General features: G+C 36.0%; 3 protein-coding genes across 7 annotated transcripts in view; 2 read left to right on the top strand and 1 right to left on the bottom strand.

Moving 5' to 3' along the window:
- Positions 1 to 11243, bottom strand: part of LOC148827902 (potassium channel subfamily K member 10-like) — a 15723-nt gene extending 4480 nt beyond the window's left edge. Inside the window, exons 1-3 of the mRNA XM_088925393.1 lie at positions 11110 to 11243; positions 6777 to 7099; positions 266 to 383 (exon numbers count right to left, since the gene is read on the bottom strand). Coding sequence (XP_088781519.1) covers positions 266 to 383; positions 6777 to 7099; positions 11110 to 11164 — 496 coding nt within the window. The 5' untranslated portion in view covers positions 11165 to 11243. The remainder of the gene's footprint in view (positions 1 to 265; positions 384 to 6776; positions 7100 to 11109) is intronic.
- A 4437-nt stretch (positions 11244 to 15680) lies between these two features.
- Positions 15681 to 27254, top strand: spata7 (spermatogenesis associated 7). 4 transcript variants are annotated; one of them, XM_088925226.1, is made up of 12 exons: positions 15681 to 15945; positions 17541 to 17612; positions 17984 to 18076; positions 18558 to 18605; positions 19317 to 19450; positions 20466 to 20947; positions 21255 to 21300; positions 22843 to 22970; positions 23592 to 23642; positions 24186 to 24263; positions 24579 to 24636; positions 26055 to 27254. In XM_088925226.1, the coding sequence occupies exons 2-12, from the start codon at positions 17594 to 17596 to the stop codon at positions 26553 to 26555; spliced, it is 1638 nt and encodes a 545-aa protein (XP_088781352.1). In that variant the 5' UTR covers positions 15681 to 15945; positions 17541 to 17593; the 3' UTR covers positions 26556 to 27254. The 4 variants fall into 4 exon arrangements, with proteins under 4 accessions (XP_088781352.1, XP_088781351.1, XP_088781349.1 ...); XM_088925225.1 differs by having other exon boundaries at positions 15709 to 15856; XM_088925223.1 differs by having other exon boundaries at positions 15749 to 15856; positions 18564 to 18605.
- Positions 27255 to 28984: 1730 nt separating this feature from the next.
- Positions 28985 to 58514, top strand: ptpn21 (protein tyrosine phosphatase non-receptor type 21). 2 transcript variants are annotated; one of them, XM_088925480.1, is made up of 20 exons: positions 28985 to 29165; positions 31693 to 31997; positions 33704 to 33873; positions 34012 to 34109; positions 37151 to 37218; positions 37375 to 37445; positions 37614 to 37701; positions 38664 to 38752; positions 39017 to 39104; positions 39859 to 39938; positions 40022 to 40126; positions 40433 to 40493; positions 43653 to 43734; positions 44247 to 45718; positions 47466 to 47606; positions 47896 to 48114; positions 48448 to 48576; positions 48861 to 49095; positions 49893 to 50053; positions 54667 to 58514. In XM_088925480.1, exons 2-20 carry the CDS (start codon positions 31818 to 31820, stop codon positions 54793 to 54795), a joined length of 3666 nt encoding a protein of 1221 aa, XP_088781606.1. In that variant the 5' UTR covers positions 28985 to 29165; positions 31693 to 31817; the 3' UTR covers positions 54796 to 58514. The 2 variants fall into 2 exon arrangements, with proteins under 2 accessions (XP_088781606.1, XP_088781607.1); XM_088925481.1 differs by lacking the exon at positions 40022 to 40126.
- The last annotated feature ends 13575 nt before the right edge of the window (positions 58515 to 72089 follow it).

Here is a 72089-nt window from a genome sequence, read left to right as displayed (position 1 = left end):
AATCTCTCTTTAGATGATTATAATATGTATTGCACTGAACAAGCTCATCCATGGACCTAACAGTGTAAAGTGTCCACTTGTATACTGCAGTAGCTTCATATTGTAGTATTAATTTGGGCACAGTTCTACCTATATGACTACTTACATCAACAATAAAATAAATGAACTTTTTAATTGATGCTTGGGAGGATTAACAACAACATAATTTCCCATCATCTTTGCTTCTCTAATTTGTAACCAACAGAATTTAGTTTTTTAAGAGTACCTATTGTGGTTATCACTGTCCCTGCAAAGAAAAAGGCACTCCCAAGATCCCAGTAGCTTGAATTGTTAGATGTTTCTCCAATAGGACTAACTCCTGCACTGACAGCGTCAATGGCATGCTGAAAAAGAAGAAAAATAAAAAATTAGTTTACCAATACTCAATCAAATCCTAACACATCCAGAACAGAACAATCTTTGTTTCTCATGTTAATTTGAAAAAATTCCTATTAATCTTAATCACTCTTGATAAGATAATGATGTGATTATAATACGGCAGTGTACATGTTCCTTAGGATTGGGAAGTGAATTCCAATAAGTAAACATATCTGGCATAAAATATGTTTTAAGATCACTTTATTGGCCTATACAGTTTCTTGTATTAGGAATTTGTCTTTTTGCATACCCCAACTTGCTCTCCATGAGACACACAGAGAGGGAGAGAACCTTGGGGTCAGAGTGCAGGGTCAGCCATTTATACAGCTCCCCTGGAGCAGCTGGGGTTAAGGACCTTGCTCAGGGGCCCAATGGAGTAGGATTCTTCCACCAGCCACAGGATACGAATTGGCAACCTTCCAGCCACAGGCGCAGATTAATTCTTAATTAATTCCCTGACCAAGAATTAAACCCAGGATGCGACTGTGAGAGCGCCGAATCCTAACCCTAACATTGCTAAATGTTTTATAATAATGAACAAGGACTTCAGCGGATTTAAAACAAAACAATATTGACCTTCTGTAAGGCTTTACAGGGCTCTGGTGCTCTTTTCACTACTCAAAGTCCATTTATAGATTCTCCTGTTTTATTACTCACTCTGTACTACAGCATCTAACCTTCTAATGTCTAAACAATGGCTATTTTGAAATCAAAGCTTTTTGTCTATGTAATACTGATAATTTTGTAAATCCACAAAGCTGTTTTAAATAAGTAGAATATATTATGTTAGACCCAACACATAACATACTATTATGTGTTGGGTCTAACCAACAGATGTGGAAGTTGGTTATTTTTTGTCCCTAATCTTGATGAACGTGTCTGGCTGTTGAGGAGAGTGTGTCTGTTAAGGTGTTTTTGGATACCATTTTATTGTATAAGTTACATCATCTTCAGACCAAATAGCATGAGTATTGATAAGCATTACTGAACCTCTTCAGCCTTTACAGATACCCGTTCCTCACATAACAGTAACAACTGTATTGTGTGATGCTTCATTATGACAAAAAAACTTTTGTTTACTGAAATATTAAACTTGATTTTTGTAACATATATGATTAAACTACTTACTTTAAATCTATTCTGTAAATAGTTTTTTTCTACGAGCTGCAGGCATACAAAAGGATATGCTGCTGAATGTCCCATTCAAGTAAGAAACTTAAGATCAAGCAGCAGGATTTCCTGTGAACAGATGGACATTCTGTGTGTGGATAACAGTGGATGATACTGCCAGATCCTGGTGTATATTTCAGGTTTCAAAGTTATGTGATTATGTTAATGTATTATGAGGAAATAGAGGGAAATCAAAGCGTAGTCAAGCAGTATAAACTGTAACACGGGGTTTACCACATTTGACAAGCAACATTGAAATTAACCATTAACAAATTGCATTAACCATGCAAATATCTTTTGAAAATGGTATGAGACGATTCAGTCCATTTAGGTCCTTTGGTTGAAAATACATACAGTAATTGATCTGAAGACCTCAAACATTTCTTCAAAGAAGCCATAGTTTCAACATTGAAAACATAATTGGGTACCTTATTGCAAAATCCCATTAAGTGCCTCCTGTTTTCAGTTTTAAAAGTACTTTAGTTACTAAACTTTGTCAAAGCTTTTTCTCAATGCAACATTTTGAATACTGGAATCTAGTTTCCTTTCAGTTATCTTTGCCTGTCAGAGTAGGAAATTATTTTGAATGCTGGTATTTACCTGATTGCTTTTCTTTAAACCGATTCCAGAGCAGCAATAGTTTTTTATAGCATATTCACTACCTTGCCCTGTATTCAGCATTATAAATGGGGTACATTGTACACTTTTAACTTTACACCTCTTGATTAAAAATCTACACTATTAATCAATAGCTAAATGTTAAAAGAGTGTGACAAAAAAAATTTTGACACTCAATCTGATATATCCTTGCTAAATCTTACAGCTGAGAAATGTTTGCTTTCACTAATTCGTGTTAAACAGAGTAACTTTTATTAGTCTAAGAATAATAATAAAAATACATTTTAAAATGTAATTCATTCATGATAATTCATGAATTTACTCATTTATTACTCATAAGTTTTATTAAGTGTAGCACTGACTCATTGCTAGAAAGCCCAGATAAATAGGAAATAAATAGGCGAGTCTGACATGATTACAGTGTGAAGACAGTAATTAGGGGATATTAGGGGATTCCTTCCTTCTGTGTGTGTCCAAGGCTCATGTAAGATTGCATATTACACAACTGAAAGACCCTGTGTAATGTTTACAAGACATTCTGAGTTAAACAAATTTCATACATTTGAACTATTTCTGGATTCTGGTTGTATAGACGATTTAAATGTAAATAAAATACCCTTATTAAGAATGAAACTTATGATATATAGGTAAATGTATTACTTTTAAGTCATATCTCCATTTTACAAATTGGTGATCCCTGGAAATGAAAGAACACTTATAGCCATACAGCATTGTACAATACTTGTTTACTGAAGTCCTATGCTTTACAGGAGGTTCAGCCTGTGTGTCCCAATGCTGCATTGTTCTTAGGCCTGGGGTGAGAGCTTAGAGATTGAGGATTCTCTCCTTGCTCTCTAGTGGTTCTCTCACAGTCATGCATCCTTATAGCAGTGTGTTGCTGGGTGAGGAGCCTTGTTGAGGACAGATGAACCACATCAGTGTGTATCAGTATACCTCTTAGCACTTCAACCACATCACTTTCCTGATAGGAAAGCATTAACACTCAACCCTGCAATGAATAATTGATTTCTCTATGAGCATTCTGGAATCACAATAAAGATTTGATTTCAGTATTCAGAAAGCTTTATTGTGAAAACTGAAGGGGTTTTGTTACACCTAGACTTTGTGGTTTGCTGTTTATTCTTCAAAAAAGTAATGTAACAAAAACATTATCAGTTTTCATTAAAAAATAGCCGTGAACAGAAAAGTATTATGCTACAATTCCTTGAACTCTAAAATGCCCAGTTTTTTCACTCATCCTTCTTCTGTTACACAGAACTCTTGCTTTATAAAGCTGTCCCAGGAGACTGATTTTGCGGTGTAAAAAATCAGGTGGATGTGTCATTCATTGAGACAAAAAAATGTGTTTCAAAGCCTAGCTGTGTTGTGGGGCCTCTTAAAAATCTTAGTTGAGTCTTCAGGTTCTATAAACAAGAATTATTCAATCAAAGGTACATCTTTTTTATTAATAAACAAGGGATCTTTGTTTTCCAAGGTTGTAAGTACATTCTGCAATACTGCCTCACTAGCTGGTTCTTTGTAGCCCTAGACCACATCCAGCTTAGGTATAAAATGAACCACAAAAGATGACATCACTCCTATTGACACAGCCCTTTTCAGGAAAATAAAGTGTTTTCGGAATCTTATATTCTTTCAAATTCATATGTAGAGTTACAGTATTTGTCACCTGTTGTCTAATATTCACATTGACACGTTATTTTCAAAAAGAAGCCTGGTGCATGAATTATACATTGAACTTATATTAATTGTATTAGAGCTTTTAATTAATTATCATTACATAATGATAATTATCACTACATAAATCAGTTATTGTTGTTGATATAAAATGTAACCTTTATGTATGATGTTCTAAATATTTAAAAAATTATGGAATACATAAAAAACATCTACTGTAACAATTGTTTTGTATAAAGTGATAAAAAACAACAAATATTCTGCAAAGAGAATCACTGTTTTCCAAGAATAAATCTCCAATATATAATTTTCCATTTTTTCTCATTTCCATTTCCATATCAAATCATTATTGTGCATTGTCCAGTCCAGATAAAATTAATACAGTGATATTCTAAATTGTTGCTACAAAGGAATAATTATTGAATTCACACACATAACACATCCACTTTTTCTAAAACAATAATCTTGATACCAATTGATCTTGATCCAAAAATTGATATATTCACAGACTGAACATCAAAAGAAATTTTCCACACTATATATACAGTATATTGTTTTTTTTAAAATAAATATACTACTTTTTTGGTGCCATTTTCATCAATTTATTAATTCAACCTAATCATGATAAACTTCAATAACTGACTGGTGCATACGTGGTTAATCACCAGATTAGTGAAAGGGTTGCCTAGACATAGATGATGAGCTCATTTAACCTGTTAGAGACTGTGCCAATAGTAATTAAAATCTGAAAGAAAAGGACAGAGAAGAGTCCTTATGTGCCACTTATCAAGAGAACAATGCCTTCACGCCATCTGTATGTTGAAGGCTGGACTACCAAATGTTCTATAGTAATGAATTAAGATTTTGTGTTGACTACCCAGATGGACATCAGTAAGTGAGGCACAAACTTGCAGAACGAAACATAATTGTTGCATACCAAAGACCAATTGATGGAGAGGTCCAAGTGTGATGCTCTGGACAGAAGTATCTTGTTCACATAGAACTCCACATTTAGCGATTGATGGTCTGCATGGCACTACTCTGATCAAGCCTTAGGACCTCCCTTCCTGCCCTTGCTGTAGGTTCATCCTAATGTGACAGTATTTCAACAGGACAACATATGCTCACATGCAGCCTGTGTCACTGTCACACCTGGGTTGGTGGCAGCTCACAATTTTCTAAACCACAACATTCACATGCCTTGATACTTCACTAGGAAGGTGGAATAAAACAGCATAACTATTTACCAAGTCTAGCTTGTTTCATCACTGTCTGGGATCGTACTGTACATACAGTACATACTGCAGCAGAACACCAGCTCAATGTGCGGCAGATTCCTCAGTTCACATAACACCGTGTTGCTGGATTGCCAGTCTGTTACCCATCTAGCTTCACACGCTGATAAGCTGATAGCAGATGGTAACACACAGAATGCCAGCCCGCTTAAAGCAGCAGTGCCCCTGTCTCATGTTCAGTTACACAGAAATAGAATAATAATCCATATTATTCTTTCACATTTACAATATGTACAGTTTCAAGTTTCCATTTTGTACTCTAGAAATCATGTTAAATATCAAATGATCATTACACTGAATATATTTGCTGGAAACTTAAAAATGGACAGGTAATGAAACTTGTCCAATAGTCTGTTATTATGTGAACAAAACATACTACTTGTTTCTGAACTTCAAGGCTTGTTGAAAGAGTGCACACAGCAGCATAAAAACCGTCCAAAAGCTTAAGTGAACTATTTTTTCTTGTGATTATGAAAGTTTCAGATTTGCTCATGTCTCTAACGAACTGAGGCTGTGCTGTCCATTGCAGCATGTTTTTCAAGATACTCTTGCTTTAGTGGCACAGCCAATCTGAACACCTAAGGAAGTTTTATTGACGGGTCAAGAACAAGGTTTCTTTTTAAATCACTTACAAAGCATCCATGGCATTGGCAATTGTGGAAATAATTTCAAAATTATCAAAAGACATTTATGAATTAAAGGATACCCAGATGTACACTCAGAACCTAGACTGATCTAATGCACAACAAATATTGAGGAATTATTTCCTTGAAACACCAAAAAAAGAATAAAACTTCAGTTAAATAAAATACACAGGATACCTATTTATGTTTCAGTAACCATATACTGTTCATAGACTTCCTATTAAATGTTACAGAAAAATGTACTGTAGCAGTTTAAATGCTGTGCCAACATTCATCACTAAACATTTCATAATTTAAAAAAAGGGAAATAATGGAATATTCAGAAAGTCTCATTTATTTAGCTTCAATTTTAGAAATGACAGTGGAATACACTATAACATTACCAATGTCTCCCTCTTCTCCCGACACTTTGTTCTATTGTTTAGCTATGATACCTGTACTAATATGTAACTATATACTGTCAGAGGGTGTAGTACAGTACGTTCAGACCTTACAAAGATTCAAGCTCACTACATGAGAAACTGATCTCAAGGAAAAGCTGTGGTTTTTTATTGATACAGGAATCCATTATTTCATTATACTGCTGTTCAGTATGTCACTGTACATTAAAACTATATGAAAGATCATTATGTATTAAAAGTAGAGAAATAGCAATATGTGTTAAACAGCCTGAAGAAAGCAACATAAGAACTTAATCTGAAAACAAAGACTGCTCTTGCACAAGGAATGTAGCCTACAATTCAGCTGTGTATGAACCAGACTACAAGCCATGATGAGTCCTGATGCACCATGATGACACATCTGCCATGATGAGACATATGGATAGCAGGACATTCTCATCCTGCCACATGACCAATCAAGAGAACCACAGCATTCATACTAATTCACTCCTAAGCAGCTAAAATTGACAACAGCACTTTGTTAACTTTTACTTTACCTGTATAAGCTTGTCCAGTTGCTCACGTGTGACACAGCTATGATTTTGGAGGAATTCTGATTTCTCCAGTATAATCGTATTCTTCTGGCTACTTTCAAAGGGCTGTTCCAGAGCACTGAACACCAGACCTCCAATTACCAGGTATACCACCACCACCACAAAAATGGCCAGCACTGTTTTCCACTTCATTACTGTCTGGAGGTAGGGAGTACTACTGTCAATACTGGCAACTACTGTAGCCCTAGATGATATGGACAGCCGTGGACGAGGAGAGGGACCGTTGGGCTTCACATCACTTGCAGAGGAGCTGGACTGAACTGCCGCTGCAGAAAAAATAAATAGCCATAGATAATAAATAAAACCATTCCAAATGGTAAATATCATCAAGTCTACATTAAAATATGTTTTAAGATCCTATACTACAAGTTAATACACAAAATGTCAATACAATGTGACTGAGTAAAGATGATAATATTAAAATCTTGTAATTGTTTAGGTATTGCTGAATAAAGCAATTCATTTTATACTAGTTTCTGACAGTTTGCGTTAAGAGCTTTTCCATATTTCTTTAAGTCCCATTTATAATATTGGAAAGCATTAAAGAAATATTTTTTAAATCCACATATTCTGATTTAGTAAACAGGGGAAATGCAGCAATCAATAATAAAAAATAAAATGCTAATAAATTGTAGGAGACACAAAAATCAATGGGTACAGATGGAAAGAGTGACTAATAAGGTTAAAGTCATATGCAATGGAACAAAAGCAAGTGCACAAACAGTGGATCTAAGAAATTTAAGATTTTGTGTATAAAGTTATCGTTTAAATAGATTTTGAGATACTTTTGTAAACTACTGTATGTACTGCTGTAGAAGACAGCAAATTAAGGAATTGCTAAAAGAAAATAAAGCCCAGTGTATTGAAAGCCTTTTAAAGAAAGACAACTTAAAAGCAGAAAAGTTAAGTAAGAGAACAATGTATTATGCCTTTTTGGGCTTTTCTAGACCATAAATTTGTACCACTCCTAGATGTAAGAGAAAAACAACAAATTATGTGTCATCCATATTTAAGTAATCATTAAATAACTGCTGTTTGCTGTTTAAAAAAACTTTAAATAAAAACCAACCACTTTATTTCCTAATTAGCAATACAAACCTGTACTGTTTGGTAAGTTTAATTCATTCCAGAACACAGTTTTATGATGAGAAGTGAAATGAAATATCAAGCAGCAACAGATGGTGTATTTAAGTGCAAAGTTGATGGTATCCCTGAGTGACATCACTCTCCAGAAACCGCACACAGCATTATAGCCCTTCCACGCCCCAAAGAAACTCTCTTTCACTTTAGAAATTATTTAAATATGTAATGATAGCAATATAATCAGTCTAATTATTTTATTAAATGTGTAATTAACTTTTCTTTTAAGATATTTTATTGTTGCTTACTCAAACCCTACACTTCATTAAAAGTACAGCTCGCTATAAAAGTATTTTGGTAAAAGATATTACAGTTCTTAGGTAATTAAATACTGTAAATAGGACAAAAAATAACTGAGCACTCAGGTGCAATTAAAACAGAAAAACATTGGAAATTGCATTTAGGACTTATAGCTTAAAAGTTGATGATAAAGTATACAGTACATTTGAATAAGTAGCATAAATATTGTATCTTAAGTAATAGAATGTTGCTCATATTTAAACAACATAAGACCCTAGAGCTGTATTCCTGTACCTTCAAAATAAAGTAGCAGAATCAGGTAAAGGTCAGGTGACAGGGCATTGAATTGTCAGAAACTGCTGAATGAGTTCACAATCAAAGACATCTGAAGGAGACCATAGAATTACTGAGACACTCACACCAGCAGCAACACACAAAATAGCTTATTTTCCTCCTACTCTGAGATGGAATTACTGCTTTACAGCTGACATGGATGGGCAGACAATGAAATGAGAATTGTTACTTTGAATCATTTATTTTCTAATGGGCTATGTAATTACTTCAAGGCATCATTGAATCTGAAGGGCAAACCAAGGATCTGACAACATACAAGCATTTGAAAAAAAATGTTCATTTTAAAAAGAAGAAACATGTTTTATATGTTCAGCCTTCTTCAGTGTACTTGTTCCTCTGCAGCCAATGCATGCTGCTCCAGCATAGACTGTTACTCATTATGTATTGCACAATACCTACTTTTATTTGCAAAAGTCAAAAACAAGCAAACATAAAGGCAAGCCTACACTTTGATACTGTTCGTAGGTAATTCAATAAATTTCCCAGCCTCTTTCATGTCCACTATTTTTTTGCTGCCTTTCTTCTTTCAAAGGCCTGCTTGAACAAATGTTATTAGTTTGTTGTTCATAGCAGATTTCAATGGTATTCCTCATGGATCCATGTATATTCTAATATGTTTAATGCATATCACATTTACTTTATGATTTAAATATTTTAGAAGACAAAGGACACTCAAAAGTCAATTTTTGATATTAGAATAATACAAACATTGATGGCTGCACAACATGCTGCTAGAATCCTCTAAGACTGCTCTATCATCAAGATGCTATCAGAAAGACAATACATGGGAAAGGCTTGACCTAGTGTATGTTAAGAACATTGAGCAAATGAATACAAAGAGTTAAAAATATACCTGTAAGGTCAGGTGATTTTCTGTTTTTTTTTTTGTTAAAAAGATAGTAACAATTTGTTCAGTTAACATTCTGTATATATTATAGTAGCCTATACTGTATATATGGGCTTTATATCAATATACAGTAGATCTACAGTATTTAGGTGGTTCACCTTTGAAGCATTGTGAAATAGAGAGACTTGATATTCATTCCTATAATTCATATTAGTTGCTCTTTAAAGACAGATATTAAACTTAAAACTGTTTCTTCCTATATGAATGAATATATACTGTATGAAACAATGAAGACTACACTGTTTTAACACACATCCTAACCTGTAATGGTGTTTTGTTCTCATATTCCATTCTCATTCATAAGTACCTGTGTTATTATGCATCACTGATAAGGAACATGTTGGGGTGTTTCAATTCATCACTTACAAATATTAAATATAGGACGAGCAAAAGTTCTGTTCACTGAATGTGTAAAAACCTATAAGAAGGAAAATAATCAGTTAATTTTACTGAACGAATTACGTGAGTAGTTGGCTGATATGGCACCCAAATTGTTTTGTATCTACAGTATGAGTGAAAAAATGTTCTGTACTTGGCCAGATCTGCCAGGTCTGCCCTGTGCTCAGGCTACAAAGAGATCAAGTTATGTCATCCTTCGCACTTGTGCGATTCCCGGCTTTCCTCGATCAACATAAGCTACTAATCATTATTAAAGTGTAAAACATTTGCTTACAGATGGAAAAATGAAAATGAGTTCTAACTCCACTAAAATAATTGTAAAATAGCTTACATCTGAGCGCTATTTTTTTTTGAGTGCGCTAGGAAATACCCCTCAATCATTACATTTAACATGTTAGATATATTTTTTGTGAATTTGAAATCGCTTTGCATTATCTCACAAAATGGATTCTAGGAATTATTTAACGATTACCAATGTACTGTATTGTATACATTGTATTGTATGTATTGTAGCAATTATATGTTTATTAGCAACAGTCGAAATTAAATTTAACCTGTTTCATGCGTATAGACAAGAACAGATACCACGACTACGAAATTAACCTTCCCGAGCTGTGTTTGGAAAGGATTTTATACGCATGCAAATACAATAAACCCAATTTACAGTAATTGTAAATCTACCCGGCTAGTCGGTCTCATCTCAGTTCTCTATCTGCACACGCGTGTGTCGCCGTGTTTGTCCTTCCTTTCCCCGGCAGTCTACTCCCAGATATTCCCCCTGAGACCATTGAAGCACACAGACATCTGAGCCCACGGAATACACCCACTTCTAGTCAGGACTTTAAAGGGTTTTAGGAGCGGCTTTGTTTAACTGGACAATTGTAAAAAAAAATACGAAGAGAAAAAAATACCACCTAGTATCATGGTTAGACATACCTCATTTTCATTCAAAGGATATTGGAAGGCATCATGCAGAGCTCAGCTCACTATTAGATACCCAAAATATCCTAATTGAATTTCAAAATGTAATGAATTAAATTAATTGTTTTTGGTTTAATTATTGAATTGTAATTTTGTCTGTTGTGTATAAGGGTGTCCAAGTTGCATTTTCATGTCCGCAATACAATAAACGACAAATACGCAAACAAAAACAAATGGATAAAAAACAGAAAACACCACGCAGCTCAGAATAAATGTCATAATAATGTTAATGTGAAAAAATATTAGTGAACCAACCTTGTTGAGGATCCCAGTTCACTTGCTTTCTTGGATTTTCAATGGGAAATTTCATCTTGATGTTTCGCTTAAAATTCAATTCAATTCAATCTCTTGCCACTGTTTCTTCCAGAAATTAATTTCTAAGATTACTGAGGCTGCGCCCTTTTACCAGATCTTCTATTTTGCACATCGGAAAACGAAAAGAAGGGAAACGGCTATAAAGCATCATTCGTAGTTTCCTTGCTCCCAGTGGTCGAAAGAGCGTGCTGAACCCTCGGGCGAAGCGATCACAATGAGCGCTCTTTGCTCCGGGGATGCGTTAAGAGCACCCATGCACAACTGCTTCTGTGCACTGCACCATATTTCCCACGTCGTTTCTTTCCTTTAACAGTAAACAAGAAAGGTACAGGAACAAAAATCGTTAGAAAGAATAGCAGCAATGTTTAACTTCACGCCAATAGGAAACCATCTATGAAGGCATCACTACACAGCTCTGGCCGCCGCATTACAGCTCTGAGCTAGTCATCTACAGACCCTATCATTACACAGCTGTCTCCAATGCAGCAGCAGTTTTTTTTTATTCCCCTGACTTTTTTGTGTTGGTTTAGGTTAAGTATTTCATAGTGTTGTAGAAAAAACACCAAATTAAAAATCGAAGATAAGAACCAATCCTTCAGGATTCTAAACAAGAGCAATTTTCTTTTTTACACGTCAATGGAATTTCGTTTTGTTTTTGTAAAATATGCTTTAACATCTAGATCCGTATATATATATTCCTCATTATACTCAACACATTCAGTTTGTCCAGACCAACACCTTTGTCTGTGTAATGGGGTGAGGGATGTTGTTTCCAGCACCTCGTTGCTAGGTGGGGCTGAAGTCAGGAAACACGCTCCAGTGACCAGCAGCTGCAGCACACGGCAATCCTGAAACTCCCTGCGGCACAGATCCTCATTTGCAATTCCTTCAGTTACCAACTAACGGCACATCACAGGGATGTAATATTTTGCTTACACTACAGAACCATGCAGATCTCTATTTCATTCTTTACAATCACGTTACCTAGTAAAAATATCGTCAGTATACCTCCCTTTTTTTAGGTAGTACAATTTTCTGTCATTTCCCTGTACAGACCACAAACCTCACACTTACAGCTCTGTAAATGCTTTAGTGTCCTTCCTTTGAGGAGCTAATTCAAGCAGCCTATATTGAATGTGATGACCAGAAAATGATAGAATGGTAGTTTATTGAATCTGGTGAATGCATTGAAAAGAAAACATCAACTGATCTTTTTCAAGAGATTTTGCAAATGTAATTTCTTAATAAGTATTGAGGTTATTCATTTAACAACGAGTCATAAATCACTGAACTGATTTACTTTTCATGGTTTTCCAAATCTAACTCAATTTCCCACTTTATTAAAAGAAAAAGATGTATAATTTCTATATAGGATCAATATTCATGATTAATTTCTGGAAAAGCTTTTGATGCTATTTCAAAGAATAAAGTGACATCAAAAACACATATTCATGTACTGTAGGTAGCTGCGTCAGCATGCATAGGCAAAGGAACAAGTAAAGGTTTATTCCATCTGAAAAGAAAAGAGATGCAACGTTTCGGCTGTGGGGCCTTCTTCGGGTGTGATCTGTTGTCTTCATGTGTCACACGAAACACAGTGTCTCTTTTCTTTTCAGCATGGAATAAACTTTTACTAGTTCCTATGCATGTCTTATACATGTGTTTATGGAATACTATGTAGTATTTCTTTGGACACTGATATGACAACCTTCTTTTAAATAAACTGATTTTTAAATTATGCTTCCTATAATGTGGGCATATGTTTAAGGGCTTAAATAAACACCTTTTTCTTTATAAAATCAAAAATCCAACATGGGTTTGGATTCTCTGTTCACAGGAAGGTTAGGGAGCATGTTGTACATTTATCTAAAAATAGAAAATCTTAAGAGGATGAGAAGGGTACAACCGAGAGGAGCCATTTGGCCCATTTTGGGTCATTTGGTAGTGAGAAGCTTATTGATTCAAGGATCGCATCCAGCTCATTTCTGCAGGAAGGCAAAGTATCATCTTCAATCTTAAGCGGTTTAACCAAACCCATCTACAAAATACAAACAAAACCTGAGTTAATGAATTTCTTGTTTCCTTCACATTTACTAAGATCTAATCATTAAAAATCTCAAAAGCCTAAACCAGACTCATGACTTTAGGAAGATCACTTTATAATCTTTGAGAATTAAAAACACCTAATCTAGGAATCAGGTTATCTTTTTTTTTACTTTGGCATTAGCTACCAGTCTGTAGAATACGATAATGTGTATTTGTGAATCTGTTCCCTGGTTTAATAATTAATATTACCTGTAAGATTTACTTTTGTAGTGTTTTGTTTCAATAGATTGAGGAAAAGAAACCGGATACAAAACAAAGGACAGCTTTTTGAAATTATGGATGTTAGAAGTAGATCCCACAATACTATTCAAGGTTTTACACCTGTAAAAGATGTGTAAGTATCTATAAGATCTGTAATAAACATAGCACCTGGTTTTGCCCACTTTCCAGAACATGATAAATTTTGACTAGATTATTACATTCTTTATGATTTAAATTTATCTCAAAATACTAAACATTTGCTATGTACAGAAATTTCACTTTTTTAAATTAAGGTTTGTTGTAAGTCACCAAGTTATTGGATAAACACATAAAAGCTAATTATGTATAAAATACTAATTATGTATAAAATAGCTTATGCTTCATGGACCAATTATAAAGTTGATGACTCTTTATAGCATGGATAGAGATTCATACAGAAGCACTCATACATCATCTAAAATTATTTTAAAAACAAGAGAGTGAAAGGTGAATGAAAGGTGGTGCAGTGATTAGCCTTGCCGCCTCACAGCACTGGGGTCTTATGGGACTCAGTTCCTGGGGTGCTGTCTGCATGGAACATAAATGTTTTTCTGTATTTGTGTGGGTTTCCTCCCACAGTCCAAAGACATGCTGGTAGGTTAATTGGCATCTAGGAAAAGTGGCCCTAGTGTCAGTGTGTGTATCTCTGTGTTTGTGTCTGTGTCTGCCCTGCAATAGACAGGCATCTCATTCAGGGTGTATCCTGTCCTGTGCCCGTTTGCAGGGATAGGCTCTGGTTCCCCTGTGACCCTGTTTTGGATAAAATGGTTAGACAATGGATGGATGGATTTTTCCAAAATACTGTATAAACATACTTTAAATAGTCATATGCCAAGGGGTTAATACTCAAACAATGTAGAGTAATGTACTGTAATCTAGTCTAAAGGTCTAAATTTTGGTATGGTTAATTAAACAGTTGCATGTTTAATTATACAAAGATTATACAAAGCAGGAAATGCTGTAAAGGTTGCAAATGAAATTCTAAAGATTTGTATGAAATTCAAGTTTTGCCCAACACAATGAAGATACGTTTCTATAATGTAATATTTACATGTTTGTCTTTGCCACTAAATACTAAAAATGCGTTTTATTTTTCCATAATTGTTTCTTTCAAATTGAGTAAAGAAGCAGTCTTCGTTTTATGTATGGTTTTACACATGAGAAGCGTTTGAGCCTGTATTGTGTAGAGCTTCCTGTCACTTTTATTCTACTGCAGTCAGGAGGTGTACTGGGCAGGGAAGTCAGTGCGCTGAAACACTCAAACATGGGCTGAATTTAAATAAATTGAACAGATGCCGTGGCAGCATAAACAACGGTCGATATTCAAGCGATATTGAAATGACCAGACGAACATATCTTCTTCAGGTTTTAGAATTTATACAATGTAGCCAATTATTCTGTGCATTGAATGTGATTCTGTGTACGTAAGAGACTTGGAAAGATAAACTCGTTTCAGGACCGCGGACAGGTCATTTTTGTTAAAACTCGTAAACATTTTGTACACGTAAGTGACGAGAAGGGTCTTAAGTTAAACTTTAGGGATAAAAAGTTAAAATCTCATTATAGACTAACTAATTAAATATTAAAACGACTAAATCTAATAACTAAACATGTCCCTTTAAAAGTAAATGCGTGACCGGGTTTTTGTGCACATGGTTGTATTGATACCCCGGTAAGCTCGTAGAAAAGACATTTCATTGCCAGCAACTACTGCTGCATGCTGTATTGTTGTGCATTTGATAAACTTTGATTTGATTTGATTTTGATTTTGATTTGATAATAAAATGTGCATGTACTCCAAACCACGATGTGCTTTCTGGAAAGCGATAAAATGAAGCAATGTATTAATTAGTATAACCCTTTTCCAAAATTCACATTTAGAGTTCTTCTTTTTAGTTTCATACTAACCCTAACATATTTACTGTTATACATGACTACAACCATTAAGATGATTCAGTAAACCAATACCGAAAGAGAACAGAAGACTGGTGCAGGGTCTTTTCGATGTAGCGAAAGGGATGCCTAGGGCTTTTCCGCGTAAACTCCTCCCTCGACTGCAGAAACCCATCTGGGCACGTAGCCTCCACAGTGCAGGAGAGAACGCGTGTTCTGCATTCAGAGAACAAGCTGCCCTCTTTACGCACCAGCCGCGTTTGGTGTGGAACGTAGTTACGTCCGCGTAGCAACCTGCGTGGAGACGAGGAAGCTTTAGTTTGTCAGGAAAGATGAAAAATGGCACATAACCGTAGACAGAAAGCCCTAACAGACAAATAAATGGTTCGTAACGAAGATAACAGGAAAAGCATGGGATATATCCACTGCACCATGGAGACAAGGAAAGGTGTGTTACTGCAATTTCAACAGCATCTTTTAAGACTGTACCAATCGAAACGTTGCACTGTAATGCGATACATCTTGTACTTCATAGGGGTGAGTTTCCCGAAAGCATCGTAGCGCTAAGAACATCGTGAACTCGCTCTTAAGATCGATCGTTAATTTACGAGTGTTTCCCAAAACATATCGTAACTAAAGTAGAACGTTAAATCCTTCGTAATCTACGTGCTCCTCGACCCACTCGTTAATCACTAAGTGCTTCTTAAACTGGCTACCTTTTGCGCCAACCTTAGCGAAAGAGATCGCCAGGCAGAGCACATTCAATTCACGTCATGGGAATTCTCTGGAAATATATAATACTAAGATTTTATATTAAGGATTTTGATATTTTGTTGTACTATGTAAGAGGAAATTCGAAAAAAGAACATTTATTTATATAGTAATGAATTTATTAGTCATCTTGGGTAAATTTAATATTCATAAGTCAAATGTTTTAATAATACTCCCTCTTTTAGTACTTTTGGGGTGGGGTTTAAATTGTATTTAAATTCCATAAAGAACGTGAAACATGTAACATGTATTACAATGTAGCGCCACGCAGGGCGGGCTGAGAACAGCACCTGGGGACTACCGGACTGTATATAGTGGGACGGAGGCTGAGATACAGTCTCTTCCCTTCGTGTGTGTGTATGTTACTGTAGGTGCAGCGCTGTAACCCCTGTCCCTGTGTGTGTACCTTTCCCGATTCGAGTTAATGTGTTGTTCAGCCCCATTGCCCGAGTCCCACGCCTGCTACAATCCGTACCGAAACCCGCGGTCGATACAATATTTAAAGTTCGAATACCGTTTTATGTGAAAAAATAACAATTTTTTCTCATGAAACACTATGATTCTTAACAATGGCAGCGCGCCAAAAAATATTGCTTTAAATCAAAAACGTCGTGCAGGACGCATACACTGTCCACACAGTTAAACTTGGTTTTCTTTTACGGTCATTTATTTTCTTTTCTCTTAGAAACAATAAGGGTCCCATTTTGTGCCTATCTATACGCTTTCGCTTAAATGGTTTTTAAATTATGATGTCATGTTTGCTTCATATTCCTTTTCACAACTTTATTTCATCCCACTGAAGGACCAAAACCGACACCATATAATGAAAGTATTGTCAATCGATTGTTTTTCAATCGACTTCTAATGCTTCTTGCTAAGCGACTTCAGGGAAGGGGTTAACAAAGAAGTACTTTATACTCGCTCGTTAAATGATCGATTAAGAGGGGTTTTGGGAAACCCACGAAAAAGTAGCTCGTACGTTACGTACGTACATCGTAAAATTGCTCGTTAGTCTCTAAGATTAATCGTTTTCGGGAAACTCACCCCAGATCATGTCTAATCCCAGCGGTACAGCAAAAACTAATACAAGAAAAAAAAACACACGAGATATTTAGGTTGCTTCAATTTTAAGTTACTGCATGAAGTGCACTAGAACGTACATCATTAATATTAATTATTCGTAAATGCATTCAGTCGAACTCAGTTCTTACGTAACTTTAGAGGAATGAATTACAGCAGGCCTACTCATTTCTCTGGTCTTCTCTGATCAGCATGTTCTTTTATAAATCCAAATGTATGTTGTTCACATTCAGCGATATTGTATTAGACAACTTATGATGTGTATGTTGTTTGTGTTTCAGTAAACGTGACGCCAGTCCCACGGTATTCTCTCGCAGGACCTTTCAAGGGACACATGAGTATTAAAAGCAGCCGTAAGTCAGCAGGTTCGAAAGGAGGGCGATTCTGTCTTATTCTGTGATTCTGTGATAGGAAGATTTATGTGCACGTTTTACAATTTAGTCGTTTTGTAGAAGTAAATTAAAGAAGCACATTTTAACACGGGGTCAGTTTTAAATACTATTTTCATACTATGGTATACTTGAGCTTATGGTGTTTATTGCTCTGTGGGTCTTGAACATCTTTTATTACAATTATTCTAGGAAATTATAATTTTGATAATATTTGTACAGGTTTATTTAAAGTAGCTAGTACACTTTTTGTACAAGATCACCAGAATATTAGACATTATTGTCTGTTCTTTCTTTTGATGTGTTTTTGATACCCAAATCTGTATGCATTCTAGCCTACTGCCCTGGATCTTCAAACAAACTTACTAACCAATACATGATTCAGGATCATATGATGTTCCACTACAAAAAAGTACTCTCAGCCAAAGGTAAGATCATGTCAAATGAAATTAATGCAGCAATGCAGCTCAGAAAAATATCAGTAAAATGAAATATAAGATCTGAATATGGTACAAGATTTCATGTTTGTTTCTTGGATTTGAAATTATATTGGTTAGAATGTTCAGTTATAGCTATTAATTTCTAAACTGTCCTAAAATCTCAGTTTTGATAGCATTTTGGTCTTAGTTTAGTCTTTATTTTGTGGTTAATACATAGGTTAAAACAGCGAGGTTTAGAGTATATTGCTGAAAATTTCAGGATCTTTAGTTTTAATCAGGTTCTTTTAAATTACAAAAAAGCTTTTAATGTTTTAGATGTATCCATTTTTATATCAATGTATTGTAAACATTTGGAACTGATAGCCCAATCAAATAAATCCTAAGTGTTATAAATTTATTTGTCTTAAGCTTGTTTGATATGTTATATGTAGCTCTAAATTATTTTGCTGTTTCTATGCACTTTGTTCAGCTGCAGTGGACTCAACGGCACCAAAAAGCTTGCTAAGCAGTGTTAAATGTATGTATGGGATTAATCTTTTAAATGAGCAGATATTAAACGTTAAATAGTTAAATCACGGTTTGCTGCATAGTTTTTAGAAAGAGACTCTAACTTTTGTCTGTTTTAATCATTTAGTTATGTTAAATATAATTTTATGAAAAGAACAACTTTTTTTTTACTTAATGTTTTTTTCCCAAAATAATGCTTATCATAGGTATTGTATAACTAGACATCAAATCCTTATCCATGACCATTGCTAAATTTTTGCTGGGTTTCATGGCATTAACTATTTTTTAAATTTAATATTTTTGTTTAAATTTATAAAATGTTTTTTTTAATGTTATATATAAACAAAAACATTGATTAATTGAGGGAATATTCAATTCAATTTATTTTTATATAGTGCCTTTCACTACAAGGCACCTAGCAGTGCTGTGTGACAGTACATGACATTACAATCCAGAAAGAGAAAAAGCCAGAAGACAACAGAGGAGAGGAACCAAAAACTCCTCTGTAAGGAGAAAAAAAACTTCTAGGGTTCCAAGGTCAACTGGCTGACCAACCCCTCTAGGCATGCTAACATATGAATTTGAATATTTTAATATTTGCATTATTGTTTTTGTCAGTGTAGTTTACAAAATGATTGGAAGAATAAAAGAACCTTGATTTTTACAGCATTCCTATGACTTCTACTGTTATGTAATATGACATAGTCTTGTATGACTGCAGATAGTGACCAACAGCGAAGGGAATACTTGAAGAAGAAGGTTAGCCAATGTGAGAGCAAGGTGCTTTCAGTCCAGACAGGATTACAGAAGACTTCTACAAACAACACCAGGCCTTCCTCTGCTGATATTGTTCAGGTATTATTCTTTTTACAATTATTCTATTCAAATTAGTAATTCTAATTAGTTCAGGTGGGTAGCTGTGTCAGCATGTGTAGGCTGCAAAGGAACAAGTTAAAGGTTTATTCCATGCTGAAAAGAGAAGAAAGAAAATGCAACGTTTCAGCTGTGGAGCCTTCCTTGGGTGTCAACTTAGGGTCATTATTCTAATAACCCTAATTATTCTTTTAAACCTGCTTGTCTCACTCTGTCTTGTGACGTTTGTTTGGCAAGATCTATAGAAACGTTTTTTCTTGTAGATGTTCTGGATAAAAGGATAAGAAAGCACTCACCACTGTCCATTTCAAGCTGTTGTATAAAAAAAGAGCAGAGTAACCAATCACCTCTAAAATTAGAAATTCTCAGGGTACATTAGATGTACAGTAAGTGTAAGGAATGTATGGAGGGTAAGGAATGAGAGGAGAGAGTGTAATCAGAACATTGTCAGATGACAAATGCTTTAATGGGATGTTTACATGACTGAAGTTTAGAATTGAGTGTAAGGGTGTAGAATTAACTTTTAATTCTGTGTTGCACCAAAATGTTTAAACCCAAGCTTCTCAGGTTTGTTGAACCATCGTTTGGCTCTGACATTTGCTGTATTAAATTGCTAATGCCTAATATCTAGCACACTGCTGTAATATGTTCAACATGTTCTTTCCTCATGGCTGTAGGTAAAAAATAATCATTAGAGATTAACTAGATCAGTTTTTTTCTTTTTTATGAAGCCTGTTCTATTCTTTAATAGTATTCTAATTAGCAAATAGTTCATTCAACAACAAAAACATTTTAAATTCTAATCATTCTGTTCACCTGTTTTAGGAGAATGAAGTTTAAGCACTAATACACATTTACATTTGAAGAATATCTCAAATGTGGCACATCTAAGCAGTGCTTAAATACAGTTTATTTGTCAATATGATGAAAGCATCAGATGTTATTCATTAAAGCCTTAGAAGTTTAATTTTTTATTATTTGTTTTCTCTCTTTGTAGAGCAGTGCATCCTTGCAAGGCAATGATGAGGGGGATTGTTTTCATTACCTGGAAAGTCACCTGATTTCATCACCCAGATTTGCAGCATCATGCCATTCATCACAATTTTTGTGTCAATCTAGCAGGAGGGGGCAGAACCCTACAAAGCCTTTTTACCGCTCTTCTTCAGAATTAGGTTTTAGAAGTCCCTTTACTAGAAGAGAACATTCAAAACAATCTTATACTTCTTCCAGTGGCATTTTCAAATCTAAGATTTCATACAAGTCTTTTCATGATCCAAATAAAAAGACGTATAGTGGTGACCTTTTACAAAAACATTCTCATTACTTTACTGAAGACAAACCCTTCACTCCAAAGACACTGAAAAGAGAGACTAAGTCTTCTCTTTCACAGTACAGGTATTACACTCCTCCTAGGAGAAAACCTGCAAAAGACAGAACTCCTTTAATGGTAAATCAGGACACGCAAACGGATAATGAAAGGTAAGTCCATGAAAATATATTTTACAAAAAATATTTAAGTTAATTTTGATTGTCATACACTTGCGAAAAGATTTAATGGAAAAATAATATTTCCTAAAGTAGAATATTAAGTACAATATATTAGGTTTCTCTCTAATATGTATTTAATATGAATATACTGTAAATTACTGTATATGTAATTAATTGTACTTTAAAATATTGTCCTACCACAAGAATTATGCTTATTTTAAAAATAAGGTCTTTCACATTTGTGCATATGCCAATGAGTTTCATTTCTAACATCTGATTTTTTTTCTTATATTTCTAGTTTTTCTGATAATGTGGGCTCACCTCAAAAATGGATTTTACCCCAGGTAAGCTGTTTATTCTTCTCCAATTATTTATAATTATTGATTTATTTAACTATGTTTTCTTATATTTGCAGATAGTTTCCTAAGTTTTAATTTGTACTTTTATGAAAAAAAAATCCAGTGTAAAAAAAACTCAATTAACATGCTACATCATTTAGAGGCTATAAGCACACAGTGTTTGGTTTTACATACCTTGTATTGCAGGAAGTATGTGTTCCTCTTGAATGTCTGCCACAGTACATGATTTATTCTACAAGCAGTGAAATAGGATCATGGCAAACTGCAGCTTCTGACAATAATCAAACTGTTCCTGTATAGATTTAGGAACTTCCATTTGCAGAAAATAGACCACACTGATTGCTTTATTTAATTTTTATTAAAATAATCATAATTTTAAAAAATGCATTGAACTTTTATTTCCTTTAATCAGTCCTTTGTGTAGTCTGGCATTACTTATATTACTTCACTGAGTGAAATGCTTTTTTTAAACTTCTGTTAATTGGATATGATACAGTCTGTTTGATCGAACACATAATTTGCTGACTTTAAATATAGAATATCTGTGAGAAGTTACATTGAAATTATGTTGATGGGTTGGAGGTATAACCCCACACGCTTTGAACAGACAAACATCTCTTCTGTGTTTCTATAAAACACTTCTAGAAAAAAAATATCAAGGGTTCAGAGCAATATTCAGAGCATCCTTTTCAGTCAAGTGTTATTGATGTTTAGCATTTCAACTTCTGAATCTGCACAAAACTGAAACTGTTACAACTGGCTTGTCTTGTGTGACCCACAGGCATGGTCACATCTGGTACAGCTGACAGTGGACAAAACTAGAGACATGAATGACAGATGGATTGCAGCTCAGTCTCCATTCTGCGCTTTTTAGGCTATTTATTTAATTTTATCATTATCTTTTTTTCAGGAGAGTATTATGATTAAGCCCTAAAAGGTCCTACTAGCAGAAAATTCTGATGGGAGATAGGCACATAGGTCATGAACCAAAAGCTTGAAGAAATGGTGGATTTCTTTATATTTTAAAGTTGCAAAACTTAGGCAAGCTCACCCGAAAAAAAATACTCTTATTAACAGATGTGCATACCATACAAAATAACGATGAAAACAATAATATAGCAAAAGGATGAAGCCAGGGAACATGACCACACAAGGATTCAGAAGCTAAGGATCTCAAGACTTTTAATGTCACTAGGGTTTTCACACAATATTACCATTAAAAGAAAATAAAAGCATCATGCTCTTTCAGTAATCTTAAATTGATCATTACATTAAAGGGAGGACATCTACTGATGATTTGAGCAATTATAACATATTTCACTAGGGAAAAGTCAAATTATCTGTTAGATTGTGTAGGGCCTACAGCACCAATATTGTGCTTGCATGCAACTATGCAAATCTAATAACTAACTATGCAAGTAATACCGGTAACTTTGAAAATAGATCATTATCTAAGCTGTTGTAACACTGTTATACTTTAAGCTGCCCAACTTTCAGAAACTACAAATGTCATTTTAAATTACACAGGATTCCTTTACTGATCATGAATGGTCAGTTGAAGAGCATCTTACTGAAGACCACTTGTCTTATGAAAATCTCAGCAAAATACAAAATACTGGAATGGCCAATACTGATCAGTTATATTCTTTATCAAGGTATGTTTTGAATTTAACGGGCAAAGAGGTATTGTTATAAAGTATGTGCTGTTAAAACTATAGGGCATGTTGTCTTATTAATCAGTTCCTAGCCATAAAAGCTATGCAAACATTTGAATATTGTCAAAAATAAATATTAGGAAGTCAGCAGTTTAGCTAGCTAAAAATTGGGCAAATTTTATGAACATGCTTTGAATATTGTGACAAAAAAGTATCTAGAAAATAATCTAAACAAGGTTTATTTTTCTTCTTCAAAATTATATAATATATTAATTTAATATGTAATCACATACAATATCCATGATCATATATACTGTAACATATTATCAATACTATATGATCATAGTTCAGGTGGGGAGCTGCGTCAGCATGCGTAGGCTGCAAAGGAACAAGTAATAGGTTTATTCCATGCTGAAAAAAAGAAGAAAGAGAACACAACACAGAACAAGAACACAGGTGTTACACACCTGAAGAAGGCTCCACGGCCGAAACATTGTGTTCTCTTTCTTCTTTTTTTCAGCATGGAATAAACCTATTACTTGTTCCTATATGATCATAGTACATAGTTCTATATTTTAAGAGGGATTTTAAGGATAAATTTGAGACTGCATTTCATTTCAGGATTCTTCCAGAAAGGATGAAATCCCCAACCATGAGAAAGGTCACTGCTGAGTAAGAATAAATGTTTGCATTCTGATTTTCTGTTTTACATTTTATTGTAAAGAGCATCTAAATGTTTTTATACAGTATTTATACAGTATTTTTTTTATTCAGTATTTTGTGTGCAATATTTTAAAATTGTTTTAGACATTTTTCACTCCATCATTTATTTTTCCTACAGTAGTTCACTGTTATTTGCAGTATCCAAGCTGTTTGAATTGGGCTGATACACCTATGTGTGCAGCAAGATTAACTGCCCCTCCAAACTGGAGTAGAATGCATATATTTCTCCAATGAAATACATTTTATTAGTACAGGTATGTCTATGATTGGCTTAAAAGTTGTTTTTATTAAATGGTGTTGTGTAATAAACAGATGTCTTAAAAATGTGTCCTAGGGCAGCTTCTAATTACCTGTACAAAATATGACATCAGTAGTTACATATATATTGGATAATTCCTTCAAATGTTATTGATTATTTTTTGATATTTGAAAATAAAAATAAAAAATTGAATTAACCAAAAAATAAGCTAGTATATTGTTTTTTTTTTTCAGGGAAGAAGAGCTGAGGTACCTTGAATTTATTACAGATGTAACAAATGAAATCTTGACAATGGGATTGTATTCAAATAGGTATGTTGCATCATTAGTCATTGATTCTATATATATAACAAAACCTAATATAAAAATGTTTTGTAATTGTATTTTGAAAATAATTCTCTCTTTCAAAAAAATATTTGTATTTGGGATGGAAAGTAAGGCTAAATGCATAATATAGTCTGCCATGGTTAGTTTTCCAGTACAAAATAGTTTCAGGACTGGTAACTTAAAATAATATTTTAACATTTGAAAGATTATACTTGGATATCCAGATAAATGCTAATTTGAATAACTTTCTAGTTTTGTTCTTGTATTCTATTTCCTGTTAATTCTTTATTACTTCTTAAGGGTTTTAGAGCGTGTTTTTGAGCGGCACTTTGAAATGAACAAACATCGATTGGATAAGGTAAGTATAATATAAATTAAATAAAATCCTTGCTGTAATGCAGTCATTCATTTTCTGACAGTGGTAATGATACATGATGCTTTGGTCTCTCTTACTATTTGTCAGTGTATTTGTAAACATTAGGCTACCAGTATTTTTCTCTGATTCTCAATTATGTCAAGTGCTTTTACTTTTCTCCCTCCATTGAAAACCTTTTTTCATGCATAGTTTTACAATATTCATATATATCAATTAATATATAATATATCATTCATATATATTCATATAATGTATATACTCCATAATAATACTGTAATGTTATACTGTATAATACAATATCATATAGATAGTAGCCAGCAGCCATATCATCCTATGGCTCACAACTGGCAACCCACTGAAGTTAAGCAGGTGTGAGCCTGGTCAGTACCTGGATGAGAGACCTCCTGGGAAAAAAACTAAAGTTGTTGCTGGAAGTGGTGTTACTGGGGCCAGTAGGGGGCGCTCACCCTGCAGTCTGTTTGGGTCCAGAGTGATGGTTATTCAGGTCACCAGCGTTCACACCACTGCTCTTACAAACTTAATGTTAATGACCAAGTAATTTGGTTTAGCATAGCATTGAAAGAACAACACCTTTTACAGCACAGTGTCACCTTTTACAGCAGAGTGTACTCTTCAGGGCCTCTTTTTTAATTGAAGGTGGAAATGTTGCTTAGAAATCTAAGGCTTGAACATTATACTGTAATAGCATGAAAAAATGATGCAGTTTAGAAAGTACTGATTCTACTGCTGTTGTTCTCCCAATGGAATTCACAGATCACATACATTGGTCACATTATGGAAAATATATGTGCTGAAATTTGGTGTGTCTAAAATGGTGGTCTAAATTCCTTGTTCACACTTTGAAACGTCATTGAAAATGACAAGCTTTGTGTATGGCAACAATTGCAATAGGGTTCATGAAAGTTTAATGCGAAACATGTTATGCTGTTTCCACAGTAATAAAGTACCTATTAGCCCACATGTGCACCAACTCTGAAATGAATGCAAAGTGTATTTATTAACATATATCTTTGTTATGCCGGACAGAAGTATTGTCAGGTTCTGATCAAATCTCAGAAGCAGTAGGGCTGGGCCTCGTCAGCCATGGGCTCAGAAAAGTTTTAAGTAAAATCAGGTTGCTGCTGTAAATGATGTTGATGAATCAGTAGGTAGTATTTATCTCTGTAGACCAGAATTGTATAGCCAGTACTTTATTATGGCAATAGGAGATACTGATGTAGGATGGGCCATTCTTGTAATTAAACTGAAATCCTGACCATATGTGGTCATTACATAAACTCTATATACTGATGTATGTATATAAAGAGGACCTATATACATCAAGATTTCTGTTTAAACTACTGAAGCAAACCATAATGTCTTTTTTTTTATTTCTTTAGGATAAAATGCGCCATCTTCTGGATGTGCTGAGGCATGACCTTGGTTATACATCTGATTCTGTAGGGGTCATTGTGGGCAAGACCAAGAGCCGTAATGTTTTGTTTTCCAAAAATGTGCAGTCCAATGAACAAGACACAGCCAATATGAAAAAAAGTGAAAATCATACATCAGTTGTAGATTTATCAAAGGAAGACTGTGGGGGTACTGATGACTTAAACTGTTTTACCTGCACACCGTTAGAATGTGAAGAACAGTCTTGCAGCACTGATTTACCACAACCAGATGTAAATGGAACCCAAGAATTTGAAGAGGCAGGTGCTAATAAGACTGAGAGTGAATTAATCCCAGGAACGGTTGACAAACTGAGTACCTGTGAAAATGACTCCAAAAACCCAGGGCTAACAAGAGATATAGAAGATCTTGAAAAGAATTTAGCAACATCCTTGTTTGTATCCAATGAAAACAATTCTTGCTGTGTCACAGACGACTCTTGCACATGAGATGTTAAGAGGAATTGCTATTTATCTGACAAAGAGTTATAGTTTTAAACAGCCAGAAGTTAACAGTATGATTTAAAATATCAGATTGTTATTACTTATGGTCTGAGACACTGTCCCCTTCATTGGCATTCTACAGTTTTGTATTAGGTATTTTACAGTTGATTGCACAGGATTTAATACTGTTTACAATTTGCACATTCATTTCATTCAGGATAACCACAAATTTGACTGTGTGGAAATGTTTGTATTACTAAAAATACACATTACAGCATAAAAAATTCTTTATTGTTTATAGGCTACTATTTCTAAAAACTTGACCTACATACTGTATCCTTGCATTGCAATATACTAATGTCCTTTTTTAGGAATGAATAGCTGCTTGTGTTACAACAAATTTTCGCTGGATTTTTGTTCATTCTTAAAGCAATAATCTGTATTATAATGTTGAGATAGTAATATTAAGTTAACATCTGTTTTCCTTCTTATAAGGATTAAACCAAAGATTATTCTAGTGTATATTAAAAATCTGAAAAGGGGAAACCCACTTTTCTTAAAATTACTAACAATTCTTTATTCACATATTCCAAGAAACTGACTTAAACCACACAGAGTTACATAAAAATGTTTCTTTAGTGCAATATTTTTTAATGCACAATGTACTGCCGGTCAGCTATCAAACAATAAAAATCTAACCTTTTATGTCTGCTTTGTTTTTCTTTCTCTTTCAAAAGTTATGATTACTTACAAAAATGAAAAATGTATTACATTTAGCAAAGTCAGGAACCTAAAGCCATATTTAAATCAAAATCAGGGTTGCCGAGAAGCACCATCTTCAACACAGGTACATCTTAAGTAGAATGAGAATAAATACTTCATATACTTTTAAAATATAAAATACAGAATCATTAAAAAAGTCCACTTATTAAGTTTCCAGTAAGTGTAAATATTTAAAACATAAGATTAGTTTATAATAAGCAATTGTAGGAAGCACAAAGTTTGTTCTTTGAAGGTAACAATCTGAGGCAAATGACTGAGTATTTTGAATATGCAGTAAGAGCTTCATTCACAGTAACGGCTTCACTATAATTGTCCACACAATTGCAATACAATCAAATGAAGCAAATACTAGAATGTTTTCTGTCATTAATGATGGGTGTGCTCTGTCATCTTTCCTTGAGATCATCGGAAGTAGTACTCCAGGGCCTCCAAGTCCTGGTTCTGGGAGCCCAGACAGCTCTGGACTTTCATTCCAGCTGAGCTTACTTACCTAACTGAAACCTTAATTGAAGTATGAAGGTTCTTGTTTGGAATATTTGCAAGCTTTTTTCTACAGAAAAGTTTGGGATTTTAAATTATGGACCCGTTTAAGATCTCAAAACAGGCAAACAGTACAACTTAATCCCATTATTAAGTCGATTTAGGATTCAATAGTGTAACTATTGCTTGTCGACAAGAACCACAATGCTAACAGCAATTGTGTGAACATCCAGGACCAGGATGTAGTGGAATAAACTCCCTGTAAATCCCAGAGAGGGAATAGAAGATCACACCCAACAAGTATCTGGGAGGTGGGAAAAATTTGGGCATGTGTTGAAAACCACATGAACATGAAAAAGCAGTACTAAGTCCATACAGTCTGGGATCGGACTCAAGTCCCTGGACTGATAATGCTTACTACTGCGTCGTTGTTAATTGTTTTAAAATTCTTTATTGAAAAGGGTAAATCAATTGAAAATAAGATCAAATATGGTTCTTGGTCTTTACACAATTTTATCTCGTCCAAAGGATGTAGTCAATACAGTGCTAGTTATCAGGTTGAAAGTTTCTATGTTTTAATGCCCCAATAGCTCATATTCATATAATAATAATAATAAAACTTGAAAAATAGCCTACCTAAAAATTTAAATTGGTTCCTTATCTTTTTTTCCCGAGAGAAGTTTCTTAGTAATGTCTGGGATCCTTCCTATGGAAAGTGGCTTTCTGAAAATGGTGCGATCTCGACCGAGGATAGATATAAAGAACAAAAGCGAAACATCAGTCATACAGCAAGGTTGTTACAAATAGCTTTGACGAGTACTTTCTGGCGTTGTTGTTTCAAGTGCTGAGCTGCTACTGTGTGCAACAATATCGCTCGCTGCGAGCGAGCCAGCTGCCTCATTCCTGGCGTGTCCCTGCCGGGGCATTCCAGCTCCCTGAGGTCATGGGCTGCAAACGCCGCACGGCGCTTGTGTAGTACGCCGCCTGCATCAACGCGCTACGACAACACTTAACTAACCTCATAAACTCTTTCAATTACTAAACACAGAAAGAATACTAGTTACGCACATTTTCAAGCTCATTCGCATTTCAACAAAGACGGACCTTCGTTAAAAAGGCAAAAGTAAAATAGTTCCGTGGATGAATACACAGACGGTTTGTTCACCATGGACAGGAAGTGAAGCGTGTTTTCGGAGTGACCTGTTGATTTCCAGCATGTTGATATCGACTGAGAAGGGATTTTTTTTGTAAATCCAATTGGTGTAGTGAATGTAGTAAGTAAATCGAGTGACAGGAAAAGATGAATGCATCACATAATGAAGCCAGTTTGATTGGGGTAGATGGTATGAGCAGGTAATTTGTTTAAAACCTATTTCAACCTGTGTTTTAGTGCGACTCGGAAAGTCAGTCACTTGAGAGATTAGAAAAGATTTAGCTTTGCAGTATAGCCATTTTGTTTATGTTTTATCATTGCCAGTAGTCTTTTAATATACATTGTTATTTCCCACTTTTCCCTGATGTAATATTTTCACTTAATGCGCGTTTTGTTAATATCACGGGCGGAGCTATGATCTTGTTATTGTAATATTGCCAGTTAAATGTATTTATGAATTGGGAAGAAACTATTAGTATAATACTCGCTTTATTTGTTTTCGTGTTCAACGACCAGGTTTTGTTTACGGTTATATTAATATTAGCCACTGCTTGCAATCCGAAATATTTAAACCTGGACAGTTTTGGGATTTTATTTCACTTTAAAAATGTATATAATTTATCTTGGTCAGAAATTGGTTACTACGCATTGTTTTGTTTGGTGTGCTGTTTTCCAGTGTGTGTGCTACACAAATATCACAAATCTAATCTAAAAAAAGAAAAGACTGACATATTCTTTGTCTGCTATGTCGGATATGCTTATTGTAATGGACTGTACATGATTTGGAATCGGAGGTCTGCACGGATCGAGTAGCTCTATCCGGTGATGCCTGAGTTGGACCAGTTAGGTCGGTTCCCCTTTTCCCTGCGAGTTTCGAGTTTCGGCGTGATCGAATTCCTATCGAAATACTGACTGCAGATCCCAAGATGTATTGTTGGTTGATGGTATTGTCAGATTTACTAGTCATGTAAATACTAGGTCATGTATTTGTTTTCAATTTTTCCATACAGATATAAATATACAGGGTATATATTTTTGATGAGGTGGAATCCAAAGTAGGAATATAACAAGAAAAAAAAACATTTATAAATGATTCAAAGAAGAACAAGATCCAGTTAAATTAAGTTAGTGTAATGAACTCCATGCACGGGCTGGAAAGGTTATTAGGAAGGCCAGGAAACAGGGCTATTGTAAAGGAGCATAAAACTAATGAGGCTTTTTCAATATTACAAAAGCAGATGAACGGTAAAGGATGAAGTAAAAGTTCTTAAAGAAACATTTAATTGATCAAACATAAATTGCTGATTAATTAAATGTTGCTCAGGTATTTCTCAAGGAAGAGACAGCTTGCTGCACGTTGAGGAAAGACACAGTTCCATATTAAATAATGTTAAAGTATAAAAAAAACAGAAGTATTACAGGTACTAGAAACACAATATCAGGCCTGATGGTATTCTTCCAATTGTACTTAAGGACATTGTACTTAATATCAGTTGCATTCAATTAACATAACTCTTTCACTGGTCTTTCAAACTGGATAATACCCACTGATTGACAATATTGCTAATGCGGCATCCTTTCGTAAAAATGGTGACAAAATCAATTCAAATACTTATAGACCAGCATGTCTAGTTTGGAGAAGCAAAAATTAAAACAAAAGGAACACCTGTATTGCAATAACGTACTGTTGGCTAATAATTCATATGAATTTTGAACAGTCTGGTCTTGCTTAACTTTAGTTATTTCTTTGAATGGGCAACAGCAGTAATGATGCTTGTGATGTGGTGTGTTTAGATTTTCACAATGCAAACATAGTTTCTTATAAAAGATACATTATTAAATGGCAAGTGTTAGGCATTCAATATCATGCATGTACTAGGGTAAAGAATTGATTTATAAACAGGAAACCGGATACAGAAAAGTGTGAACACTCCAGTTGGGATGGTGTAATTGGCGGACTGCCACGGGAATCTCTGTACACTACTACTCTTTCCAATTTATATCAATGATATAAAAGTTCTGGTTTCACTGGCAAATGGCTAATTTAAATATTCTGCTAAACTAGGAATAATAACCACTTTAGAAGATGCAAAAGATTAAAAAGCTCCAAAGAATTCAAAGATATTTAGACCACATGCATGATTAGATAAACACTCAGCATATGACGTTTAATGGAGTCAATTGAAGTAGTTGAGTAGGATGTTGCATGCATGTAATTAGCATTGTTTTTATCGTTGTTATGGCTAAATAATAACAGTATATGAAAATGTCGTGGCATGCACATTAAAGTGAAAAATGATATGGCTTACAATTGATCTGAGTTAGACTTTTCATTGTGAAAGTAAGATAATTTTCTGTGGTGTTTGTAAGTGTAGTTTTTCTAGAAAAAAAATATTTTTTTTAGCCTTGAGTTGAAAGAAGACCAGGCTCTTTAATTGAATATGAGCTTTTTTTTATTCTTGTAAAGCACTGTGGAGTTCTTTATTGTTCATATTTTTCTTTGTATCTTTTATTTCATTTGTTCTAACTGCGTGCTTTTTCCAGTTGCTTTCCTTTAGAATGTTCTGGGCATGTATTATCAGATAAATCCAAAATAAGAAAGCGTCGCTCCTTGGCTTCGTTGTAGTCTTGCCTTGTGTTATGGTAGTTCAGTATTTTACTGGATGTGGTGGCAACATTAATGAACCATATGCTTTGTGAATAATGTTATTTTTCTTTTTTCTGCAGACACATATGTTTGTGGTGCGTAAAGGCCTGATTCTCCTGTCACCTGTTACTGGACAGTTTTTTAAAGACAGAGGCAGAGATATTTTTGGTTAATAAAGGGCCATTTTTGTGGAGGAGAGAGCACAATGCCCTTACCATTTGGATTAAAGCTCAAGAGGACCCGAAGGTACACGGTATCTAGCAAGAGTTGCCTCGTAACTCGTATTCAGCTCTTGAACAGTGAATTTGTGGAATTTACCCTTTCTGTGGAGAGCACAGGGCAGGAGTGTTTGGAGGCAGTAGCACAACGCCTAGAGCTGCGAGAGGTATGATAATTTTTTATCATATTTAATTTTTTTTGTAGTTTGGAATGTTTTCTTTCTTCATGGAAGATGTGCCTGTTCTTTCCTGATATATCATTAAGAGTTTTAACTTTATAAACAATTCACTATCATATCCCATAAAATGAACATGGAAGGAGTGAATTAAGAAAATGGTATAGCAAAAAATGTTTTTTTCCCTTTTGGTAAAAAAAAAATGGCAAGTTAAAACCACTGTATGTGATTGACCACTGACTGTTATTGCCGCAGTAAACATTTCATATTACATACTGTTATGCTATATATTTTTTTATGTTGGCAGTGTAATAAAAGAAACCACTAATAAGATGAAGAGGTGGGATAGTATATGGTACAGAAAACCTGCATTTACATTGTTAGTGTGCAGAAAAGGAAGTGTTGTCACATGAGTAATTAAATGCTACTAATTTCAGTTACTAGAATGTCAAATCCATTTAGTCATACAGTGACATCATGTGGCTACAATAAGTTTGGAAAAGAAACTTCAAGATGAGGAATAACACTGGCCTTTTAGGTCTTTAATGTGTGTGATTGTATTGCTTGTTTAAGTGAGATAACTTTGATTTAGTCATAATTGCTTTTGTGAGGGGGGGGGGTTTATATTCACATGTAATTACAAAAAGGTAAGCATATTTGGTGCTAAAGGCATTGTAACTGTTTAAAAAGTTTTCTTAAGTATTCCCTTGTGTTGTAGTACACATTCACTGAAGGATTATTTAGATGGTAATGGTAAGGTTCCCATCTAATTCATATAGTTTTCCTCATTATAAGTGAATTGTATAGAAGGTATCATTACCTTTTATTATCAAATAGTTTTTGAAAGTGCTGGTGTTATTGTAATCATATCTGATTCAATTTACCTTAGTTGGTTGATGAATTATGCCATTAGTCACCTAAGCAGATGTGAAAGGACCTGGATAGCAATTTGCAGTATGTCTGGAGTCAGTATGTCATTGATACTGTATCTATGTATTGACACATGACTTTTAGTTTTTTTCCTGGAACGAGGGCGATTTGAAGCTTTGTTGTCAGTATAAACCTGTAAACCAAGTGAAACAGAATAAAATGCTTTAAAATAAAAAAAAGTATTCTTTTAAATGTGTTGATTTGTGTGTATGTTTCCCATCTACTAAGCATCATTTTTATGTCTGAGTAGTGGCTGTTCTGTTATTGTTATATATCTTTATATACCACAGACTTGAATAGATTTTCAATAGACTTTTATACAAAAAAATATAAACAAATGGATCACAAAATACAGTACATTTGCAGTCTGTTACAAGTATTGGTTTTTCACTTTTATTGTTCATTGTGTATTTTTACAACAAATTGCCATTTTACATTGAAACTGTTACAATTATTATAACTAGTGTACTAATATCACTCTGTACAAAAAATACATAATTCTTAGATTTAATCATATTCAGATTGTCATTTAAAGTCTCTTTAGTGTAATTTCAGTCCGGAAATGACTACTAAAGCCTCAGATTTCAGTACAATTTCTTTAAATTCCTATTCTCCACCTAAAATAGTGTATTTTTCTCTGCTACAGCTGATTTCCCTCATTTAAAAAAATAGACTACATTGGACAGAAGGTCTTGATTAATTTATATAGAATCACTGCTTTTCCACTCTTGGCATCAAAATAATATCTTTGCATTTTGTCTTAACAGGTGACCTATTTTAGTCTTTGGTATCTCAACAAGCAGAGTCAGCAAAGATGGGTAGATTTGGAAAAACCTCTGAAGAAACAACTTGACAAATATGGCTTAGAGCCTACAGTTTACTTTGGGGTTGTGTTTTATGTGCCAAGTGTGTCTCAGCTGCAACAAGAAATAACAAGGTGAGCTTCTTAATAAAACATGCTGTTGAGTGTTGTCACTCTTTATCAGACATATTAAGGAAATAATATTTAACTGAGGTGTTTGCTTTACAAGTTTATATTTTTACTGGAATATATAACTTTTCTGTTCCTTTGCAGATACCAATATTATCTTCAGCTAAAGAAGGATGTTTTGGAGGGGCGGATCCCTTGCTCAGTAGAACAAGCTGTTCAGTTAGCTGGTTTAGCTGTTCAAGGTATGGTTTCATAAGAAATTGAACTTGAATTGAAGTATTGTTTGAACTTCTTTTAAGAAGGATCATCTCTTCAGCTGATTCCTGGCCCATTGCAATGTCACCAAGCTCTCATTTCTCCCTGTCCTGTAAACTTTTCACAGTAGATTTCATAGTCTCTAGCCATTGTTATTCATTTTGAATGTTTTGAATATTTTAACACCAAAATGGGATTTCTAGTAAGCCTCCTTGATAAGATAATGGGTAGTCCAGTTCAAGCTTGATAGACATTGCATTGCATTCAAAACATTGTGAATGTCATTTACTTTATTGGCAGGATCCTTTTAAGGTGAGAAAATGAGTGGTTTCTACAGCCCTAAAAACTTCACAACAGAGTCTAACAGATTTTAAATCGTCAGGCATTGTCTTGACGGCTAAGGTCTCGCGGTAGATGTTGCAATGCGTCCATTCATTTCTGGAGCAACTTCTCTAATTCGTGCAACCACACCGCTGTGTCGGCTTGTCATCGCTCTAGCACCATCTGTACAAACTCCGACACGTTTTATCCAGTCGATGCCATTCTCTTCGATAAATTCATTCAGAAGCTGAAGTATGTGCTCTCCTGTAGTTCCTGTTGGTAGCGGTTTACAGAACAGAAAGTCCTCATGGGACGTTCCCTCAAACTATCTAACGTAAACAAGCAAATTGGCCAAATCAACTACAGACTCATCTAATTGCAGTGAAAAGCATCTGCTCATCTTAACGTGCTCTACCAGCGTACGTTTGATATCATCCGCCATTTCAATAATTTTGAGTGACTGTGTCCTTCAGAGGGGGGCAGCAGGTCGAGCTGTTTAGCAGCCTTTTCTCCACACATAATACGTGTCAGCTCTTTTGCCAACGGTAAATAAGGTTCTTCAAAAATAGTGTGGGGCTTACCTGCTTTAGCAATCCGCAAGCTTGCATTTTTCGCTGTTTCCGTTTCAGGAGTCTGTCTCAGAAGTTAAAAAAAGTTTTTTTTTTTCGCATGGGAGCGAAACACAGAGATACTCGGTGCATTTTTCTCAAATTAACCTAGAACAGTTCTTAAATATTTTTCTGTTATCTATCACGCTTTCCTGTGCTCATAAGATTGCCAGCGTTCCTAGCACGCATTTCTATGCATTCCTGTGTTTACAACATTGGCACTGTTCCAAATCACGCACATTCTCCTACCTCTCTATTTGTTGGAGATAAGTTTTTTTAAATACAATTGGTCACTTACGTTCATAGCACGCATCCCTATAGAATGGAATAGAATTACATTGTAGCTCTGTGTCCACTTAAGTATTAGTGCGCACTGTATCGTAGTACATAGGCTGCGTATTCGACACGTCTTAAAATAGTAAATATGAAAACCCGTCCTGATTTTTCAGCGCACACTTCAAAGTTCCAGGGTCATTTGGCGTACCAGCTGGCGGCGCTCCACAGTTTGAGAACCACTGCTTTAGGGGTATAGGCAATTTTGTCCCCTAGGGGGTGATGTAGATATGGATTGCACAACATAGATGTACCAGCAAGGACCATCCTTATTGAAAATACAGTGGTGCTAGAACGTTTGTAAACCCTTTAGAATTTTCTCATTTCTGCATAAATTTGACCTAAAATGTGATCAGGTCTTCATCTAAGTCATAAAATAGATAAAGAGAACCCAATAAAACAAATAACACAAAAGGCTATACTTTTTCATTCATTTATTGATCAAAATGATCCAAAATTAAATGTCTTTGTTGGAAAGTATGTAAACCTCTTCTTTGAGTTTTTTCCCATTTGTTTGAGGTTTTCAGATGCATAAATATCATATATGAGGGAGTTTACTGTACAGTGTTGAGATTTGGAAGAAAACACTTCATACAATGTTTAAAAAAATGATCCAGAAAGGTAAAAAAGGAGCAGAATGAATTATAAGTGCAAGTACCATAAAAAGAATAAAGAACAAAATATCAGTAGAAGGTTGAGTGCTGGATATAAGTGGGAAACTTTTGAGATGAGTAAAAGAATGTTTAGTAAAATTTTATATTTTGTATTAAATTAATATTTCACTTGCCTTGGAAAACATGCCTCAGGCTCTGCAAAGACAAAGATCAATATTAAATATTAGCATAAAAAAAGAAGTGTTAAAGGCACTGGAAGCATTGAAGGTAAATTTACAGGGCTTGATAGTTTTCTACCAATTGTATGGAAAAAAACAAAGAAATGTTGAGGCATATAAACAAATTACCAGAACCTGGATGTATTCTATTTATTGTACTTAAGTAAAAAAAAGATGCAATTCTTTTACTTTTTTTACAAAGCTTTTATAGTAGTAGATATATAAATATACTTACTGGAAAATGACTAATGTGGCATCCATCCACAATTAAAGGTGACAAAAGTGAGAAGTAAGTGATCAATAGCTCTTGCGTCTATTGCATGTCAGGTTATTGCAGTGGTAATTAGAGCTAAGCTAGACGATCATCTGCTTGGCACAAGGATTCTAAGAGAAAATCACTATGGGTTTAGATAAAGTTGCTTAATTAACTTAAGAGCTCCTCTAATACCCCATTTAGAATGCTTGCAGTTTTGGACAAAAATAATTTTGTTGCTTTAGAGAAGAGCAAACAGATATATTCCTTTGCTGGAAGAAATTTTGATTTCTTTTTAGCCTGTAAAATTCTTTTAATCTTAAATAATAAAGAATATTACATGACCTGGTTCAAGTATTCAGAATTTTCAAAGGCCCCAGGTTTTTTCAAATTAACAGTGAAATACAAACAGGCGAGGGGCATGATGGCTTCCTCTTGTTTGTAAAATTTTTATGTTCTTAATGAAGAATATGACAATTAAGAATCTTGATTTAGATCAAAATTGGAAGATCCCTTAGCTGCCCAGGAACAGACGCTGATAGCCTTGCTTTAAGCACGTCTTAGAGGTACCCTGGTATTCTTATGCCATCTGAAACTGGCTTTTTACATAAAAGCAAAATATTGAAATTTTCTCTTTACAGATATTGTAAATTGAAGAATTAAATAACTTTTTTTTTTCAGCTGATTTTGGTGATTTTGATCATTATGAATCCCAGGAATTTCTACAGAAGTTTGTGTTGTTTCCAATTGTAAGTCCTTTCTTTTTTTATTTGATCATTTCATTAATGTGCACTGGTTTAGTACAACTTACAACTATTGCATACAACATCCCTTTTTGTATGTAATTGTTAGATTAGGTTATCGGTTATTTTACTTTTTTTTTGTTTTGTCTTTTTGTGTCCAAGGGATGGATTCAAGATGAAAGAATGCTTGAAGAGGCCACACAGAAAGTGGCCTTGCTACACCAAAAGTACAGGTAATGCAAAGAACAAAAGAAATAAATCTGAGCCATAAAGCCTATATTTAATTGAGTTAGTTATTAAAGACATTGAAATGATCTCAGATTAAGATTCTGTAGCAAGGACTTGCTTTAACAATTTTTTTTATTTTTTATTTTGGACTGTTAATGATTTTCATTTATTAGAGGGCTTCAGCCACCAGAGGCAGAAATGTTATACATGCAGGAAGTTGAGAAGATGGATGGGTATGGCCAGGAAAGTTACCATGCAAAGGTAAAAAAATTACCTTAAAGGTAAATAAACCTTATTCATGCAGATTTGGAAGAAATTGTGAACTACAGTGAGAAATTTCATTTTAATAGTAGTGCAGACAGTTCTGCTACTTACGTAATAGCTACATTCCTGAGGAGCCCCCCATTATGGAAAACCTGTGCAGTAATTACCATTGATTCAGTAGGAATAAAAGGGTAAGGGAGAAGATGTCTACAAAAACAGCTGTCATGATTGAAATTTTCTATACAATTTTTTTTATATTGCTGTTAGCTCTTATGCATTATTTTATCAAAATGATAATTTTATTTTATTTATTGTTTTATTGTCAATTTAATTGAATAAATTGAAAACAAGTGTTTTAGGTAGATACCGTCTGCATCAGACAGTGGGGGAAAAAGAAAGCATTGAAGATGGATGAGGGTTTTATATTTTAAACAACTTTTAAAATGAAAACCTTTTAGATTAAATTTTTTTTAACTAAAGAAATAATACTGTAATTTTTACATTAACTTTACATGCTTTGTGAAGGCAGACTACCATTTATTTGTAGTATTTTGTGACTCGATTGTTTAATAACAAACTAGCTCTTGTGTAGTAAGAATTAGTGGTAGTGGAAATGTTTAAATTTATTGTAGAAAACTGACTGTATTGTTCCAAACATTAAACTGTAGATATGTATGTAGATATTTTTACTTTATTAAATTATTTTTAGTGATGTCAAAAGAGTCAACAGTAAAAAAAAAAAAAAAAATATTTATTTTTTTTATTTTCACACCCTGAACTTTACATAAAACTACATAGATATCTCTTCTGAAACAGTAATTCTTCAGAAGTATCCAAAACAAAATCAGGCAGTCGTTGAACTGTGTTGAAACTTGAGAAGAATTGTTTGAATGTTTAAATTTGAATGTTTAAGAAGCGTGATCTTGTGCTTTTTATCCATGTCTTTGCTCTGGATACAGGATAGCCAAGGGAATGATTTAGTTCTTGGGGCATGTCTGGATGGGATCTTTGTGAAGCACAAGAATGGTCGGCCTCCTGTTATATTTAGGTAAGAAATAAACATGTATTAACTTTTCAAGGATCCAGTCATAAGAGATGTGATCAGGTTCTAATGTTGTGAGTCTCATACAAAATATAGGCTCTAAAATATAGGGTTCTGATTTTTTGTTTGGCACTTGGTAATTTTTAGCTATTCACATTAGGTTGAGATTTGTTCTCATTACAAAGGCTGTATGTTTTCTTTCATATACTATAATACAAGTATGGTTAACAAAAGTATTGGTACTTAATTTTATTTCACTGGGCTTTCTAGGTGGAATGATATTACCAGCATGACTCACAACAAATCGTTCTTTGCACTAGAGCTGGCAAACAAGGAAGAAACCATTCAATTCCAGACAGTAAGTTCTGCATTTTGCAGTGTTCTGCAAATGTCAATAAGTAACATTTAAGATATTAATTTCCTTAAATGTGTAATTTAATATATTTAATCATTGGTATCTGTCCTGTTGGACTGTTGGTGAATCATAGTACAATATGTATGTGTTCCTTTGTTTGCCTTATGGAAGACATACTGCATTGTTGAAATCATTTCCTCAATAGTTAGCCCTGGCATTTGATGTACAGGTACTTTTTAACTATGTGCAAATATTTTTTACTTCTGTTTGGTTAACTGTAAAATAATTTTATAAAATAATTTAGCTTGAGAAATGGTATCAGCTTCAGAATGGAAATTGCATTAAATTAAATGTTTAAGAGTACACTAAGAGCTCTAGAGTGAATTTAATGAGCATTTTAGAGCAAACTCTCAAAATATCTTATTTCTTCACTTTATGTAATGTTCTTGTGTCAATTTGTAGTTCAGTTGTTGCCTAATTTGTGTATTTGACTTTGCTATAAAAATGTAAATATGATAAAGTCAGAAATTGTACAAGAAAATAGTTATCAGTGCAGTTCTTCATACTGCAATTCAAATGAAATTATGTGACCTATGGACCTCTAGTTCTATGGTTGGAAATAACCAGGAATTATTTTCTGCAGTTTGCCAAATTGTAACATCTGGTACCAGCTGTGATTGATGGACAGTATTGTATGAACTTATAAACAAATGGGATCCCATTCTGCTACTTTGAATTTATTTTTTTTCTTTTTTAGGATGACATGGAAACTTCCAAATACGTTTGCAGGATGTGCCTTGCGCGCCATAAATTTTACAAAATTAACAAAACCAGTCTGTAAGTGTTTGCAGTTTTCCTGGTATGACAGTGATTTTGCTGAGTCATTAGTCCCCTTATTTCTGTCCCCTTCCTGTCTCCAGAGAGCCATCTGAGTCAGCACCTTCTGAGGGCTCCCAGAAGTCTTTACTCACTATTTCCTTTCCTCGCTTACCAATGCTTTCTCGTCCTTCTCTGCTTAACAAAGGGTGAGCAACCAACTTTCATAAGCACAAACCCTTCCTCTCCATGATATTGTCCATGCTATTTTATAGAGAACATCTTATTTTCTTGACAGTGCCGTAGAATTATGTGATTGAATAGGAATGCAAGCTCCACTATTATACATCTTAGTCTTTGCATAGTGAAAATACTATCCCCTAATTCTCCAGTTGTATTTTCTGTGCTTTATGCAGCATTGTCAGGTTTTATCTTTAACAGTCGTCTGAGGCTACAGAAAATTATATATTTTTAGGACTTACAAGAGTGACTGATTGATATTTTCTGCTTTACAGACAAACTCAGAATGCTCCAGTTAATCCAGTAAGAAGGAGATCTTCAACAAGGATGTCTCTGGTATGTTAATATACTGGCAGAAAAAAACTATATGACAAAGAGGTTAATAAATTCATTATATCTTCCAATTAATTTTTGTGATTCATGCGTTGTATTTACTGCAGACATACATTACTTACATGAAAACATGACAAAGGAAAATATTCAAGCATGTCTTGAAATCCTAAATTGCATGTTTATTTTGTTCATTGGAACAAGTATTATATATATGCAGTGTTAAGACACGTCAAGCAACCATACATTTACAACAAAAAGTTATTCTGTTCATAAACATGGGTGACACAATTTATAGAGTATTTGGGTATGGTGCATACTTTGGGGTGAAATGTTCCAAAACAGATGTTACACACTGCTTTAGAAGAAATTCCATTGTTAAAATTAATGCAACATTAAAGTTCTAATCATAATGTTAATGGTAGGACATGTACAGGATGAACACTGGTAAGGATGCCTCTAGTTTCTTGCAGCTGTAGCACCAGGACACTGCCAAACAAACCACTGAATCCATCCATCCACATTCATGAGTGACTTTGTGATTTGAAATAACCCCTCTTGCAGTGTTGTGAGGTCTGAGATGTAGAAATTGTTTTGTGAATGCTTTATGTAATAGAGGTTTAAATATTTTATTACATATTCTGTATCTCTGCAAAACAGCACTTTGGCATTATGTTCATTTTCTGGAAAGTATGCGTTCTTAGCCTGATCTCAGAAGCTGAGCAAGACTAGGGCTGGTCAGCAGTAGGATGGGAGATGCAGGTTGCTGCTGCAAGTCGTGTTGAACCACAATTTCCAAACCACTTTGGGGATTGGATACGACATGCTGTGGGAGATGCCATACATTGTAAGACATATTAAACTATGATCCTGAGAACATAATCATTAAAGGTCACTGTTCATTTTCTGTGAATTTGAACATCCCAAATAGAATTTGCTCTACTTAACCTTCCACCTTAATTTAATTGGAGAAGATGTTCCTCACTTCTGTCCCTGATCTTCTGTGCAGAGGGGCTGTTAGGGTTCAGCAGGATGAGTGCAGAACTTCAGTGGTGGAAGAAGTGAGTCCCCACTTATATGTAAAGTGTTTTGGGAACCTTTGATATGCCGCGAATTTGTACCCTTTTTTGAAAAACTTGTTTTTACTATAGTGGGATAATTTTTTCATTGATGAGCATCCTATTGTAGGAGGAAGAATACACTTTAGTGTAGCCTAGATCCAAGCATCCTACATCGTCTACAACGTTCTTATTAAGGATTTTGCTATAATAAAGTCCGCAAATGTATACATATTTAATGAAATACAAACCTGTTTTCTGCTGTAACAAGCAGAATTTGTACCTAGACCCCAACACCTCTTCCATGGTTAGTAACCGCTCATTGACAGCATTACACCACGAGCAACATCAGTCAGTGCAGCTCCTCCTGTTTAACAGTGTCAGTTTTCTAGTGTGTGTTCATTTAAACTTTTTAATAAAATCTTAATTTTAATTCTTAATAACCAAAGCTGTATGCTCTTAATTTATTCTATAATGAATTTATCAATGTAAAAAGTTAGAGTATATTAAAATAAGGTTTCATTAAAGAAAGCTTTTGCAAGTTTTCTTAGAGTGTTTATGTTACTTTAAAAATCTTAACTACTGTACAATATAAACATCATTTGACATATGAAAAGTTCTGTTAGATTAACCAGACTTTAAAGGTCAAAGTATCATAAGTATCACTGTTGTCATTGCAATGCTTTTGTACTACACAAAATTAAATTATTGGTAAAGTATGTTTTCTTGTTAATACATACTGGTATTGGTACAGGTATGGTAAAGTGTGATTTTTCTAGGATTTGGGAACCAATCTGAGGGATTTACATAATCTTAGGAGAATGAATTTGTTCCATTAGGACTGTGAAAAAGTAAATACACCTTTTTTTTAGTAAATCAAGGGATAACTGTAGTTTAGATTTTGAGCGTTTGTTGAATTAATTGCAATGTCAAATGTAAAATTGTCAGTCAAAATATTTATTTATAATAGTTTTTATGCCTTTTTAGGTGCTTGTTTAAGGTTTGTCTTTGAACTTTATCAGATTAAAATGTTTTAGTTCATAACTATTTGATATATCAGATCAAACTAACAACCAAGTATATACATGTATTCAGTGGTGGAAATGGAAAGCTACTACAATGTAAGTTGAGAGGACTGGTTAAAAGTGTTATTTAATGAGGCATGTAGAGAGAAAAACTATGATTTAGAGGTGCTTCCTTTACTCTGTAACAAAAAGGAACTATAACATTTTACTTAGGATAATACTTCAGCACTGATTATTTTAGAACTATAAAATCCTAAAACTGAGGTAAGTGCAAATCATTTGTCAGTATACTGCCAAAATGCATCCATGTGGATTTAAAACCTCAGCAGTTTGAAAATGGCAAACCAATCAGACATGAGAAACAGGGAATTGGCTTTTTGGTGACTGTAGTATCTAAATTGTCAATTCAAAGACTAGAAGGTGCTGTTTATGTTAAGTCTTGAGAAACATCAGTTCTTGATAATTAAAAGTCTACATAAAATCTACCTTGGTTTTGAATAGTGTTAATGCCTGGAATAATAAACAACAATCTCCACTAACAACAAAGTACACCAAACAATTTATTACATGAAGCAGCACAATCCTAATCATGAGTCAACAGTTTTCTAAGCTCATTTCAAGCAAGAGCTATTATAATCAGGCCATGTTTAATAGTGCTTATCTTCTTTATGTAAAAGGAATATCAGTGAAGAATGGGCAACCCAAGACCATTTACTGCAGCTGATGTACAACAACATACCAGTACTTTAGAAAAGTACAGTTGTGTGTGCACACAGATGTCATTTTTTTATTATTTTGTTGAGGTGAGAGCTGTGTTTGGGTCTCATGTTAGCTTATTGGTTACCAAGTGTGTTGCCAAAACTGTTCAGCCAGGTAGTGGGAGAGTATATAAATATTAATATCTATGAGCCATGAGCCAAGGTTACTGCAGAGAATGGAATTGTGAAATAAGGCTGAATGTTCTTTTTTCTAGAGCACAGTCCAGCAGTAAGTTTTCACCTTCTTCCGGCTTGAAGAACTTACACACAGTAGTGGATGATAAAATAAAAAAATGTTAAATTACTTTTTATCTTCCTTTTAAGCCAAAACCCCAGCCTTACATGATGCCTCCACCTCAGGTACACTACAATGGGCACTACACCGAACCCTACACATCGTCTCAAGGTAATCTCGTCATCCCTAATTGCAGGCTGTTACATAACATCAGGTTTGCAGGCTCACTCAGGATGTGTCATTGGGTACAATGTTGGATTCAACAACACTCACATTAGCTTTACATGGTAAATTGGGATTACAATTTACTGTGGACGGCAGCATCTGCTGGACTACTGACTATTCAGGGGCAGATTGAGAGAGTGCACGTTTCACTTGTACTGTTTGATAATGAACTGTATAAAATTGTTTTGACACCGTGCCAGTTTGTAATTTTTTACAATAGTTTGTAATGGTTGGATTTGGATGTTTTTTTTCTAAAACAGCTCTGTTGATTTTTGGTTTGCTTTTGTCTTAAAGGTGCTTTTTAAGATTGCTTTTTATACAATATATAGTTTATGTTAATGTTTTATGCAAATAAGTGTAACAATACTTTCTTGGTTCCCATATTTGAGATAATATTTTTATATTTAGGCATTTAGGAAACCATATTCTGCAGTAACAAATTTCTTTTTTCCCTACAGACAATCTTTACATTAATAATCAGAATGGATATTACTATCACTCTCAGACAAGCTTGGATAGGTCTCCTCATGAGTACAATGGCAGAATTAGAAATGGGAGTGTCTATAGTGCACATAGCACGAGCTCTCTCAATAACCCACAGCATTACATGCAGCCATCTCCCATGTCTTCCAACCCCAGCATCACAGGAAGTGATGTAATGAGGACAGACTACATACCATCTCACCGCCATAGTGCTCTGATCCCACCCTCCTATCGGGCCACCCCCGACTACGAAACTGTCATGCGGCAGAAGAACCGGGAGATGATGCAAGAAGATCGACAGAGCCACTCAATGAGAAACCTCAACATTGGCAACTCGTATGCTTACAGTCGTCCTGACCCTTTGGTATACAGTCAGCCGGAGATTAGGGAGCATGCCCAGTTTAACTCTCATAACACCAACCAATATCCTTTCCACCTCAATTACAGTTTCCATAGTCCCTCTCCTTACCTCTATCCTGCTGATAGGCGGCCAGTGGTTGGTGCAGTGAGTGTTCCTGAGTTGACCAATGCTCAGCTCCAGGCTCAGGAGTACCCAACTCCCAACATCATGAGAACACAAGTTTACCGCCCACCCCCCCCCTATCCTTATCCTCGGCCAGCCAACAGTACACCTGACCTCTCTCGCCACTTGTACGTCAGTAACAGTAATCCGGATCTCATCACAAGGCGAGTTCATCACTCTGTGCAGACCTTCCAAGAGGACAGCCTGCCAGTGGCACATTCATTGCAGGAAGTGAGTGAACCCTTGACCACTGCCAAGCATGCACACATGAAGAAGCGCAACAGCATTGAAATAGCAGGGTTGGCTTATGGCTTTGATAGCATGAAATTGAAAGAGAGGACCATGTCAGCTTCTGCTGCGGAGACCCCACCTCCCAGGGTGACAGCTTTGGGATCACAGGTTAACGTGTTCCTTGAAAAAATAAAACCAGATGACTGCAACAGTAAAGAAGACCTGCATTATGGACACAAGAAGTCCCTCTCAGATGCAACCATGCTGGTACATAGCAGTGGAGAGGAGGAAGAGTTTGACGATGAAAATGGCAGGCACACACCTCAGTCCCAGGATGCTACTGGTAGCGTTGAGCAGCATGTAGCCGTGTTGGGTCAGTCATCTGCTGACCCTGTCTCTTGTTACCCTTATAATGCTGTTCCCTCCCTGCCAGGGCCTCTTACTTATCAACCGCACCCTCTCGTGCGGGAGCTGGAGACAGATTGGCTGCCTAGAGAGGGAAGCTCTGTGTTCTTGGTCATTGATGGTAGGCCTCAGAGAAGGGAGGAAGGTGTGCTTTTGCCATCCATGTCAGAGTCGGACCTTAGCTGCTCTGTGAGGCAGAAGGCCAAGAGAGACTCTGCCAAAAAGAGACCCAACTCTGATGTACCAGCTGGGAAAAGAAACCCAGCAGAGGGACTCCCTCCTCTAGGAGTAAGTACATTTTCAGCTTCTTTTTAAGTTGTAAACTATTTTTCCTACAGTTGTTTTGCAATAAAATTGGTTTAATGTAAACAAGTATTTACACAAGACAATAGAATCATTCTTTCAATGTCCTTTAAAATTTTAACCATTAATAATAATAATCAGAAAAATAAATACCAGTTAGTGCTTTATTCGTTTTTACTTGAAGTGTAAAGACAGATTCTAAGTGAATAAGAGTTTGAGAATATTCAAACTTTGAGGTTTTGATAATTTGATAAAAGTAAATGCAGTAATAAATTATAAACAAGCACAGATGGCAATTATGGTTAGGTTAAATAGTCTGACGCACTATTGTCATGTTGTGATAATGGAATAATGTTATGTTACTGAACAGAATAACTTTTTAAGCTGTTTATGTGTGTAGGAGACGCTAAAGAACAAAAAACAAATGTTCTTGATGAACTGAAGGCGATTCTTGTTTACATTTTGAATTTGTTAGGATCCTCCATTTGTTATGCTGCACTTTAAATTTTCTTTTTTGTGTCATTTAAAGTTTTTTTTTGTGTGCAGTTTCTGTGGTAAGGAAGTACAGTTGTTAACATTGTTGCCACGCAGTGCTGGAACCCCAGGTTCAACTCCTGGGGTGCTATCTGCGTAGCGTTTGTGTTCTCGCTGTATTCGCATGGGTTTCCTCCAGACACATGAGTACGTAAATGGTGGTCCTGGTGTAAGTGTATGTGTATTTGTGTCTATTTGTGTGAGTACACTGCAATGGAAAGGTATTTCATCCAAAATGTGTCTTGCCTTGTGCCCTCTGCTTACCGGGGCAGGCTCTGGATATTGAATAAAATGTTGGATGGCTTTTAGTATCTGGCTTATTTCATGTACCTTTCAAAAAAGGTGGCATCTATAGTTTTGTTAATAATAACATCCTTTCATACATGTGGTAATATTATTAGTGAATTAAAATATATTTCAAAATTGTTTTAAGTAAGTTTATTTGGTGCACAATCAGTACTTTATTTCCAATAAGATGTTAATTCCCATGACCCTACACTAGACTAGACTGTTAGGAAATGGGTGGATAAATGTTCATTTTCCATCAAAAATTCATTTTTTTTGATGATCATGCAAAGTCTTTGTTCTAGAGAAGAAGTTGTTTTGTTGATTGTTGATCACCAAGGGTGATTCGAATACTGTTATATCTTATTATTGTTTCTGAAATTTAGGGCTGCATATCATTGCCAAATCCCCAGCTGTAGCTCTTTTATACATATATTTTTCTATAATTATATTTATAACAATAAAAGTATGTAAATTGTGATTTTCGATTAATTCACAATGCAGGATGAAAATGCTTTAACCTATTTAAAGATAGTCACCATTTTTTCCCATAATCTACACCACATGCCTTACTTATTTAAACCTGACGGCAAAAGATTTGCAGTTAGTATCTGCTCCTTTTAGTGTACAAGTTTGACAACGTTGGTGCTAAGCTATGCAAAGTATTTGAAAGATTTTAACTAGGAATACATGTAAATGCAGTAGGATTCTGTGTAGTTTCTGGGTGTGGGTTTTGCATACCAGTGTGCTGTACCTGTGACAGAAGAATGCAGTATGACAACAGGGATTGTGTTGTACATTCTTGACATTTGAATCCTATTGCAAGTTCTTTTTGTGGTACTTGTTACATTATGCTTAGGTTTGGTTGGTGTATACGGATGTCTTCATCTTAGTTCTGTGTTTTCAATGTTAGGGAATGAAAAAAGGAAATAAATCTGATATCAAGAAAATGGGCCCACTGAAGCTGGCAGCTCTGAATGGACTTACGTTGTACAGGATGACCATACACGATGACAGTAAGGATGAGCCTGAAATGACATCGAATGATGAAAGGGTATGCTTTTTTGTGATGTACTTTATGGGAAACCTAGCTCATTATTTCCAGAATGTCATAGCTATTTATGGTGTTTTTATGTGCTGTATGTACACATGTATTCTGAAGTTTTTTTTTGAAGTGGGAGAGAACGGATGTTACTTGTACATATTAAATTATAGAATTTTAGAGACTGTCATGCTTGGTCAGTTTAAGTGTTTTGTTCCTTTGGTGGTTTTAATAGCTTAAATTCTTAAAAATGCTTAAAAGTACCCTAATTATTTTATTGTGAATTTTTTATGACTTTTAGTGCAAAATTCTGGAGGAGAGATTAGAGAGAGGCATGGTTTTCACGGAGTATGAGCAGGTGCCTAAGAAGCGAGCGAATGCAGACTGCTCTGTCGCCCAGCAGCCCGAGAGTGCTGAGAGGAATCGCTTCCAGGATGTTCTGCCTTATGATGACACCAGAGTGGAGCTTGTACCGACCAAAGAGAACAACACAGGCTACATCAATGCTTCTCATATCAAAGTACTATTAAAATAACTTTCAGTAAACTCTGTAGTATGGTGTGAACAAACACAGATGATTTTTGCTCATGGCAGAAAAAAAATGTACTGCATTCTACATAAAAATACAGTTCTCATTTCGTAGGTCAGTCTTAATTGAGCACTGCATTGTACCGCGTTTATTGAACAAAATACGGAAACAGAAACTTTTATTTTTGTAATATTTGTTTTCTTACATATCTGAATACCACAGAGTAAATGAGTGAACTACTGCTTTTTTGGTAAAAAATAACCAGTCAAGTTTGTATGTCAAGATCTTGTATGAATTTTTAATAAATATTTCCTGCTTTCAAAGGTGACTGTAGGAGGAAATGAGTGGAATTACATAACTACACAGGGTCCGCTACAAAATACCTGTCAGGACTTCTGGCAGATGGTATGGGAGCAAGGAGTTGCTATCATAGCAATGGTTACAGCAGAGGAGGTAAGTTTTCTGAAGCATTTCAACTCCACTTTCTTCAAATTTAAAATATCTCTTACACAAACAGAGTTTAAAAACATAATTTGCTTTCTTGTTCTGATTTGCAATAAGGCAGTGGCACCTAAACCTTCCTGTTTATAATTCACAAGCAAAGGATATATGTTTATATAAAACTGTGTATACCACCGTGTATATAGTCATGAAAGAAAAGTGTGCAATAGGAAACTGGCGTGTTAAAATAAAAGAACCACCTGATCATAATGTAATTCTTTTTGCTAATATTATAGGAGGGTGGCAGAGAGAAGAGTTTCAGGTACTGGCCCCGACTTGGATCAAGGCATAACAGTGTGACGTATGGAAGGTTTAAAATCACTACACGATTCAGGACTGATTCAGGCTGCTATGCCACAACAGGCCTGAAAATTAAGCACCTGTTGACCGGCCAAGAGAGGACAGTTTGGCACCTACAGTACACTGACTGGCCAGATCATGGCTGCCCAGAAGATTTCAAGGGATTTTTAGGTGAGTGTATCTGTGCTTCTCTTTCCATGCATTAGTGTGATCTGACCAACTATCTGTCCAATTATCTGTAGGACTGTCTATATCCACATTATACATCTTAACCCTTTTAGTATTCTCCAGATTTATCAACACCACTATTTGATCACTTGCAATCTTCATTACCTGGCAGAACACAGTAGTTGAGATAAAAGACTGCACCTTGCAGCCTTCATTCATCTGACTGGCCTCTTGTCTGTCCCCAAGCTCTTATACATTCTTTGGGTGATGGGGCCAAACTTTTTTTAATAAGATTTACTTTATATTTAAGTTAGTCTGTTTGCCCCTTTGCGCCTATTACATTATAAACCTTGGTTTCTTTGTTAATTTTATCTTCCATCTTTATTGCTGTTTTCATTTTTATTTTTTTTTAAATATTAATTTTACAAAGTGTATTTGGAATTAAAGAAAACATTGAAAGGAGGTGAACTCTTTTGGAATAAACTGAAATGTGATATTGTATTAATCACTATTGCATAATAAAATAAAATATAAAATACTAGGCTGAAAAGAGAAGAAAAGAAACACAATGTTTCGGCTGTGGAGTCTTCTTCAGGTGAAGAAGGCTGAAGAACCACCTGAAGAAGGTTCCTCAGCTGAAATGTTTCTTTTCTTCTCTTTTTATCATGGAATAGACCTTTTCTTGTTCATTTTCAGCCAAGGCATGCTGACGCAACTACCTAATTGAACTACAATAAAATACTAGTGTAATAATGGAGAGCTATTACATGCTCTAATTGTGTGTATCTTTCAAATTCCAGCATACCTGGAAGAAATACAATCAGTACGACGCCATACAAACAGCACCACAGACCCTAAAAGTACTAACCCTCCTGTATTGATTCACTGCAGTGCTGGTGTGGGAAGAACAGGGGTTGTAATATTATCAGAAATTATGATTGCTTGTCTGGAACACAATGAGGTATGTGGTTGCAAAAAATTGAACATTTTTCTGTGTAAGTGCCATAAATAGAATTGCAGATAGTAGAAAAATAAAGTTAGTGGCAAATACAGGAATAACAACAATGCATGGATATATTGAAAAGACTTAGATTGGTCACACATGTAACAGATGCTCCTGTTATTGAAAAGAGTAGTTATTCACAGAGGTAGCAGGAGCATAGATTATACATACAGTATGTATATGAGTAAGTCTGAGTCTTAAGGAGGTGCATGTGAATGGGCTGAAGGCTTCTATGTCCTCACCAAAGCAATATGAGGAAGCAATAAAAAATGGAGTGCTTGGGTAAATATAGAAAAGTGTGGAATTTAAAACAATGGATGGAATTTATTTGATGTTGAAGCTTTACAATGCATTGATAATACTTCTCCATTAGAATTATTTGTTCAGTTTTGGTTTCTGTCATAAAAAAATAACTGTTATAGCATTGGAGTTAAAAGAAGAACAACAGGAGTTCTGGTCTTAGGGATTGTCATATACAGATCAAGCCATTCAGAATGCATGATGAATAATGTAGCATAAGGTGGTATGCATACCACATTGTCCCACACTTTTTAAATAAATATTCTGTTGCAGGACTGCACTACTTTGTAAAACCGCCAGGTGACTCAGTGAATGCTTAACATGGCGTGTGGAAGTATTTGGCCTCTCACATGAAAATACCTGGTTTTGAATTCCGGTCAATGCTTTATTTAATTTGTATACTGCTTTTACTTTTATTAATTTTATACTGTATATTACAGTATTTTAAATATTAATATTGAAAAAGAAAGTAGGTCTGTAGCAGTAAGAAAACATGGTAGACCTTGCAGAAACTGCATAGTGTAGATGTGTATTGAGTCTGAGGCATTATAGTTAGTTGTTGAAGATATGTACAGCACTAGAATAAAAGCTGCTCATGGGCCTAGTTGTCCAAAATAGTTTATTATTGGACCCATGAAATGGGGGGGCAGTGTATAAAAAGGGCTGTGATTCCTTTAAGGTTCACCCAATAAAGACGTAAATACCCTCGAATTAAAGCTGACATTCTGCACTTTAACCTCATAGTCATTGTTTTATTTATCCAATGTGTTGGCGTACAGAGCCAAAACAGTACAAATTCTGTCACTGTCCAAATGCTTATGGACTGCACTGTAACTTCATGTAATTTGCGCATGTGGCACATTGGGAATGTAGTCTTTGTTCACATTTTAAAACTTTGATAAAGTATGATATAATTGGAATATAAATATCCATTATACACAGTAAATACAGTATGGTTTTAAAGCCACTAAGGTACAATATGTGTGAAATATATTTTTATAATCAAAATTTAAAGTTAATTTATTTCCTGATTACTGTAGTGCTAAAATTTACATTAAAACAAAATATAAATTTTCTTAATGTGGATATAAACCTGAAAGAGGCACTTCAGATTCATAACAATCTATGATGATAAACTATTTTTTTATCTGGCTAGAGCAAAGTGATGTTCTGCACAATGAAATGAAAGATACAGTACAGTCAGGCTGACAGTTTTTAAATTCATCAAGCAAAATTAGCTGTTTAAGTTAGTCAAAATCAGATACTTTGCAAGCAGTACACCACTTCTCAAAGGGTACCCCTTTCTCTCATACAAACTCAACAAAGTTTGATTTTTTAAAATAATTTCGAAACCTTAGATGGTATGCCTCAGGGACTCATTCATAGTATAATCAAAACAAAACACTCACTGGGTCTTGTCTCCCAACATTCCAGACTCGTACCACATGAAGTCATATCCAGAGATATACCAAGACAGTAGCGTACCCATCAATGACCTGCAGTGAGATTGTATACCGTATAAATACACTCTATATTTAGTATGATATTGTATTGTTTTAAAGCCTCCGTGGTACAGTATGTGTGAAATATTTTTCATAATCAAAATTTAAAGTTCAGTCTATAATAATAAACTATTTTCTTATATATCCAACTATGTAAAAAACATAGCCAAAAGGAACACTCTGATCAGGATTTGAACCTTGTATCTTGGAATAGCAACCACTTGTCTAAACCACTGTGCTAAACTGCATTTCATTGTCCAATAAAACCATAAGAACAATTTTAATGAATGTCCAAAAATGATATTTTTAGCTTCCAAAATTTCTTTAGTTACATGATTCCATATTATTACACCCTATGAAGTGGTATTTAATCAGTATTACTACTTTTTTTACAACAATTACAGCAAGTGTTCTTCTTATATATTTTAAGAAAAGGATTAAACATTATAGCTTTTTATGAAGTATATTAACTTTATTTAGTTAGAACAAGCACGTCAAAACTTTTCCAAAATAATTTACCGAATTTGAAGACTTGGATGCATATAATGTTCATGAAAAAAGTGGAATACTGCTGTGTACTTTCTTTTATATTTAGCTACCACTACCAACTACTGTATGTACATTAGGTATATGTCACATATGAGACCATATGGCTTTAAAGCACTATAGTACAGTTTGTGTAACATATTTATAGTAATCAAAATGTAAAGTTAAATTGTTTCCTGATTACTTGTTGCTGAAATTTTCATTAAGACAAAATATAGATTATCTCAGTGTGGATCTAAACCAAAAAATGAGCATGTTGCATTCATAACAAGCCATAGTATAATAATAACTAATTCTATATATATGATTAATTTTGTAAAACAGCACTTCTTTCTATTTTAATTATTTTAATATTTAATATACTGTAAAACAGTTTAAATGGATTCGAAAACAGGTGTTTTCTGGCAACAGCCCAACTGCTTCCACACTCCATGTTAAGCATTCACTTCTTCACATGGAAGTTTCACAAAGTAGTGCAGTCCCACAACTGAATATTTTTACAAAGGGGCATAATGCTGCATTAAATTGTGGTATGCATGGCACAATGTGCTGCATTATGTGGCCTGCATTCTGAATTCCTACATTCAGAATGCAAATTAAGTTCTAAATTTAATAAAAAAGTCAATATAAACATCACGATAATTAAATTGTTAGAGATGTCATAATACATTTTATTATTAGAGAACAAGTGCTTATTTCAGATTTTAATTATAAAAATATATTAGACATTTCAAACTGAAAAGAACATGAAATTTAATAAATATTCTAATTCAGTCTCTATAGCTGACCTAGTGGTTATTTTATTTACAATTAGTTGAATTTACCATAACACTTCAGAGTGATGTCACAAGAAAATAGTTACAAACTGCTCCAAAGCCATATGAGCTTGTCCTTTCTTAGTCAAGAGTGAAAGTAAAATTCCAGCCCAATGCCAGCATTCTTGGTGATAGGTGAGCACTTAAGTACTATACCTATGCATCGCTTGGGTTGAGCAAGAAATATTGCAATGCATGTAATATGTTTCATTGTCCATCTCAACAACAATGACAGCAAAACATAGTTAAATTGACGTTCAGAATCTATTTTTATTTTCAGCTACCAAAATCATGTTTCCATATCAATATTTCCTATTAAACGTATTTAAAAGTAATACAACTTTTTTACAGCCATAACGACAGTAAGTATTCATAAAAAAAGGTTAAAACTTATTTAAAAACTTATTAAAAACCTTATAGACTTTAGTAAGAATGAGCACATCAAAAGTCTTCCAAAATATCCATAGTAAGTGACCAAGTTAAAGGCTTTGATGTAGAACACGTTTATGAAGAAAGTGGAATACTGTTGTGTATTATTTTTAGCTACCACTATCTGCTATATACAATGTGTCATATATTTTTTATTTATAAATGAATATTGTTTATGGTGTTGAGAGACATTATACTTCTGTTATTTTTATGGTCAGCTGCTATAATTTCCCTTTAGTTACATAATTTCATGTTAGTATTCCATATTAAGTGGATTTAAATATGCACAGTAGAGAAACCAATTTAATGAAGCAATTGTTTCAATAGCTTCTAATGCACCACAACAAGTGCCACCAATCTGTTGTGTTTGGCCAGTGAACCACACAGAGTAGTATGTCGCTTTGTTATGTAATGCATCTAACACAGCATCGAAAGTTAACACATGTTCTGAGTGGCTGCAGCTGTATGTAATTTAAGGGAGCTATATTTTTCTTCAGTATAGAATAAAGGAAACGGGAGATAAAATGGGGATAATCCAGGACAATATTTCACTTTCAATAGTGAAACAAGGACATAGGGTCACATATGGAAACTAAAATGGAATTAATTTAGGATAGATTAGGAAATGGCTCTTTATGAAAAGAGTGTCTGGAATAAGCTTCTAGTGGATGTTTAAGGTCCAAGCTCTGGGTATTGTTAAGATATCAATTATCCCCTTGGGTATGGATAAAATATTTTGAATGAAATTGATATTGAATTATAATATTTCATTAATCTACCAAATGAGCAAGATGTGTAGAATGGCCTCTTATATGTAGCCTTTTCTGTGTTCTTAAACATGAAATTTTTATTTGTTTTAAGTAATTGCTGTAATTCTTAGTAATTTAGTTTTATATATTCCTTTAAACACTCACATGTAGAAATAGCCGTTTTGTTTAGATTGCTTATTTTACACCTAATCTAACTTTTTTTTTTTCAGATGCTGGACGTCCCTACTGTTCTAAATAGACTAAGAGAGCAGCGTATGATGATGGTGCAGACTGTGGCACAATATACTTTTGTTTACAAAGTGCTCATTCAATTCCTAAAAAATTCCAGACTTATTTAGTTTTTTTGCATCACTTTGTGATCTGAAGAACAGTATCTTTAGTCAAAAATACGGTTACTTTGTTGACGTGACATGATATGTCTTTTTTAGAATGCCATTTGTTTGTCAGAGCAGTACTTTTATATGTTTATGTTTATATGTTTAGCAAGATAAAAAACTTGGTGTCAAGAAATCATTTTTTAAGTGTCTGTGTGTTGTGTAGACACTGAGTTGCAATGCTACTCAAAGCCACTTTATTTTTTCTGGAAGTATTACTGATTGTTTAAAGGTCTCTTGCCGTCAATGAAGGAAGTACAGTGCTCATTGGTCAGGAAATTTTGGAAATGAGAAAAGATTACAGATCAATGTGCCATTAATCAATAACCTGTAAGCAGTATTATTTTCAGATTTTGGGTTTAGGGTTTTAACATTAAGAATGGACTTTTTTCCAGCACTTCTGTATATAGACAATGTTTTGTCAGTAGTGTGAATAATTATTGCATGACTATCTTTAATTTTTATCTTTATTTGCTTTTAAGTAGTTTTAGCTTTGTGGAAATCAGAGTGAACTAACAGGCTTTTGGAATCTGTTAGAATAATTTTGTTGAATGTTAGGTATGGGAGGTGTGAAGTAATAGTTTTTATGTTGTTTTCAGGAATGCCACTCTATTGGTAGAATATTGTCAGAAGCCAGCTCTTTGGCTATGTGACTGAGTACTGAGTACTTTTCTCAGTTAAATTATGAACATTCTATGCAATGTGAATTTTATAATTGCTCCCCCCAGTCCAGGAAGAGTATGTCCTCTGATTATCACTTATCAAAGGGTTCACTTGTAAATAACATTGCTCCCAAGATTTTCAGAAAAGGGGCACATTGGTTGAGATGGCCCATTGATTCATGGCACTATGGAGAGGTGTTTGTACATAGCATAAAGTAACACAGTATCTTTTTGGGTTGTCCTTACCGTAAGTTTTATGAAAATGAAAGCCAAATACTAGCTGCATTTTTTTAGACCTAAATCATCATTAATGGTAGATTCAATTCATTATCATAGTAGTGAAAAACTCACTTGAATAAATTAAGCATACTTTTAATTGGTTGTAATTTTTACAGTTCCTGTAAAATGTTTTGATATGTGACTAAAATTTAAAAGCTATGAAGATCTTAATAAGTGTACTTTAAATCTGTATTGAAGAAATCAGGAGAGGCAAATTTCCTAACAAGTGGAATGTATAATTTAATAAAATGCACTTTATGACATATTTCGCATATAATTTAAAAAACTACAGAATTTAAGAAAATACAGAAAGACATTTTCCCTCAAAGTTACTTTTTTAAAGTATAAGGGGGTAAACTGTGAACTTTGTCAGTCAATACTATGCCTTCTGAAACAAAGAATTTACTTTTGTATTTGTTTTTGAAATTGTACAATTTTTTACAGGTAGTATCTTTTAGAACAGTAATTTGGAAGATGAGTAATTAAGAGTCTGGGGTCCAAACACCAGCTAGATGACTTCCCAAGTGGCTACCAAAGGAAAAAAAATACTTTTGAATGTTATTTAACATGCTGCTGTAATTCTGGCAAGAAACAAAACACAATTGAACATCTGGAAATCAAAAAGAAGACTTGTGTGTTTATTTTGTGTTGTGTATCTACATATTGCAGCAATGTTATTTAAATGCCAGGATTTTTTAATAGTAATATTTAGTGATTTTATAAATATATTTGGTATTATTATAGTGAAACAGCAGTAAAAGCAGATATTTGTTATACCCTTCAAAAGAAACGTTTTTTTTTATTTTTGATGTTCTGATGTATCATAAGCTATATAATAATAAGCCTCATCTTTATTTTTAAGCTTTGATCATACATGGGATAGTTAACATTTGCTTGTCTACTTCATTCCTTTTTCATATTAACTTTCCGAGATGTCCTTACGCCTTTGTCAGTTTACTTAGTCGAACAGTTAAGACCTGTTTTCCATCGAGGGTCATTAACATTTGTATGGGAAAATGGGTTTTCCCTAACTTTTAATAACTTTTAATAAATGTGTCAGCTGAAAAGTGCATTTTTTCGAAATTTTTAGAGTGAGTTAAACTTGTCATTTTTTAAAATTTGATGTTATTTATGCAAAATATGTTCTGTCTGCATTTATGAAAATAATATCCAAAGTAATGTACAGATTATATTTACTTTTTTCCCCGGTTTGCTAGATATCTAGTTTACTAGATACCCAGTTTTGCTATTGGTATTTCTGGAGCAATCTAGGTAAAGTATCTTCTCGGAGATCTAGTAAAGCAGCAGTGTCTGGAGTACAGAGCCTTGAGATATGGAGGTATAAGGAGATTTTTTTTTAATGTGGGGGTGGTACTAGTTATTAATGTTTAACAGTAATAGGGATGGAGGAATTGTATTTATGTACTTAAGGTGGAAGACTAGAACTTCAAAAGAGGAAAGGCAGATTTTCTTTACGTACTGTAGCAGCTGCAGTAAAGCCTAGAGTTGTGAATAAGCAGTCTTGTGAATACATCTCTTTTAATCTGATAGAAATATTGCTCTCTACTTTGAGATGGTTTTGCTGACAAATACAACTTATTTATTAACTCTGCATTCATATCACGTTGAAACGTTTCTGCAGTAAAATGTCTGCTGCACTTACTCGCTTGTACATTGCTTTACATTAGTCATTACACTGACTAGTGAGTAGGAATAGGTGTTTCATATCAAGAACTCTCTCTCTCAGGCCAGGAGTTTGCGACAACAATGGTGACCATACAGTACTTTTACTAAATTAACGACAACGTGCTTAAATCTGAAATTTATTTTGTTACCGACATAACCAGTCTGAGAATTTGGGACTGCAGTTTCCCTTTAAATTTGTACGGACTAGTAATATCTTCTAGTATCCTCATTTTACTCAATAGAGATTCTTAAACATCTTAGGTGACTAAGATGATGAAGTGTTCTGTAAAGTGTTATTTGAAGTATTTTACTTATTTGACTTTGTTTCAGAAAAAAATGTTGCAACTATAATTGTTGAGAAATGCTTCGACAATGTTCTTTAAGGCATATTGGTTGTTCTAGTGTTTACTATTCAGTGCTAAGAGTAATATCAATTATAAGCAGTGAAAGTCACTTATGCATTGTAATTATGAGCTTTTGAATAGAACAAAGTGCAAGTGAACAATTATACTGTTTTAACATCTGTTTGGTCATTAGTTTTTAATATTTTTCAGTTTCTGTATACCACTTTTATTTGGGCAAAAGTTTAAGTGATGCATAAGAATTTCAGTAATACAGGTAATCGTGTCTTAGCAATGCGCAGCACTAAATTAATAATATTAAATGATTACACCATACATAAAACATTCAGTGCCTGAAGGTGGAGTTGCACCTTTGACTTGGACTCTTCTGACTCTCAGACTGTTTTAGGTTAAACAGTAAGTCAAAAACTGATTCCATTGATGATTTCAAGTCTTACAAGGGAGCTTTACCTGTGCAATGAAGGAAGGTGGAATTGAAATGTATTCAGTTGCCTAAAATGAGTCACGTGACCAGTTGGCAATCTTCCCTAAGACTCCATCTTTTTACAGTATTATTATTGTAATTTGATCCTTTTATGCTACCTAAGTTAGCAATTTGTAAAGCAATGTAAAAATTATAATGTGCAAAAAATGTAAAGACCTGTCTGTTTCGACAAATTTGGTTTATTATAACTATGAATAAATATTTCCAAAAGTTTTTTTGTGGTCATTTTTATATTTTCTTTAACATATGAATGCTATTTACTTTTCCTTAATGGCATCGGTGGTGACATCCTTAGGCAGTTGCAGTACATGTAATCACACATCCTGCTTATTTTAAGTAAGCACGAGATCTGAAATAACACATCAGTTATTTTTTTTTGTCGCACTAGTGACATTTACAATGAAGGAAACTTGTAGCTGCCTTTGTCACAAGTTTTTTGTATTCCCTAGAACCAACAATGCACATAGAGGCTGGCACAAGACAGTTCTGTATAATTGTAGTTTAACTCCTCTAACAATGTCATGAACTATTCATAAAGGAACTAGCTGAAAACAGTATCAACAATGTACACCCAAGAACAAATATTTGGACATCATAGTCCCTAGAACCTGAAAAAAAAGTCCCAAAGGGAAACAAAAACCATTAGTACCACTCTCCCGAGTAAGCTCCATCCAGTAACCTGAAAGCCTCCTTCTGCCACACCTAAGAAAGAGACAAAACTTTGTGTAGTCTATTGATTGCCAATCACCTTCTCTCCAGACCTGACAGTCCTGGGCAGTATCTCATACTGGTACTTTAAATACATTGGTTACATTGCATTGAGTACAGTGGGTGCATTAAGTGAGTACATTAGGTGCATGACGTTTAAGAGGTGCATATTACGTATTGGGTACTTAGGGTACATTGAGTACAATGAATGCAGTGGGTATACTTGATATAAAGGGTAGTCTGGTTATACTGAGTACATTAAGTACATTGGGAACAATCGGTCCATAAATGGTTCTTGTAACCCTAACCCTACACTTGCCTGAAATACGTGCTCATGACAATACAGTTTAAGAGTATTTTTCAACTGATTGAAAATTTGTCTAAAACCGATATTAAAGAAGATAAATTTTAAAGATCTTTAATAAATGGTTTTGAGTCTTTCAGTTATTTTTTTGGATTGAAGAACATTTTCAAAATAATGAATGTAGTGATATATTTGCTCAGATAGGTTATGGTTTTGGCTGTGGAGCCTTCTTCGGGACTAAGAATGGGCAGACAGCAAAGTTTATATAGCATAGGAGAACAAAAGCTGGGATAGTGGAGGAGGCTGGAGCAGGGGAGAGGCAGAGTGGCCACTTAGGTAATGCGAACTCGAGAGAAGTGTGAAGTCGAAACCTACAAATGAATAGAGAGGATTAGAATAAAACAAGTTTGTTGTTGAGAGAAAGGGGAAGGTGTGAACCAGGTTTCAGGATAATTTTAGTTTCTGATGTCTTTCTGCTATAGGAGCTAAGAAAACCTTCTTTGAGATTGCAGACGGAGAGATCAGTGTGATCATGGCCATCAGAGGTGAAATGAGAAACTATGGGCATGGAGAGATCTTTAATCTTCACAGTCCTAACATTCTCTGAAGTGGTCTACTAGTCTCCTTTCTGTTTACCCAATGTAGATGGCTGGGCATTTTCTGCAAGAGATACAGTAAGGGTTGAAAGTAAACTGATTGGTTTGGGAACCATTTTGAAATCTGGCTGGTGCGCTTTGGAGAGCATCTTCCATTTGTTACAAACCACTACTGATGTCCATTCTGGCGTGTCTGGCTTTCCTTCTCCCATTTCACTTTCTCCCCAGTGGGTAGACACAAGTTTTGCGGCTGAAGACCCAGAAACTTCAGCTGCTTCTGTCTTCCCTGGACCTCCTTCCTCCACTTCTCCAGCTCCAGCTTCTTCAAAGTCTAGCGACTTTGCAGGTTCAGTCATTTTGGCCACACCTCCAGCAGAATCTCTTTTCTCCCCAGTCGTAGGTCCTCTATCATTTACCACTGCTGCAAAAGTTCTTGTCTTTATTGGACAGACTCTATAAACATGCCCGTCGACCCCACAGATTACAGATCAAGAAATTGTTACAGTCCGTTACAACATGGCCAAACCTTCCACACCTTTTGCAGATTACAAAGTTACAGGTTGCTGCAACATGGCCCAGTCCATTACATTTCCTGCAGATAAGTGGTTGACCAGGGTAAAACAGAAGCCCCCTATTCGGCCCTATAGAAAAATATGCTGGGGGGGCACTACGCCACTATCCTCTGATGCATTGGGTTGTAACCTCACCATGTATTTTCATGTGCCAGTTCAAATCCACTCTGCATCTAGAATCTTCTTTATGTCTCCCTGAAAATCCACAAACCGTTTTAAAAAGGTGATTATATCCACTTTTGGTACGTGTGGATTAAAAAAGTTTTATAGTCTCAGTTGTACAGTCTCAGTTCTCTAGCAAAAAAGTGGTTCCATTAAGTGGAACAAAGTCTTTCCCAAACTTTACTTTTTTTTCCAAGTCTCAGCACACACTCTCAGAATTAGATCTAAAATACGTCTGGAAAATCATGTAAACAAAAAATCCCAATGTCTGAGAAAAATAGCTTTTTAACATTTTTTCCTATCCATTCATCATTCCCTTTCTTCCAAGTTTCTCAGCACGAAGCATACTGAGCACCTCATGTGCCCCTCACGGGACAAAGGATACTCAGCCGCCATCTCCACGACCATCTCACCCAAGGTTTTCGCCATCATCTGGAAGCCCCAGTTTCTCTCCCTGGGCTTCACCCACAGCGATTCCGGTGGTGGCTTGTTGTTATCTTCTTTCTTTCAGGCTCTCCTCAGCTTCCAGTCGTCCGATCTTCCCATGCTCTGCTCCTCCATCACCTTCCCATCCTGCTGACCAGTCTCCCAGCCAACTTCAAGCCACATGCTGTTCGATCTTAGCCAAGAAATCGAGAAGCGCCCCCCCTGGTTTGGGGAAAGTTGAAATCCGATGTCCAGAAAAGTTCACTTATAGATCGCAGAAAAGCTTAGTTGACACCCCAGGTAGGGTTGGGGGTAGCATTCACACACTACTTAGACAATTTTTAAGCTCAGCGCTTGATTTTGGGGCCCAAATCATGTTTAGGACAGGTGTTTTTCTTGCTCCTATCTGATTTTTTTTTTCAGAAACTCTCTGGGGCCTGGATGGTGCGGTGCACTGGCTGGAAATTGTATCCAGAAACGGAGTTGGTCGGATGAAAAGTTGTCACCAAGCACTATTGAATCTCATTTAATTGTAAGAGCATTGATCAACAGTCAGGATTGTTTCCCATACTTTTCATACTTTTCGGTTTGGCGAACATATCAAAATCCGATGCCCAGAGAGACTCAGATACAGATCGCGGAAATGCTCATTTGACACCCAAACTAAGGTTAGGGTAAGCATTTACACACTACTTAGCCAATTTTTAAGCTCAGCACTGAATTTTCGGGCCCAATTCAGGTTTAGGATGGGTGGTTTTTTAATCCTATCTAAAAAAGTTTTTTTTTTCAAAAACTCTCTGGGGCCTGGATGGCACGGTGCACTGCCCGGAAATTGTAGCCCAAAACTGAGTTGGTGGGATCAAAAGTTGTCACCAAGCATTATTAAATCTCATTTAATTGCAAGAGCTTTGATCAATGGTCTTGATTGTTTCCCACTCATACCTTTAGGTTTGAGGATCATTAAAAAAATCAGATTCCCAGAGAGGCTCAGATATAGATCGCGGAAATGCTCAGTTGACACCCCAGGTAGGAATAGGGTTAGCATTCACACACTACTTAGACAATTTTTAATCTCCATTTTTAATTTTGGGACCAAAATCAGGTTAAGGATGAGTGGTTTCTTCATCCAATCTGAAATTTTGCTCCTATCTGAATTTTCTCTCTGGGGCCTGGATGGCGCAGTAATTGTATCCCAAAACTGAGTCGGTGAGATCAAAAGTTGTCACCAAGCATTAATGAATCTCAATTAAGTGTAAAACTTTTGAACAACAGTCTTGATTTTTTCCCACTCATACCTTTAGGTTTGGGGCAAATGTCAAAATCCTATGCCCAGAGAGGCTCAGATATAGATCACGGAAATGCTCAGTTGACACCCCAGGTAAAGACGGGATTAGAATACATACACTATATAGAAAGTTTTTAAGCTCAGCGCTGGATTTTGGGGCCCAAGTCAGGATTAGAACGGGTGGTATGTAGTCTTATCTGAATTTTCTTTTCAGAAACTCTAGGGACGGGATGGCACGGTATACCAACGCAGTAGTTGTATCCTGAACTGAGTCGTTGGGATCAAAAGTTGTCACTAAGCACTATTGAATCTGAGCAATTCCGCGAACTCTATCTGAAGTACTCTGGGCATAGGATTTTAACATGTTCCCCAAACCAAAGGGAATGAGGGGGAAACAATCAAGACCACGGATAGAAGCTCTCGCATTTCAATGAGTTTCAAACATGCTTGGATACTTGTGTGATCCGACTGACTCAGTTTTGGAATACAACTGCCGCGCTGTGCATCGCGACAACCAGGCAACCCGGAGTTTCTGAAAAAAAAATTTCAGCGATTTTCACGAAACCACTTTTCTTAAACTTGAATTGGGCTAAAAATCCATCCCTGAAAATAAAAATTCTCTGAGTGGTGTGTAAATGCTGATCCTTACCCTACCTGGGGTGTCCACTGAGCATTTCCGCGAACTCTATTTGAAGTTCTCTGGACATGGGATTTTGACATGTTACCCAAAGCAAAAGGAATGAGTGGGAAACAATCAAGAAAACAGATAGAAGCACTTGCATTTGAATGAGTTTCAAGCATGCTTGGGTATTCGTGTGATCTGAGTGACTCAGTTTTGGAATACAACTGTCGCGTGGTGCATCGTGACCTCCAGGCACCCCGGAGTTTCTGAAAAAAAATTTTCTGCGATTTTCACAAACCACTTTTCTTCAACTTGAATTGGGCTAAAAATCCATCCCTGAAAATAAAAATTCTCTGAGTACTGTGGAAATGCTGATCCTTACCCTACCTGGGGTGTCCACTGAGCATTTCCGAGAACTCTACTTGAAGTTCTCTGGGCATGGGATTTTCACATGTTACCCAAAACAAAAGGAATGACTGGGAAACAATCAAGACAACAGATAGAAGCACTTGCATTTGAATGAGTTTCAAGCATGCTTGGGTACTCGTGTGATTTGTGTGACTCAGTTTTGGAATACAAGTGTCGCGTGGTGCACGGCGACCTCCAGGCACCCCGGAGTTTCTGAAAAAAAATTTTCTGCGATTTTCACGAAACCACTTTTCTTCAAGTTGAATTGGGCTAAAAACCCATCCCTGAAAATAAAAATTCTCTGAGTAATCTGGAAATGCTGATCCTTACCCTACCTGGGGTGTCCACTGAACATTTCCGCGAACTCTAGTTGAAGTTCTCTTTGCATGGGATTTTGACATATTACCCAAACCAAAAGGAATGAGTGGGAAACAATCAAGAAAACAGATAGAAGCACTTATATTTGAATGAGTTTCAAGCATGCTTGGGTACTCCTGTGGCCTGAGTGACTCAGTTTTGGAATACAACTGTCGCGTGGTGCACCGCGACCTCCAGGCACCCCGGAGTTTCTGAAAAAAAATTTTCTGCGATTTTCACGAAACCACTTTTCTTCAACTTGAATTGGGCTAAAAATCCATCCCTGAAAATAAAAATTCTCTGAGTAGTGTGGAAATGCTGATCCTTACCCTACCTGGGGTGTCCACTGAGCATTTCCGCGAACACTAGTTGAAGTTCTCTGTGCATGGGATTTTGACATGTTACCCAAACCAAAAGGAATGAGTGGGAAACAATCAACACAACAGATAGAAGCACTTGCATTTGAATGAGTTTCAAGCATGCTTGGGTACTCGTGTGATCTGAGTGACTCAGTTTTGGAATACAACTGTCGCGTGGTGCACCGCGACCTCCAGGCACCCCGGAGTTTCTGAAAAAAAAATTTCTGCGATTTTCACGAAACCACTTTTCTTCAACTTGAATTGGGCTAAAAATCCATCCCTAAAAAAAAATTCTCGGAGTAGTGTGGAAATGCTGATCCTTACCCTAAATGGGGTGTCCACTGAGCATTTTCGAGAACTCTACTTGAAGTTCTCTGGGCATGGGATTTTCACATGTTCCCCAAACCAAAAGGAATGAGTGGGAAACAATCAGGAAAACAGATAGAAGCTCTTGCATTTGAAGGAGTTTCAATCATGCTTGGGTATTCGTGTGATCTGAGTGACTCAGTTTTGGAATACAACTGTCGTGTGGTGCACCGTGACCTCCAGGCACCCCGGAGTTTCTGAAAAAAAATTTTCTGCGATTTTCACGAAACCACTTTTCTTCAACTTGAATTGGGCTAAAAATCCATCCCTAAAAATAAAAATTCTCTGAAAGTGTGAAAATGCTGATCCTTACCGTACCTGGGGTGTCCACTGAGCATTTCCGTGAACTCTAGTTGAAGTTCTCTTTGCATGGGATTTTGACATGTTACCCAAACCAACAGGATTGAGCGGGAAACAATCAAGAAAACAGATAGAAGCTGTTGCATTTGAAGGAGTTTCAATCATGCTTGGGTACTCGTGTGATCTGAGTGACTCAGTTTTGGAATACAACTGTCGTGTGGTGCACCGCGACCTCCAGGCACCCCGGAGTTTCTGAAAAAAAATTTTCTGCGATTTTCACGAAACCACTTTTCTTCAAGTTGAATTGGGCTAAAAATCCATCCTTGAAAATAAAAATTCTCTGAGTAGTGTAGAATGCTGATCCTTACCCTGCCTGGGTTGTCCACTGAGCATTTCCGCGAACTCTACCTGAAGTTCTCTGGGCATGGGATTTTGAAATGTTCCCCAAACCAAAAGGAATGAGTGGGAAACAATCAAGAAAACAGATAGAAGCACTTGCATTTGAATGAGTTTCAAGCATGCTTGGGTTCTCGTGTGATCTGAGTGACTCAGTTTTGGAATACAACTGTTGCGTGGTGCACCCCGACCTCCAGGCACCCCGGAGTTTCTGAAAAAAAATTTTCTGCGATTTTCACGAAACCACTTTTCTTCAAGTTGAATTGGGCTAAAAACCCATCCCTGAAAATAAACATTCTCTGAGTAATCTGGAAATGCTGATCCTTACCCTACCTGGGGTGTCCACTGATCATTTCCGCGAACACTAGTTTAAGTTCTCTGTGCATGGGATTTTGACATGTTACCCAAACCAAAAGGAATGACTGGGAAACAATCAAGACAACAGATAGAAGCACTTGCATTTGAATGAGTTTCAAGCATGCTTGGGTACTCGTGTGATCAGAGTGACTCAGTTTTGGAATACAACTGTCGAGTGGTGCACCGTGACCTCCAGGCACCCCGGAGTTTCTGAAAAAAAATTTTCTGCGATTTTCACGAAACCACTTTTCTTCAAGTTGAATTGGGCTAAAAATCCATCCTTGAAAATAAAAATTCTCTGAGTAGTGTATAATGCTGATCCTTACCCTACCTGGGGTGTCCACTGAACATTTCCGCGAACTCTAGTTGAAGTTCTCTTTGCATGGGATTTTGACATATTTCCCAAACGAAAAGGAATGAGTGGGAAACAATCAAGAAAACAGATAGAAGCACTTGCATTTGAATGAGTTTCAAGCATGCTTGGGTACTCGTGTGATCTGTGTGACTCAGATTTGGAATACAAGTGTCGCGTGGTGCACCGTGACCTCCAGGCACCCCGGAGTTTCTGAAAAAAAATTTTCTGCGATTTTCAAGAAACCACATTTCTTCAACTTGAATTGGGCTAAAAATCCATCCCTGAAAATAAAAATTCTCTGAGTAGTGTGGAAAAGCTGATCCTTACCTTACCTGGGGTGTCCACTGAGCATTTCCGCGAACTCTAGTTGAAGTTCTCTTTGCATGGGATTTTGACATGTTACCCAAACCAACAGGATTGAGCGGGAAACAATCAAGAAAACAGATAGAAGCACTTGCATTTGAAGGAGTTTCAATCATGCTTGGGTACTCGTGTGATCTGAGTGACTCAGTTTTGGAATACAACTGTCGCGTGGTGCACCGCGATCTCCAGGCACGCCGGAGTTTCTGAAAAAAAAATTTCTGCGATTTTCACGAAACCACTTTTCTTCAACTTGAATTGGGCTAAAAATCCATCCCTGAAAATAAAAATTCTCTGAGTAGTGTGGAAATGCTGATCCTTACCCTGCCTGGGTTGTCCACTGAGCATTTCCGCGAACTCTACCTGAAGTTCTCTCGGCATGGGATTTTGACATGTTCCCCAAACCAAAAGGAATGAGTGGGAAACAATCAAGAAAACAAATAGAAGCACTTGCATTTGAATGAGTTTCAAGCATGCTTGGGTACTCGTGTGATCTGAGTGACTCAGTTTTGGAATACAACTGTCGCGTGGTGCACCGCGACCTCCAGGCACCCCGGAGTTTCTGAAAAAAAAATTTCTGCGATTTTCACGAAACTACTTTTCTTCAACTTGAGTTGGCTAAAAATCCATCCCTGAAAATAAAAATTCTCTGAGTAGTGTGGAAATGCTGATCCTTACCCTGCCTGGGTTGTCCACTGAGCATTTCCGCGAACTCTACCTGAAGTTCTCTGGGCATGGGATTTTGACGTTCCCAAAATAAAAGGAATGAGTGGGAAACAATCAAGACAACAGATAGAAGCACTTGCATTTGAATGAGTTTCAGGCATGCTTGGGTACTCGTGTGATCTGAGTGACTCAGTTTTGGAATACAACTGTCGCGTAGTACACCGCGACCTCCAGGCACCCCGGAGTTTCTGAAAAAAAATTTTCTGCGATTGTCACGAAACCACTTTTCTTCAACTTGAATTGGGCTGAAAATCCATCCCTGAAAATAAAAATTCTCTGAGTAGTGTGGAAATGCTGATCCTTACCCTGCCTGGGTTGTCCACTGAGCATTTCCGCGAACTCTACCTGAAGTTCTCTGGGCATGGGATTTTGACATGTTCCCCAAACCAAAAGGAATGAGTGGGAAACAATCAAGAAAACAGATAGAAGCACTTGCATTTGAATGAGTTTCAAGCATGCTTGGGTACTCGTGTGATCTGAGTGACTCAGTTTTGGAATACAAGTGTCGCGTGGTGCACCGCGACCTCCACGCACCCCGGAGTTTCTGAAAAAAAATTTTCTGCGATTTTCACGAAACTACTTTTCTTCAACTTGAGTTGGGCTAAAAATCCATCCCTGAAAATAAAAATTCTTTGAGTAGTGTGGAAATGCTGGTCATTACCCTGCCTGGGGTGTCCACTGAGCATTTCCGCAAACTCTACTTGAATTTCTCTGGGCATGGGACTTTGACATGTTCCCCAAACCAAAAGGAATGAGTGGGAAACAATCAAGACAACAGATAGAAACACTTACATTTGAAGGAGTTTCAATCATGCTTGGGTACTCGTGTGATCTGAGTGACTCAGTTTTGGAATACAACTGTCGCGTGGTGCACCGCGACCTCCAGGCACGCCGGAGTTTCTGAAAAAAAAATTTCTGCGATTTTCACGAAACCACTTTTCTTCAACTTGAATTGGGCTAAAAATCCATCCCTGAAAATAAAAATTCTCTGAGTAGTGTGGAAATGCTGATCCTTACCCTGCCTGGGTTGTCCACTGAGCATTTCCGCGAACTCTACCTGAAGTTCTCTGGGCATGGGATTTTGACATGTTCCCCAAACCAAAAGGAATGAGTGGGAAACAATCAAGAAAACAAATAGAAGCACTTGCATTTGAATGAGTTTCAAGCATGCTTGGGTACTCGTGTGATCTGAGTGACTCAGTTTTGGAATACAACTGTCGCGTGGTGCACCGCGACCTCAAGGCACCCCGGAGTTTCTGAAAAAAAAATTTCTGCGATTTTCACGAAACTACTTTTCTTCAACTTGAGTTGGCTAAAAATCCATCCCTGAAAATAAAAATTCTCTGAGTAGTGTGGAAATGCTGATCCTTACCCTGCCTGGGTTGTCCACTGAGCATTTCCGCGAACTCTACCTGAAGTTCTCTGGGCATGGGATTTTGACATGTTTCCCAAAATAAAAGGAATGAGTGGGAAACAATCAAGATAACAGATAGAAGCACTTGCATTTGAATGAGTTTCAAGCATGCTTGGGTTCTCGTGTGATCTGAGTGACTCAGTTTTGGAATACAACTGTCGCGTGGTGCACCGTGACCTCCAGGCACCCCGGAGTTTCTGAAAAAAAATTTTCTGCGATTTTCACGAAACCACTTTTCTTCAAGTTGAATTGGGCTAAAAATCCATCCTTGAAAATAAAAATTCTCTGAGTAGTGTAGAATGCTGATCCTTACCCTGCCTGGGTTGTCCACTGAGCATTTCCGTGAACTCTACCTGAAGTTCTCTGGGCATGGGATTTTGAAATGTTCCCCAAACCAAAAGGAATGAGTGGGAAACAATCAAGAAAACAGATAGAAGCACTTGCATTTGAATGAGTTTCAAGCATGCTTGGGTTCTCGTGTGATCTGAGTGACTCAGTTTTGGAATACAACTGTTGCGTGGTGCACCCCGACCTCCAGGCACCCCGGAGTTTCTGAAAAAAAATTTTCTGCGATTTTCACGAAACCACTTTTCTTCAAGTTGAATTGGGCTAAAAACCCATCCCTGAAAATAAACATTCTCTGAGTAATCTGGAAATGCTGATCCTTACCCTACCTGGGGTGTCCACTGATCATTTCCGCGAACACTAGTTTAAGTTCTCTGTGCATGGGATTTTGACATGTTACCCAAACCAAAAGGAATGACTGGGAAACAATCAAGACAACAGATAGAAGCACTTGCATTTGAATGAGTTTCAAGCATGCTTGGGTACTCGTGTGATCAGAGTGACTCAGTTTTGGAATACAACTGTCGAGTGGTGCACCGTGACCTCCAGGCACCCCGGAGTTTCTGAAAAAAAATTTTCTGCGATTTTCACGAAACCACTTTTCTTCAAGTTGAATTGGGCTAAAAATCCATCCTTGAAAATAAAAATTCTCTGAGTAGTGTATAATGCTGATCCTTACCCTACCTGGGGTGTCCACTGAACATTTCCGCGAACTCTAGTTGAAGTTCTCTTTGCATGGGATTTTGACATATTTCCCAAACGAAAAGGAATGAGTGGGAAACAATCAAGAAAACAGATAGAAGCACTTGCATTTGAATGAGTTTCAAGCATGCTTGGGTACTCGTGTGATCTGTGTGACTCAGATTTGGAATACAAGTGTCGCGTGGTGCACCGCGACCTCCAGGCACCCCGGAGTTTCTGAAAAAAATTTTTTTGCGAATTTCACGAAACCACTTTTCTTCAAGTTGAATTGGGCTAAAAACCCATCCCTGAAAATAAAAATTCTCTGAGTAGTGTGGAAATGCTGATCCTTACCCTACCTGGGGTGTCCACTGAGCATTTCCGCGAACTCTTGTTGAAGTTCTCTGGGCATGGGATTTTCACATGTTACCCAAACCAAAAGGAATGAGTGGGAAACAATCAAGAAAACAGATAGAAGCTCTTGCATTTGAAGGAGTTTCAATCGTGCTTGGGTACTCGTGTGATCTGAGTGACTCAGTTTTGGAATTCAACTGTCGTGTGGTGCACCGTGACCTCCAGGCACCCCGGAGTTTCTGAAAAAAAATTTTCTGCGATTTTCAAGAAACCACATTTCTTCAACTTGAATTGGGCTAAAAATCCATCCCTGAAAATAAAAATTCTCTGAGTAGTGTGGAAAAGCTGATCCTTACCTTACCTGGGGTGTCCACTGAGCATTTCCGCGAACTCTAGTTGAAGTTCTCTTTGCATGGGATTTTGACATGTTACCCAAACCAACAGGATTGAGCGGGAAACAATCAAGAAAACAGATAGAAGCACTTGCATTTGAAGGAGTTTCAATCATGCTTGGGTACTCGTGTGATCTGAGTGACTCAGTTTTGGAATACAACTGTCGCGTGGTGCACCGCGATCTCCAGGCACGCCGGAGTTTCTGAAAAAAAAATTTCTGCGATTTTCACGAAACCACTTTTCTTCAACTTGAATTGGGTTAAAAATCCATCCCTGAAAATAAAAATTCTCTGAGTAGTGTGGAAATGCTGATCCTTACCCTGCCTGGGTTGTCCACTGAGCATTTCCGCGAACTCTACCTGAAGTTCTCTCGGCATGGGATTTTGACATGTTCCCCAAACCAAAAGGAATGAGTGGGAAACAATCAAGAAAACAAATAGAAGCACTTGCATTTGAATGAGTTTCAAGCATGCTTGGGTACTCGTGTGATCTGAGTGACTCAGTTTTGGAATACAACTGTCGCGTGGTGCACCGCGACCTCCAGGCACCCCGGAGTTTCTGAAAAAAAAATTTCTGCGATTTTCACGAAACTACTTTTCTTCAACTTGAGTTGGCTAAAAATCCATCCCTGAAAATAAAAATTCTCTGAGTAGTGTGGAAATGCTGATCCTTACCCTGCCTGGGTTGTCCACTGAGCATTTCCGCGAACTCTACCTGAAGTTCTCTGGGCATGGGATTTTGACGTTCCCAAAATAAAAGGAATGAGTGGGAAACAATCAAGAAAACAAATAGAAGCACTTGCATTTGAATGAGTTTCAAGCATGCTTGGGTACTCGTGTGATCTGAGTGACTCAGTTTTGGAATACAACTGTCGCGTGGTGCACCGCGACCTCCAGGCACCCCGGAGTTTCTGAAAAAAAATTTTCTGCGATTTTCACGAAACCACTTTTCTTCAACTTGAATTGGGCTAAAATTTCATCCCTAAAAATAAAAATTCTCTGAGTAGTGTGGAAATGCTGATCCTTACCCTGCCTGGGTTGTCCACTGAGCATTTCCGCGAACTCTACCTGAAGTTCTCTGGGCATGGGACTTTGACATATTCCCCAAACCAAAAGGAATGAGTGGGAAACAATCAAGACAACAGATAGAAGCACTTGCATTTGAATGAGTTTCAAGCATGCTTGGGTACTCGTGTGATCTGAGTGACTCAGTTTTGGAATACAACTGTCGCGTAGTACACCGCGACCTCCAGGCACCCCGGAGTTTCTGAAAAAAAATTTTCTGCGATTTTCACGAAACCACTTTTCTTCAACTTGAATTGGGCTAAAAATCCATCACTGAAAATAAAAATTCTCTGAGTAGTGTGGAAATGCTGATCCTTACCCTACCTGGGGTGTCCACTGAGCATTTCCGCGAACTCTACCTGAAGTTCTCTGGGCATGGGATTTTGACATGTTCCCCAAACCAAAAGGAATGAGTGGGAAACAATCAAGAAAACAGATAGAAGCACTTGCATTTGAATGAGTTTCAAGCATGCTTGGGTACTCGTGTGATCTGAGTGACTCAGTTTTGGAATACAACTGTCGCGTGGTGCACCGCGACCTACAGGCACCCCGGAGTTTCTGAAAAAAAATTTTCTGCGATTTTAACGAAACCACTTTTCTTCAACTTGAATTGGGCTAAAAATCCATCCCTGAAAATAAAAATTCTCTGAGTAGTGTGGAAATGCTGATCCTTACCCTGCCTGGGTTGTCCACTGAGCATTTCCGCGAACTCTACCTGAAGTTCTCTGTGCATGGGATTTTGACATGTTCCCCAAACCAAAAGGAATGAGTGGGAAACAATCAAGACAGCAGATAGAAGCACTTGCATTTGAATGAGTTTCAAGCATGCTTGGGTAATCGTGTGATCTGAGGGACTCAGTTTTGGAATACAACTG

This window comes from Atractosteus spatula, chromosome 9 (assembly GCF_055471065.1).
Source record: "Atractosteus spatula isolate fAtrSpa1 chromosome 9, fAtrSpa1.hap1, whole genome shotgun sequence".
NCBI classification, from domain to species: Eukaryota; Metazoa; Chordata; class Actinopteri; order Semionotiformes; family Lepisosteidae; genus Atractosteus; species Atractosteus spatula.
The sequence above is the reverse complement of the archived record's forward strand: the minus strand, read 5'-3'. Positions and strand labels throughout refer to the sequence as shown.

What these genes read in the sequence shown, in the direction of transcription:
- spata7 (XM_088925225.1), top strand. Translation starts at nt 15,790, where the DNA reads ATGGTTCGTAACGAAGATAACAGGAAAAGCATGGGATATATCCACTGC. An exon ending in AAAAGTACTCTCAGCCAAAG is followed by an intron (nt 18,077 to 18,557) that starts GTAAGATCATGT and finishes CACTTTGTTCAG; the next exon opens with CTGCAGTGGACTCAACGGCA. An exon ending in CAGTTATATTCTTTATCAAG is followed by an intron (nt 22,971 to 23,591) that starts GTATGTTTTGAA and finishes ATTTCATTTCAG; the next exon opens with GATTCTTCCAGAAAGGATGA.
- ptpn21 (XM_088925480.1), top strand. Translation starts at nt 31,818, where the DNA reads ATGCCCTTACCATTTGGATTAAAGCTCAAGAGGACCCGAAGGTACACG. An exon ending in CTTCAACAAGGATGTCTCTG is followed by an intron (nt 40,494 to 43,652) that starts GTATGTTAATAT and finishes CTTCCTTTTAAG; the next exon opens with CCAAAACCCCAGCCTTACAT. An exon ending in AGATTTCAAGGGATTTTTAG is followed by an intron (nt 49,096 to 49,892) that starts GTGAGTGTATCT and finishes TTCAAATTCCAG; the next exon opens with CATACCTGGAAGAAATACAA.